Source organism: Dama dama, chromosome 20, assembly GCF_033118175.1.
Source record: "Dama dama isolate Ldn47 chromosome 20, ASM3311817v1, whole genome shotgun sequence".
NCBI lineage: Eukaryota > Metazoa > Chordata > Mammalia > Artiodactyla > Cervidae > Dama > Dama dama.
The window spans coordinates 22,252,416-22,317,053 of NC_083700.1; the positions used below are offsets into that span (position 1 = coordinate 22,252,416).

The 64,638-nt window shown below is 44.6% G+C and overlaps 10 non-coding genes across 10 annotated transcripts; 5 read left to right on the plus strand and 5 right to left on the minus strand.

The window, feature by feature from the left end:
• Window positions 1–1,581: 1,581 nt before the first annotated feature.
• On the minus strand, window positions 1,582–1,654 carry TRNAV-CAC (transfer RNA valine (anticodon CAC)). Its single transcript has one exon. It is a non-coding gene; the product is annotated as a tRNA-Val (tRNA).
• A 28,627-nt stretch (window positions 1,655–30,281) lies between these two features.
• TRNAN-GUU (transfer RNA asparagine (anticodon GUU)) lies at window positions 30,282–30,355 on the minus strand. Its single transcript has one exon. It is a non-coding gene; the product is annotated as a tRNA-Asn (tRNA).
• A 697-nt stretch (window positions 30,356–31,052) lies between these two features.
• TRNAH-GUG (transfer RNA histidin (anticodon GUG)) lies at window positions 31,053–31,124 on the plus strand. The gene has a single exon. It is a non-coding gene; the product is annotated as a tRNA-His (tRNA).
• Window positions 31,125–38,477: 7,353 nt separating this feature from the next.
• Window positions 38,478–38,549, plus strand: TRNAE-UUC (transfer RNA glutamic acid (anticodon UUC)). The gene has a single exon. It is a non-coding gene; the product is annotated as a tRNA-Glu (tRNA).
• A 2,252-nt stretch (window positions 38,550–40,801) lies between these two features.
• On the minus strand, window positions 40,802–40,872 carry TRNAG-CCC (transfer RNA glycine (anticodon CCC)). The gene has a single exon. It is a non-coding gene; the product is annotated as a tRNA-Gly (tRNA).
• Window positions 40,873–42,537: 1,665 nt separating this feature from the next.
• Window positions 42,538–42,608, plus strand: TRNAG-CCC (transfer RNA glycine (anticodon CCC)). The gene has a single exon. It is a non-coding gene; the product is annotated as a tRNA-Gly (tRNA).
• Window positions 42,609–43,552: 944 nt separating this feature from the next.
• TRNAG-CCC (transfer RNA glycine (anticodon CCC)) lies at window positions 43,553–43,624 on the plus strand. The gene has a single exon. It is a non-coding gene; the product is annotated as a tRNA-Gly (tRNA).
• Window positions 43,625–45,875: 2,251 nt separating this feature from the next.
• On the minus strand, window positions 45,876–45,947 carry TRNAE-UUC (transfer RNA glutamic acid (anticodon UUC)). The gene has a single exon. It is a non-coding gene; the product is annotated as a tRNA-Glu (tRNA).
• A 5,408-nt stretch (window positions 45,948–51,355) lies between these two features.
• TRNAH-GUG (transfer RNA histidin (anticodon GUG)) lies at window positions 51,356–51,427 on the minus strand. The gene has a single exon. It is a non-coding gene; the product is annotated as a tRNA-His (tRNA).
• A 697-nt stretch (window positions 51,428–52,124) lies between these two features.
• Window positions 52,125–52,198, plus strand: TRNAN-GUU (transfer RNA asparagine (anticodon GUU)). The gene has a single exon. It is a non-coding gene; the product is annotated as a tRNA-Asn (tRNA).
• The last annotated feature ends 12,440 nt before the right edge of the window (window positions 52,199–64,638 follow it).

Sequence of the window (64,638 nt, forward strand, 5' to 3'; positions counted from 1 at the left end):
ACAAGTTTGGGGATGCATTTGCGTTCCCTCACGCAGGGGGTTGTCTTCTTTTCTTAGTGCGGCGGTCACCGCGTTTCCTTCCGGCCTGAGGTTCAGGGGCTCCGACCCCGAGGGAGGCGCGGGCCCCGTGCGCACCGGCCCCCAGGCCGCGGGGACTCCGACTGCAATCGAGGGTCCGACCGCGCAGCAGCACCCTCACCAGCGCTGGAGCCTGAGTCCCCAAAGAGGCGGACTTGAAAGCAGCTTTAGATGGGGACATTTCATGAGCTTTCCCCTGCTTTCCTCCCCTCCATGTCCGTTTTCACCTCCCAGGTCCAGCCAGAGGAGCGGATTCGCGGTCTTTGCAGTTGCAGCCGGCGCTGCCGTCCCATGTCTACTGGACCAGGGGGCGGTGGTCGTTTCCCGGACGGGATGGAGGGACAGCGGGTGCCCGAGGGACCACAGACACACGTCTCCCTGCAGCCGCAAGGGAAGGTGCGGGACTCCAAAATCGGCGAAAGGAGCAGCTGAGGGACCCGGCCCTGCCCCTGCCCATGAGGCCGGGCCCAGAAGAGGGAAGCCGCCCAGCACGGAGCCTAACTGCCGCCCACCGCCCCCACCCCCACCCCCCATCCTCATCCGAGCTTCAGGGTGAGGGAGCCGAGTGTTCCACTGATTTCCCGCCTTTATCAGGAGAGTCGTTTACACAAATCCAGAGTATAGAACAAGAGGGCCTGTGTAGACCAAAGTCCACATGGACCGAGAAGCAAACACAAAGTCCTAACTGGACGTGGGGTCTGACGAAAGCCCTGCATCGGAGACTACTCTTGGTCTGAGCGCGAGGAAGTTGGCGTGGTCCAAGGCGGGAACAGGGCAGGTGTCGTAGGTCAAGGGGGAAGAACTGGAATCCAGGTTTGGTGAGAGGCTCTCTTTCTGAACCTGTTTCCTTGTGAAGGGGGGCCACTTGGCTCTCAGGCGGTGGTGAGCAGTCCATCTACTCCCTGATCTCTGACCTGACTCCAGGCCCCACCCTGATAATGGCGGGAGGACAGGCTGCTTTTCCTCTTGATGAGCTCAATTTGCAGAACCTGACCCTCTTCACCTTTGGGTCTTTGACTCCAGCCTGCGGTGTAGAGTTGAATTCGTTCTCTTTTGTCCTGTTACAGAAATCAGACTGTCCTATCTGTGTGCTGGGGCGAGGGAAAGCTAAGTGTCTTCACAAGGGATGAACTTCTTGGTTTTCAGAGACATAACAAGTGTCAGCGGGAATAGACGATGTAGGGCCTAGATGAAAAGGTGAGGGGATTTCAGAAGGTAAAGGTATCCTTAAGTCAGCCTTGTCCTGTGCCCTCCTTGAATTTACTGACTGTGGCTTGTTCTGCAATGTGACTCAGGGCAGAGAAAGAAAGGCTGGTTCTAGGGCCAATGGGGCTTTCAGGTGGTAAGGAACTCCTCCCAAGCTTCTTGGGTTAAGGAAAATGCAGGTGCACCCACTGCCACACCTTCCACCTTTCTTTGTAATTTCTTGAATGGGAATGTAAATCTCGGAGGCGGGGGGGGGGGGGCAGGGGTGGGGGGGGGGGGTGAAATGGAGAGGAAATCTGTTTCCACCCGGTTTCGAACCGGGGACCTTTCGCGCGTGAGGCGAACGTGATAACCACTACACTACAGAAATGAGGTCCGCATTGGAGTTTGACCCTATGTCCACCGAAATCTCAGGTTCTGCCGGCACTCTCCTGGTCACCAGTCCTTCAAACTGAAGAATGAACCTGGAACCACCAATGATCTCTCTGGCGAGGAGACTGCGGCTCCCAAGAGCCCCTGTTTTAGGGCTCCTTCCCTCCCCTGAAACCAGGACCCTCGGACCCCCACAGTCTGGCTTCCGCATCCCACACCCAGCGCAGTCTCCAGTCCCACTGCTATGCCTCTGCGGACGCCTCCGCTCCGGGAAGCCACGGGAGCTGGGATGGGTGGGGGTGGGGGGTATCTTCGTTTAAGACCCAGGCGACCCCGTCGCCCAGCAGTGTAGACCGCTCTCCTCCCGCGCTGCGGACCCGCCGCAGGTGGCCCTTTCCACCGCCCAGGCGTCGGCACTCTCAGCTCTCGAAAACGATCGATGTTTCGAATCCACCAAGGAGCCGTAGGGCTTGTTGTCCTGGCCCTCCCTCTGCTCCGAAGCGCCTGACCCCGCGGTCACCTTCTCCGCTGCGCTTCCCCGATATCCTCCCAGCCGAGTCCTGGGAGTGGGGCTGTGGGCGCCCCCAGTCCTGCTGCTGTGGTGTATGCTAATCTGCTATTATGCTAAACAAGTGAAACTTCATCTCGCTGTCACCTTTTAGCAGGTACTGTAACAGACGCTGTGTTTTAGGGCATTTGGCCCTTTGACAGTATCGAACATCAACGGGCTGGCCGATCAAATTTTCTTGGCCTGCGGTGAATTCAGTTGAAGATCTAGTCATCAGACCGTTATGAGCCGTAGGGGTTCAGAACCTGCCTGAAGATCCTAGAAGATGCTGAGATTCTTTTTAAAAGGGCAGTTTAATTCCAACTACTAGAACACCCCAAACTTCTTTTTATTTGCCTGCTTAATTTTCCTGCTTAACAAGTCATGGAGTTGGAATTTTAACCGCGAAGTAGAGACAGTTCTCAGAGAAAAGTTGTTGTTCAGTTGCTAAGTCATGTCTGAGAGTAGTATCTGAAAAGTTCCCACCTTTGTCTCACCGCAAAAAGACCAACGGAAGAAAGCACTTCTTTTGTTGAAAGATACTATTTCCTCTTCCTAAGGACTTTTTGACATAAAGTTAAAATAAAAGCTGAGGGGATATTCTTTTTTCCCCATCAGTTGCTTTTCTTTCCTTCTTTTCAAAAATACGGGTCTTTATTTGTCTACTTTCTTTTGTTTTTAATGGCTGCGCTTTGTTGTCATTGCTTTGCTGGGTCTTGGTAGTAGTGTGTAGCCCCGGCAACACTGTGGAATCTTCCAGGATTAGGGATCAAACCTGTATTGCCTACATTGGCAGCTGGATTCTTAACTACTGGACCACCAGAGAAGTCCTCAGCAGTTAACCTTTTCTTGGTTCAATGATTTCCTCCATTGTTCACACTCACAGTTCACCACTGCCCCCCCAAGACCAGAATAGGCTGTTTTTTGGACATCCTGTTGCCGAGGTCGACCTTGTTCTTCTTTGGCTTAGTTTTCCAAGCTGTAAACGGGGACAGGAATTGACTCAGCCACATCAGTAACTGGGATGACAGTTCCAGGTAAGGCGGACATCCTGACAGCTCTCATCAGGAAATTTCATTACACTTTCCCCTCTTCCCTTCCCTCTTTGATCTATCGCCCTGCTCCCCCACCTCCTCAGAGGACAGGATTCTTCCTCCTCCTGCCTTGGAGGACCCTTTGGGGCCCCTTCTAGACAGCATAAAGGAAGTGGTTGCCCTTTCCTCTATAGGGGTCAAAGGGCTAAGGGCATCAAGGGAATCACAGGCTCACTTTTTAGACCCATGGGCACCTGTGCTTCAGGGGATCCTGGAAAACCCCAAAAAGCACTGCCTGAAGTTTCTCTGCAGGTGGAACAGGGATATGTGGGGTTCCTCAGTTAGAGGAGCAGCCCAAACAGTCCTCACATGTGTCCCTTGCTTCAGGGACAGGCCAGGAAAAAGCTGAAGTTGAGGACAGAGACAGAGAAAAGATACAAAGACAGGCTAACCCCATCATCCTGAGAGTTTCTGGAACCTAAGGTCTTGAGGAAGCTGAGGATCAAGTGTTAAATTGGTCTTCCCACTTTTATCAGATCTCATTTAGAGAACAGGAAAGGGTAGGATTGTGAAGAGCAAAGTCCAGACTTAACCAACAAGAAAACACATATTCCTGACAAATTAGATATGGGATTTGAGTAAAACATTGGGGTCAAACATCAGGGCTTCCCTGATGGCTCAGGCGATAAAGTGTCTGCCCACAATGCGGGAGACCTGGGTTTGATACCTGGGTTGGGAAGATCCCCATAGCAACCCACTCCAGTACTCTTGCCTGGGAAATCCCATGGATGGAGGAGCCTGGTAGGCTACAGACCATAGGGTCACAAAGAGTCGGACATGACTGAGCGACTTCACTTTCTTTACTTTTCTTGGGGTCAAAAAGAACTCTATGTGGGATTTTTAACTCTAAGCATGGGAACAAAGAATTCCAACTAAGATAGAAACAGTAGGTGCAAAAGGTTGTTTTGTTTGTTTGTTTGTTTTTGTTTCTGAGGGGGGAACATCCGAAGTTCTTTTCTGGGCCCCTAGGCTCTAATTAAAAGAGATTTCCATCCACCCTGTATCTATTCCCACATGAATCCCAGTCCTCCTCTTGTTGATTTTGGAATCTCACTGCAGAATGTGGAGAGTCCTTATCAGTAATGCCATGGCCAGGGCCTTGCAGCTAGATCACTAACTTTCACCAATCTTCTGCCAACTTCCTCTTCTCATCAGGAAACACCCGGTAACCTCCTGTAAGAACCCTTAGGCTTTCAAACAAAGCATGGCCCAGGGCTAAGCTCACACACCTTAGGGTCACCTCCTACACAAGGACCTGTGACGTCTAAGTGGGGGGGGGTTGACACATGCTTGAAAAATACTGAAGACCTCTGAATAGAGCTTGTCCAGCACTGGGAAAGGAGTGGCCCCCTTTCAGTATGACTTTGTGGGTACTAGGAATGAATTCCTCTCTACTAAATACCTCTCCCACCTGATTTATGACTGAACATCTATAAGAGATGCAAAGACCTCTCTATGCACCTCAGGGTGAAAGGGGAAGCAAAAATGAAGATGCTTTTGTAAGGGAATGAACTTTTGTAACAAAAGGTATGTATTTATATCCATCACGGGAAAAAAGACAAAACCCTTACATCGTTTATATCATTATGAAAAACTCAGTTAATAGTGGGCATATTAAGATAGTCTTTTTCTCTCTAGAGAAAGTAAAATGTATTGTCTTGAGCGGGGATGGGCACTAGTGCTTAAACTCAGGAACCATGACAGGTGGACCTCGAATATGAGCAAGAGGGCCAATAAACTTGGACAACTAGATGAGCCTAAGTGACACCGTTCTGGAACTGTAATTAGCAAGAACATTTTAGAAAAGCTAAGATACTTCATCTTAAATAAGGAATTATATTATGTACATGTGCTTGCTGAAGGGTGGCAGAGAAGTTGCCATGATCCCTTCACTCTCTGCACTCTGGTTTGCCCAGGATTCCTCAGCTTGCATACATGCCAGTGGGGGCCAGAGGAACAGAGGTGAGGTGTGGACCAGGGAGAATGCAAATGAACAGACACACCAGGGACATCAAACTTGGTCCTAGGAATGTGTTCAACCTAATCACTTTTTCAAGGTTAGTTCTTAGGGTCTGCCTGCAGAGATGATCTCAGTTAGCCTAGACAGCGATGGTGAGCAGGTAGAAGGTACCAGAGCTTTACTATTCAGTCTTATGGTTGTCGGGGGTTATTCTCTTTGTATTGGGAGTACTCACTAGCTCAGTCTACATCAGAGTTGGTGTCCTGAACATCGTACACAGAGGCATTGCTGCTGGAAGACTGGTGGGAGTCATGGTGACTGGAATGCGTCAGATACTTTTCATCTAGTGAGTCCTCCAGGACTACATTCACTTCTTCCTCCTGGACCCCCATGCTGAGCCTGAGTGGGGGATGGAGAAGGAGGCAAATAAGACAGGAGATGAAAATAAGGCAACCAGCTTCAACCTGACAGCTGGTGCTCATCTGAAGCCCATGGAAGAGACACCAGTAACCAAAGCGACCATCCTTTCAGAGAGAAAGCAAAGGATCCATTTCTGACTGGTGTTTCCGTGTGCCTGGAGTTGGGGTAGGAGAGACAGCAGTAGGTGTTCCACATACTGACCTCATAACATGGAGGAGGAAGTAGACTCAATGACTTCTCTAAAATACACTCTGACACACAGGACACTCAGAGACCTAAATACCCGCTTTAAAGTGCTGTGGACAAATGTGTGTGTGTGTGTTAGTTGCGCAGTCATGTCCTATTCGTTGTGACCCCTTGTCTAGGCTCCTCTGTCCATGGGATTCTCTAGGCAAGAATACTGGAGTAGGTTGCCATTTCTTTCTCCTGGGGATCTTTCAAACCCAGGGATTAAACCTAGCTGTCTCATATTACAGGCAGATTCTTTACCATCTGAACCACCAGGGAAGCCCAAAATAAAAAGACCATGATACATTGGCCAGGAATCAAACCCCGGTCTCCCACATGGGAGGTGAGACTTCTACCACTGAACCACCAATGTCTCTATAAATATTGGCTTTAAAATGCTATAGACAAATTTAATATAATAGTATATGAAGGGTTCCACTGAACAGTGTCTCCTCAGGCAATGTAACCTCCTAGGGCTCTTGTAGCTTTTAGATCTCTCTCTCTCTTTCTGAATATTTGATATGATTTATTTATTTTTCAAGGTATTTCTGGCTATAATCACCTGTCAACATATCTCAAGACAACTGTGCAGAGACCAGATAGACATCTCACTTCAGTTTTTAATAATACAGATTTTTAGAAACTAGAGGCCATGGATCTCTGGTTGGTTTACTTTTAGGTCAGAATGACTCGAGTTCAGGGGTCCCCAACCAGAGGGCCACAGACCAATACTGGTCCACGGCCTGTTAGGAACTGGGCCAACAGCTGGAGGTGAGTGTCTGGCAAGGAAGCAAAATGAAAGATTCATGTGTGCTGCAACTAAGACCCTACACAGCCAAATAAATAAACATTTTTTGAAAATGTCATTTCTCCTTAAACTTTTCATAGATTTAATGCAATGCCACTCAACATCCCAACAGGCTTTATTATAGATAATGACAAGCTCATTGTAAAATCTACATGGAAAAGCAAAGAACCTTGTTTTAGAGAGAACTACAAAATGATGATCCATAAGTTGGACTTCATAAAAAATAAGAAATTCTTTGCTCTGAAAGAGAATTAAAACAATGAAAAAATAAGCCACAGATTGAGAGAAAATACTGACAAATCAAATATCTGTTATAGGACTTGTATCCAGAAATACAAAGAACTCACAAGACTCAATAATAAGAAGATAAGCAATTCAACTTTAAAATGGACAAAATAGTTGGACACTTACTTTTCCAAAGATGTATGGATGGTCAATAGACATAAGAAAAGGTCTTCAAAATCTTTAGTCACTAGGCAAATTTATTAAAACCACAGCAATAGACAACCACACACCTGTTAAAAGACAAAAAGCCAAAGAGCAACAACCTGAAAATGTCAAGACCTGGCTTTGGGGAACAGGTGGAACTCTGACCATCACTCCAGGGAACGTGAAATGGTTTCACCACATTGGAAAACAGCTTGGCAGTTTCTTTTAAGTTAAACATGACCCAGCAATCCCACTCCAAGATATTTATCCAAGCAAATTGAAGTGAAAATGTATTTTCACACAAAAATCTGTATGTGAATTTTAATAGCTATTACTCATAATTGCCTCCAACTGAAAACAATCTAAATGCCCATCAGTGGATGAATGAATTAACAAAAAGTGGTACATCTATCATGGAATAGCACTCAGCAATAAAAAGGAACAAACTACTGGTACATTCTGGAGATTAAAAAAAAAAAATCTAAAGGGGCAGAAAACAGACCTAGTGGTTGCCAGGTACTTGGTTTGGAGGAAATGGTTAACTACAAAGAGGCACAATGGAATTTTTAGGAGTGATGGAGCTGTTCTATATCTTGATTGTGGTGGTATACTTACCACATTTTTCAACGCTTACAGAACTAATACTACAGTGGTCATTTTATTAGATTATCAATTATTCTTAAAATCAAAAAGTGATTGGATGGCTGCTGCCTCCTGCCCCAGAGCCCATGATAACAGAGGCTGTTGTAACAATGTGGCCTCCATCCCTGTGTATTCTCCACTGTACTCACCAGTCCTGACATTGTCATGGTCCCCAGAATATGAAGTGAGAGTCAGGTACACAGTAAGCACATAACAGACCTTTTATTTTAAAATTATAACTCAAATGTCTGATAGTAAGCTACTGATTCCAAAGGCATTCACTTCAAAGACAGCTATCTCAAAGAATCACATGGATAGCTACATAACAGATGGTGAGGCACACTGTCCCAACTCTGAAGTTTCTCTTGTTTTAGAGATCCCTGGCTGATTTAAATAACTGGTGTTCGACCACTTCTTTTTCTTTCTGACACTTTAATTCCCTCTTTTCTGTTTTAAATTCACCAATAAAGAGTGAATCTATGAAACCCTAGGTACCCCATCGTCGACCCAAGGTAGGCAGAACCACTAGCCCGGCCTCTCTGCCTCTTGACCCTGACCTCACTGGGTGGCCCTGGGTGAGCCAAGCATCCTTCTGGAAGTGTGAATGATATACCTTGTGTTTTTCAAAGTTCCATGGTGGTTGTTGCTGAGGTTTATCTTACAATCATAATAAGAACCACAAGGGTCGGTCCAGCCACAACTTTGGCTAAAAGGGAAATGTCTATGGAAGCTTGCCTCAGACCCAGGGGAGGACCCCTCAGGTATTTCTAGCTGATAGTATTACTGTCCTTTGGCTGAGACCAGCACAAAACAGCAGGACACCCAGCTACTACATCGCTCGAGGAATCATGGAGGCGAAGAGTCTCATGTGAGGCTAGAACCTCAGAAGGAACTAAAGGTCCTCAGAGCCTGTAAGACAACTTACCAGTGGTCAGTTTGCTGGCAAGTCTCTACCAGCTGGTTTCCTTGGGCCAGGAGCTCACAGAATTTCTGTCTCTGGAAGTAGGTAGGCCATGTCAGTGCTCCCGACGAGACTCTCAAAAATCTTGACTGTGTTCTTTGCAAGCTGTGTGAATAGATAACAGACACCTTTCCCTTCCTGTATCTTCTGGAGTTTCAGCTTCAGCATCAGTCTTTCCAATGAATATTCAGGACTGATTTCTCAAAAGGAATTCCCCAGGAAGAATACTTGCACAGGTTGTGTGACTTGCCTATAACAGAGGGAAAGAGGAAATAGCAGTGGATTTCATTCTTTCTTTCTTTTTTATTAGCTTCACTTTAAAAAGAAACCCCTTTAGTTCTTCACTTCAGCCCACATTCATTTCAATACCATATGCATCATCAAGCATTATGCAGACATTGCAGGGGCATGGGGGGAAGCCAGGTACAGAGTGTTGGACAGGTATATCTGGTATTAACTGAAAGGATGAAAAGAAAAATCAGTGAGAGGGTCAAGGTGAAGAGCGCTCATTTGAATGACATGAAGATAAGCCATAATTATAATAAGCCTTTAAGAGTAATTAAAATTCTGAGTATCAATTGTATTACTCTATGTGGAATTTCACAGTTTTCTAATTATTTTTTAAAATATTTATTTATTTATTTGGCTGTACCAGGTTTTGGTGGCAGCATGCAGGATCTAATTCCCTGACCAGGGATCAAACCTGGGCCCCCACATTGGGAGAACTGAGTCTTAACAACTGGACCACCAGGGAAGTCCCCCAAGTTTTCTAATTATTATACAAATATTTCTCATAGATTTCCAACTAGACTGTGAGCTTTGTGAGGCTAGAGACAGTGCTGTAGGACCCAACATACAGTAGACAATAAAGCATACACACCAGAATAGGCAATTGGTTAATTCTTAGAACCACATAATCCTAATGATAGACTAGACATTGATGGTCATCTACTCCATGTGATGTCTGAATCTCCTCACTACTAAGTGACCTTCTACAAACTGTCTTTCAAACTCTGTTCCTTAGAGTTCCTATAAAGTGTCAGAGGAGGTGAAGGCAGAGATTAGGGAGAAATAGGGTCTCCAGACCTAGGCCTCCTTCCATCAAGTATCTCCACTTTAGTGGCTCTGACACATTTGGGCTTCTCAGATTTCATCTTAACCGAGGTTAGAAGGCATCTTCAATGCTGCGATCTACCTTATATTTGAAACTCTCTAAGGTAGGGCCATGCTGGGCCTTTGTACTCTTCACACTCTGGGTAAACAGAAACGCTGTCTCAGGGGAAGCTGACCCTGCTGCTGTGGTCCAGCCTTCAAGGGAGAAGGTGGGGCCACCCCAGGACAGATGTCACCTGGGTACCAGGCTCTACGCAGGGATTCCCACATCTGATTCATTAGCCTCCCAGCTGTGAATCATTTGATTCCTCCCAAGTTAGAGCTGAGAGAGAACATCAAAGAAGGTGAAATAACTTTCTTAAGATGATTCACCTGGAATGAAGCAAAGTCAGAGTTCAGATACGCTGGGTCGTGGCCCCAAATCTTGAGCCGCTTTACCAAGCCTTGCAGCCTCTTAAGGAAAATATGAACCTGGGCACAGAGTAGGAATTCCCTGTGTGTTTGGGGAGGCTCCAAGGACTGTAGAGCTGACAGTTCTCCCATGGTAAGAGTTGCAGTAATCCCCCTAATATTTCAAATATTTTAAAATTTATCTGGACTCAACTGTGTAAAAAGGTAAATGAAGAGAAAAATATCTGAAATATATATGCTCAAATGCTAAGGGTGTTGTGTTAAGTTGGAGGGAGAACTAATACACAGTCTTTGCCAAGGCCCTGTTGTAGTAGATTCTAGAGAATTACCCTGCAATCATCACCACTCCCTGAGGAGGTAGATACTAATCTTATTACCATTACAATGAGGAAATGGAGAAGATAAACAACTTGGGCTTGAACCCAGGAAGTCTGGTCCCAGGGCACATGCTCTTAATCTTTGCACTGTTACTTTTACATGAAAATGTTGGGTGATATCTTTCTTCTTCTACAGTTAAAAAAAAACAACTGTATTTATGATTATAATAAATGATTTAAAAAAAAAAAACACCTTCCATTCCCATACTTCGAAACCCTTCTTTTCACTTTTGTGATAACTAGGCTTTAATTTTTACTTTTTAGTCCATATCAGTAAGTTGGATAGCAAATTTTATCCCCCATTGGTTTATTGAAAAATAATGGTAGATATTTGATAACAAACTCAATTTCAGTGTCAGTAAGAATTGTCCCCTTATATCCCTGTCCCTCTGGTGCCCTCACTCCCATGTTCTTTAGTCACTTTAATTCCAACACTCCCCTCAATTGTGAACAGGTTTGAGATGTTCCAATGGATTTCCAAAAGGAAAGACTGACTTTGGAGCAGGAAGCGGTAGCCTTTGCACTGACCTGGCCTGTTACTGGACTGCAGGCCTCATTCTCATTTTGGCCCTGTGTCTCAAAGTCCAGATCCTGGAGTTACTTTCTGTCTGCAAATCATATTCAGGGAAAGATAACAAAGAGGTGTTATGGATTCTCTAATTTCCTGGAAATAACCTCAATCTCACAAGAGTGTCAGGAATGGCTTCTTTAAATATATATGGGGAAAGGATCTTGCTGCCAACATCAGGACTTCCCTCTATGTGTGTTATTGATGTTCTCATCTCTAGATATCTGTGGTTTAGTTGGGAGCAGACAGCTTTAAGCTCCTTTAAGGTAGGCAGGATATTCTATCACTTCATTCACCCTTCATGCAGCTAGCACAGTGCTTTGCAAATGGATGAGCTGCAAAAATTTGAATTAATCCTAAGACATTTAAGCCAACGATATTATGTGTTTATAGAATCTGAAATGTATTCCTGGGAGAGAAAAGAAAGTTTAGAGCCTGAATGAGATCTTAGCCTCTATTCCTCCTATACTTTCATGGCAAACTTTACTCCTTTATGCCTCAGCATCCTCTGCAAAGTGAAGGTAAACTACCTGCTTCTACCTTTTTAGGAGTGTAGTAAGGATGAGATTCGGAGAAGGCAATGGCACCCCACTCCAGTACTCTTGCCTGGAAAATCCCATGGATGGAGGAGCCTGGTAGGCTGCAGTCCACGGAGTCGAGAAGAGTCAGACATGACTGAGCGACTTCACTTACACTTTTCACTTTTATGCATTGGAGAAGGAAATGGCAACCCACTCCAGTGTTCTTGCCTGGAGAATCCCAGGGATGGGGTCTCACAGAGTCAGACACGACTGAAGTGACTTAGCAGTAGCAAGGATGAGATTATTTTGATGAAGGAGGGAAAAGAAGTCTGGAGCTTGTTTAGTTTCTATGGGAAAAGATGGACAATCATTTATCACCATGGTGACTGTGACCCCAAGGACTTAACTGTATTTCTGCAATTGGTTGGCAAGGGAGTAAGCAGTAGCTTCGGACATGGGGAATTTCTCTGTGACATCTCAAAATTCCTGTTTGCTTTTTTCCAGCTGGGAGTGCAAGTACTTGTTGGTTTCCAGGATGTCCATTGCAGGAACTCCTGAAAGAGAACTAGGAATCCATGTTTCGCTGGGATGAAACCTTTATTCCATCTTTTAAGACTTGGACAGTAAATTACAATTTATGTGCCTCAAATTTTCCACTTTAAATAGGAGATCAATGCTTAGTATTTGCTCTATCAATTATGTTATTAGAGAAACTATCATCATAGTCATTCTCTGCAGAATTTTTAATAAAGGCATTTCTTCATGATTTGTGTATTATTTGGTTTCATGATTATGAATTTGCTGCAGCCATCGTACACTTACCACTGTACACTTACCACATCATACACTTACCATTGTACACTTACCACTGACCACTAGTGCAGGTATTTCCATAGCCTAGAGAATGAGATAGTTAGATAGCATCACCGACTCAAGGTACATGAGTCTGAGCAAATTCTGGGAGATAGTGAAGGGCAGGGGATCCTGGCATGCTGCAGTCCACGGGGTAGCAAGCAGTTGGACATGACTCAGTGACTGAACAAAACCAAGTCAGCTGGTAGTGCAGTTATTATGTTTATTGTTTATATACTTTTATCATTGGTAAACCCTGAAAATTTTCCTTCTGTAGAAGTGGGATTGAATCATATTTCATTTGTTTTCTAATCTTTCAGTGTCCCTTTCTTCATTTACTTGCCAACATAATGGTTTTTCTATATATCTCTCTATGATATTCTCACTAATAAAGGGAACAGTGCCCTCCTGACACAACTAAGGGGAAGGACAGCAGACGGACACTGTGGACATTACACAGACATATTCTATATTGGAAAATTAAACATTCAACATTTTTAAAGTCCTCCAATAACTGTAATTGCTTTCTCTGATAACCTAGTCAAGTAGGTCCAGAGAAGACTGGTCAGAATGACTTCTTTGACAACTTTCTATCAAACAGCTTATCCAAGGAGAAAAATCCCTCGCTGACCCCAGACATTTTTTCTTTCTCCCCTTTCCTCTTTTATTTACACTCGGGCTTGATGAAAATAATCTAATGCCTATCCTCCTTCCTATAAAATGGGGAATTGGCATGTGAGTTTGTCTATTATTCCTTTTTCCCCCCCACTATGTCCATAAAATTAGCACATCACCAGAGTCAGTAGAATCCTGCCCCCGACAGGCTCCTCCTTCAGACCTGGACCCTTGGATCTAGTGGCTCATGTTTACTCTGTTCTACTGTTGAACCCCATGAGCAAAATTGAGCTCTTTGGCTTTTACATACTATGTGTGTTTATTGGACAAGTCTTTTTTATTCCTCTCATTTATGCATTTTTACTTTCTACCATCACTGTGGGAATCTGCTTATAATTTTAATAAGTGAACTTCTGGGGATCATCCATGTTGAGTGTGGTTGACAGGGATCCATTCCCTGTGAGGTAGAAGTTGACAGCTTATCTGGACTGTGAGTTTTTTTCAATTGCTGCTTGTCCTGAGGATTCTGGTGTTTCATTAGTATGAAATAGTAACACCATAGCAGGGAGAAGGTGTCCACCTGTTGTCTTTCCACAATTTGGTAAAAACCATATGAGCCCAATCAACAGTGGTCAGTACCTGCAAAATGGGAATATCTAAAATAAAGATGATCTTAATATACAATGTTCCCTCCACAAATAAATAGCTACTCTTAAAAAGAATTAGTACAGGAAGAATACTGTTGCTTGTTTCAGCATGCAACAGGCAGCTCTCTTTCATTGGTATACTCAAGTTCCTAAATAACTGCAAAAATCAAATAAATGACCTTTAAGGATTGTTTAAATCAGACTATACAATGCAGAAGAAAAGCCATTTATATCATTACAAAAAAGCTGAAGTCAGCAATATGAGCACTCTGATAACTACTAATCAAGATTGGATACTCCCAGAACTGTAAGCAAGTTCAGTCCTTAATAAAAATGGATGAAAAGCAATGACTTCATGCACAGATTCATACACTGGAGACTCATAAGTGTATCACAGCATTACTCTGGTTTTCAACAATGAGTGTCCTTCAACAGTAAGCAATCCTGTTGTTTAATTATTTCATTTTGTTTCCCTCTCTGGCAAGTGCTTTTATTAGATATCATTGCCTCTGCTTCATCTTAAATAGTGCCCACTAGTTTGATGGAATTTTGCCCTTTTAAATAGATTTTCTCAGAAACAAATCTTTATACTTTCTCTTCCTCTGGAAAGAAGAGACAAATTAGGTGTCTAAAAATTTAGAGCAGCTACTGCCCCAATTAGTTTAAGGAAAGTAATAATCATTTACATAATTTAAAATAAGAAAATTAAGAATTTCTAGAGAAAGAGGTTTATACTTACATTTAAATGCTGTATTTCCTGAAGTAAAAATATGTTGCTGAATTCCTAACATCAGAAAATAAAAGATTTAGTTATAGATTCAATTGATGTTCTTGATTAGTTAGCACAAAAAAAAAAAAAAAAACAGAAGAAGAAGAAGAAATGAAATTGATTACAGGTACATCTTAATACATTTTAAAAATTAAATAATTTAAATATTTTATATTTGAGGTGACTCAGAAAAGTTACATGCTTTAATAATTTTGGTCTAAAAGTGACTATATATTTTCTTTCATATTTTCTTATAAAGTGGAAAATAATAACAGCATAGTACTCCACTCTATACAAGTCTTGGGTTTATATTGACTTGAAAATCCTAATTAAATTGCACTTCCTAAATTTCCTGTACTGGTTGTACTGGTAAAACTGGCAAATGTTACATCCAATAAATATTCAATTGTATAAAGTTTTAAATGTATGTGTTCAAATATATTAAATATACTAGATAGATAATATCTTTAAATGGGAATTAACACTTATAATTCTAGAAACCAGAGTACTCAACTATTCCACTTAACTATTTCTGGTAAATATTTTTAGGCGTCATCTAATATGTGATTCCACATATATCGAAAAGTAATTCCAACATTCTCATGTCCCAACTTGTGCAGCTTAATTTACAATGTCAAGGTCTAGAGTTCACTTGAAGCGTTTGATTAATATTTAATTGATTTAAGTAATGCATAATATTTCATTGCCAGAAAAGCTCTCTCTCCCCCAGTTTCTCTTTCCTCTTTGCCCTAATTTCCTGATAGATTTTGGTTGACAACAGAAATACCACTTTGGCGGGAGAATGCTGTTGTTTTCTGAGTTCACATACCTTTCTGTATTTTATAGTTATGTGCCTGATCTATGAGTATTCTAATGTGTTCCTCTGACAAAAGTTCAGCATAGTGGTTTGTTGTTTTCAGGGCTCTGATATTTCAGAATCATAACCTTAATTTGGACCACTGCACAACTTCTCAAACCTTTTCAAAGCACCACATTATTTGTTATACTTTCATTTTTTGCATGAAACTTGCCTTTTTCCACAGCAATCACTGAAATCTAGCTTCACAAAGAAATTATATCATTGAAGAGAATGTAGCATAATCTAAGGTCAGTGAAGTTTACTGAATTTAAATTACATCTCAAGAAATCTGACTTTAAAAAGATAAAAGTAGAAAAGGACTGACTGTCCCAAATATTGGCAAGATGGAGAACACTGGAAATTCTCTTCCATTTCTGAAGAATATAAATAAGCTTAACAATGTTGGAAGAAATTTTGCAACACCAGTTAGAGGTCATGCATACACAGTTACATTCTTGGCCCAGAAATTCAACTTTTACCTGTAGTATACATTTGACCTCTGTTGTCCAAAATGAGAGGTACAAACCACTTGGAGCTGTTTAAACACTTGATATGTTGCGAGGGTCACATGCTGTAATGATAATATTTTTATGTGGTAAGTCTCATAAAATGTTAAAATGGATTTATTCTCTTTCATTTTACTTAAAAAAAAAATACCTACTAGAAAATTGAAAATTCCATGTGACTGGTATAAAAACTAATAAAGGGAAACCTTATCAAAATGGAATTGGAAGGCCAGAAGGGGAATATATATATGCGTGCATGCTAAGCCCTTCGGTCTTGTCCAACTCTTTGTGACCCTGGAATGTAGCCCGCCAAGCTTCTCTGATTCTCCAGGCAAGAATACTGGAGTGGGTTGCCCTGCCCTCCTCCAGGGGATCTTCCTGACCTAGGGATCAAACCCACTTCTCTTATATCTCCTGCATATTGACAGGCGGGTTCTTTACCACTAGCACCACCTGGGAAGCATATATATATTCTTTTCAGATTATTTTCTGTTATGTGTGTGTGTGTGTGTGTTACCTGCTCAGTCGTGTCTGACTCTTTACAACTCCATGGACTGTAGCCTGCCAGGCTCCTCTGTCCACGGGGTTCTCTAGGCAAGATACTGAAGTGGGTTGCCATTTCCTTCTCCAGGGCATCTTCCTGACCCAAGGACCAAACCCAGGTCTCCCGCATTGCAGGCAGATTCTTTACCATCTGAACCACTAGGGAAGTCCATTTTCCCTTATAGGGTATTATGAAATACTGAGAATAGTTCCCCTATGCTATACTGTAGGTCCTTGTTTGTTTCCATATTTGTTAATCCCAACCTCCTATTTTATCCCATCCCCACACTTTTCAGCTTTGGTAAGCATAAGTTTGCTTTCTACGTCTGTGAGTCTATTTCTGTTTTGTAAATAAGCTTATTTTGATCTTTTCTTATAGACTCCATGTATAAGTGATATCATGTAACATTTGTCTTTCTCTTTCTGGCTTACTTCATTTAGCATGATAATCTCTAGGTCCATCCATGTTGTGGCCAGTAGCATTATTCCATTTTTATATGCCTAAGTAATGACGCTTTTGAACTGTGGTGTTGGAGAAGACTCTTGAGAGTCCCTTGGACTGCAAGGAGATCCAACCAAGTCCATCCTAAAGGAGATCAGTCCTGGGTGTTCATTGGAAGGACTGACGCTGAAGCTGAAACTCCAATACTTTGGCCACCTCATGCAAAGAGTTGACTTATTGGAAAAGACCCTTATGCTGGGAGGGATTGGGGCAGGAGGAGAAGGGGAAGACAGAGGATGAGATGGCTGGATGGCATCACCAACTCGATGGACATGAGTTTGAGTGGACTCTGGGAGTTGGTGATGGACAGGGAGGCCTGGCGTGCTGCAATTCATGGGGTCACAAAGAGTCGGACACGACTGAGCGACTGAACTGAACTGAACTGAACGAAGTAATATTACATTGTATGTGTGTATATACATCACATCTGCTTTATCTATTGATCTGTTTATGGACATTTGGGCTGCTTCCATCTCTTGGCAATTATAAACAGTGTTGCAATGAACATTGGGGTGCATGTATATTTTTTTAATTATAGTGTTCTCTGGATATAAATCCAGGAGTGGGATTACAGGATCATATGGTAACTCTATTTTTAGTTTTTTAAGGAATCCCCTTACTATTCCCCATATTGATTATACCAATTTACATTCCCACCGTAAGTGGAGGAGGGATCCATTTATTCCTCACCATCTCCAACATTTATTATTTGTAGGTTTTTTATGATGGCAATTCAGACCAGTCTGAGGTAATAGTTCATTGTAGTTTTAATTTTCATTACTCTAATAATTAGCGATGTTGAGTATTTTTTCATGTGCCTGTTGTCCATCTGTGTTTCTTATATGGAGAAGTGTCTGTTTAGATTTTCTGAGCATTTCTTGATTGGGTTGTCTGTTTTTGTTTTTATTGAGCTCTATGGGTTGTTTGTGTATTTTAGAAATTAATCCCTTGGTTGTATCATTTGCAAATATATTTTTTCCCATTCTGTAGGTTCCCATTCTTTTCATTTTGTTTATGTTTTACTTTGGAAACTTAGGAGACAAAAGACCTGTACTCCCAAAACTGTAAGACACTGGTGAAAGAAACTGAAGATGACACAAAGAGATGGAAAGATATATTGTGTTACAGTGACTGTATGACCCAATGTATAGATTCAATGCAACTCCTATCAAATTACCAATGGTATTTCCCACAGAACTAGAACAAAATTTTTTTTAATTTTTTGGAAACACAAAAGACCCAGAATAGCCAAAGCAATCTTGACAAAGACAAACAAAGCTGGAGCAATCGGGTTCCCTGACTTCAGAATATAGTTCAAAGAAACAGCAAACAAAACAAAAACAGTATAGTACTGGCACAAGACAGAATAGAGATCAATGGGAGAGAATAGAAAGCCCAGAAACAAACCCACACACCTACAGTCAATTCATCACGACAAAGAAGGCAAGGATGTACAACAGAGAAGAGACAGTCTCTTCAGTAAGTGGTGCTGGGAAAATGACCAGCTATTTGTAAAAGAATGAAATTAGAGGGACTTCCCATGTGGTCCAGTGCTTAAGAGGTGGTCCAGTGGTTAAGAATCCACCTGCCAATGCAGGATACACAGCATTCCTGATCCAGGAAGATCCCACATGTTGTGGAGCAACTAAGCCAGCATTCTGCAACTACTAAAGCCTGTACACCTAGAGCCTGTTCTCCTCAAGAGAAGCTGTAGCAATGAGAGGCCTGCACAGCACAACCAAGAGCAGCCTCTGCTCGCTGCAACTACAGAAAGCCCACACCTGCAATGAAGATCCAGTGGAGTCTAAAAAAAAAAAATAGAAATTAGAGCTTTCTCTTAACACCATAGAGAAAAAGAGACACAAAATGGATTAAAGACCTAAATGTAAGGCTAGATACTATAAAACTCCTAGGGGAAAACATAGGTAGAACACTCTTTGACATAAATCTCAGTAATAGAGTTTTGGATCAGTCTCACAGGGAACTGGAAATGGAAACAAAAATAAACAAATGGGACCTAATTAAACTTTCAAATTTTGCACAGCAAAAGAAAACATAAACAAAATTCAGTTTCAAAAAGTTTAGAGCCACTTGGCTATTGCCAGAGTGATGTTGATTCTTATGCTTTCACCTAGGCTAGGAGACAAAGTCAATTCAAAATACTGTGATACTTTGGCTACTGTCAGACTTACGGCTCTCCTTCACTATCAGATATCTGATGACTTATGTACATGTTGCTCACAACCATTATCTTACGCTGACATCCAACTGTTAATACTGTATCAAAGAGAAAGCAAAGTGTTCATGATCAAATCTGCTCTTTCAGGAACAATTATGAGCCAAGGAAGAAGAGGTTAAACTGAGAAATCCTGATGAGGAAGGTAGTTCAATTAGGCTTAACTAACTTAGACTGAAAGGAGATCAAACCAGTCAGTCAGTTAAAAGAAATCAACCCTGAATATTCATCACAGGACTAATGCTGAAGCTCCAATACTTAGGCCACCTGATGCAAAGAGCTGACTCATTGGAAAAGACCCTGATGCTGGGAAAGATTGAGGGCAAGAGGAGAAGGGGACGACAGAGGATGAGATGGTTGGATGGCATCACCAACTCAATGGACATGAGTTTGAGCAAGTTTCCAGAGATGGTGAAGGACAGGGAAGCCTGGTGTGCTGCAATCCATGGGGTCGCAGAGTCAGACACGACTGAGTAACTGAACAACAACTCAAGAGATGCCAAAGGGAGGATACTGGCTGGCAGCTATTACACCTAGAAAAGCTGCCATGTTCATTTCACAATTAAACGTTCAAGAATTAATGGAGCGTCCACATATTGCCAAATCTATTTACCGGATTAGCTATTCAGCTTTGCCAGATCAACCCATCCAGACTAGCAGTTTGATGACTTCCAGATCAACTATTCCAAAGAAAAGAAAAACCAGAACTCCCCATTTCCAAATATTGTGTGTGTGTGTGTTTTCTTTCTTTTCTCTTTTCTGGCTCTTTCATAAATCCTTTTTTTGGCTCTGCTTAATGACAACATTCTAATAACTCTAATTTTTCTGAGTAAATATGTGAGATAACTCATTCAAAATCTCTTTACTACTAATATAAAAGTATAAGTTTTATATTAATGTCTGTACACACTACATAGGTATCTTTGACATCTGTTCTAGAGTGGAAATTTTCCTTTCATGGAAAACTTAGTCCTTGAACTGTTGGAACACTAGTACCTCTTACTCTTTAAATAAACCCAGTTTCTGGTTAGTGTATCAGTAACAAATACACCATAATTCTCTGGGTGTCTAAATCTCTTTGCTTTTCCATTGTGCTCCTCATGTCTCAGCCTCTGTTCCTGGTGGATCTGGGAGGCCTGTTGTGCTTTTACTTTGCTCCAGGATGCTCTATGCTCTCAGGAGGGACTTGGGGAATGACGGAGTAAAGGCCTCCAGAGTGGAAGCCCCTTGGGTGCTGAGCTTCCCTGGGCTTGGTTGTTTGGCTCCCATTGAAGGTCAAGACCTTTCCAGGACCTCTCAAGCCCTACTGTAAAACTTTTTTGTATTGTCCACTAAGAGAGTTGTTTCTCTGATTCTGCAGTCTTTTTGATTTTGCAGTCTTATCTGTGTAATAAAGAAATAGCTTTGAAAAATTCAGTAAATCTCAGTTCTTGGGACTCGAAAGCAGAGTCCAGGGGATGGGACGAAAGTTCTACCACTGTCCAGCTATTGCTGACATGACTGCCTACCCTTGTTCCAGGTGCCTTCCAGAACAAGGAAACCCCTGCAGTATACAGCACTGGGCCTACAAGTGCTGCAGCAACATTAATCAAAGGTGGGAGGAAAGGAGGGAAGCAGTACCACAGAGGTGGGGCTTTGTTACCACAAAGGCAGCTCAGACCCCATCTGTGAGACAGCAGGACAGGCGAGGCTCTTGGTCCCTTGGTGAAGGTGTGGGGATCTATGAGGAAGCAAAGGCTGCTGCAGAGCTGCCACTAGAGATGCTGGGGATGAACTGACATTCGGCTGTATCTAACCAGATAGAGAAAGGCATTGAAAATTGTTAGTAGATGTGAGATCTTATGAAAATCCATTTATTGCTACAAGGAGATACAGCAGATGGCTTTATGGCACACTGGCTAATCTCACCCTGTGCTGTCCTACAGTGTAGCCACTAGCCACGTGTAGGTATTTAAATTTAAATTAATTACATAATACGAAGTAAAAAAAGACCTGTTCAACTATTCAACATCTCCACAGTCGCCATGTTTTAAGCACTCAACTATCTCATCTGTCTAGCAGCCACTGTATTAGAAAATGCAGACCTAGGCCATTCATCTAGTGAATCAGTACATGTAAGATTTTTAAGTCCAAGGTTCTGTCTTCTTACTCAATATTATCGACATTTTAGTCCATTTCCTTCATCCCTAGTACCAGTAGTTTGTGAGTCTGTACTGATCCATGTGCCGTCCCTGAGCTTTGGTTGCAAGGAGGAATTTAGCATGTCACTTGCTGCTATGAAGAGCCTTCCATGCTCTAGGGGGCTACTACACTGCAGTGATAAACCAGGCACCACGCACGTTTTCTCACAGTGATCACTCCAGCCTCACTGCTGCTCTAGGTTCCTCTAAAGGCTGCCCTTGCCCAGGCCTCCTGGGAATGTTTGTGCAAACTCGAGCTCCGCTTATTAACTCTGTTATTAACCATAATAACACCTGCTTTCTTTTTATTTCATTTTATAATTCCATCCTGCTTGTGGCAATCGATAGTGGCAGTTCAGCTGTGGTTGTGGTTATTCAGTCGCTCAGTGGTGTCCAACTCTGAGACCCCCATGGACTGCAGTATGCCAGGCTTCCTTTCAGTTGTGATAATGAGATATAATTAATTTTCAAAACACAATTTCAAAATGAAAAATGTGAATCTAAGTATGGGAAATGTCAGGTAGCCAATGATAAAGATACATGGATGTGGCTAAACATTAAAGTGATGTGTTCATTAATGAACTGTAAAAAGCATGCTTTTGTCTGATTTTTGTTGGATGTCCTCCCTACTTCTTTTCCCTTCAGGAGCATTCCCTCTCCCTGAAGTCAAGAAAGGCAGGAATGCTTAGCTGTTCCCTCTACCCTTAGAACACAGAAGGTACTGCTACCTCTTTTTCCTATGAGCTCCTCTGGGAATGCCCTTGTTTCAGACCAGGAGATTCAAGGCCCATAAACACTTCTGGTTGGGAGGTGTGATTGAATCATCTCCAGAGTCAGGGAATCTGTTTCTGGGGAAGGATAAATGGTTTTGTTTACTCTCCTTTTCTTCTTCTTTTCAGTAATTGGTTCTGAGTATTCATAGGCCTTCCTTTCAATATTATTCTTTTCGAAATCTTGAGGTTGAACATGAAGGAGGAGATGCAAATCTTAGTGAAGTCTTCTCGGTGACCACTGAGCATGATGGCCAAGGGGAAGGGCTCTGGAGGCAAACTGCCTAGGTCTGAGTGCTGGCTCTCACCATCACTGAGGTGCACGCTAAGCTGCTTCAGTACTTACTGTCCAACTCTTTGTGACCTGTGGACTGTAGCCCACCAGGCTCCTCTGTCCATGGGAATTCTCCAGGCAAGAATGCTGGAGTGGGGTTTTCATGTTCTCCTCCAGGGGATCTTCCTGACCCAAGAATCCAACCCATGTCTCTCACGTCTCCTGCATTGGTGGGACCCTTAAAATTAGCTCAGCGTTTCTGGGCCTCTGCGTTCTCATCTGCAACAAGGGAGTGGTAATAGTCTACATTATCTTTTAGGTTTGTTATGTGGACTTAATAAGTAGCTACACAGTAAAGCTCCGAGAAAGCTGGTATTGTTTCCACTTCTAACTGTAGGTACCAATTCTGACTTTCTACATTCTCAGAGTAAATTAGGAGTGTTTAATGGTTTGGCTGATCTCCTCTCCCCCATATTAGTGACCTCCATCCAGAAACTGGTTGGGTTTGCTGGTGATCTAGCTGCAGCAGCAGACTGGATTCAACTTCACCATATTCTTGGGCCTTGGACAGGGATGATGATTACTTAGCTCATGATAGACAATATTGTGCACATGCTTCTAGAAAGAACTTTTAATAACAGTCAGAGTGATCTCACATTTTGAGAAATGTTCAACTGTGTACCCATGACCCATGGGTTTGTCTGTTTGTTTGTTTGTTTGTCTATTTGTTTGTAAAAAATCAAAGGAGGGAAATATGATTTATCTAGAAGTTGTAGATAATTTCCTCTCTCAGTTATAATGGAGTATTTGTAGCAAAGTAGCTTTCACCCTGAAGGCAACCAAATAAATTCTGGTTTAAAGAAATTCTGTTTGAGGTCTTTGAAGAAATACAGTGCAGCTAGGACCCACAGGATCAGTGCCAGTGAGAGAGAGAGGCTCATTGGAATGAAACTGGTTCTCTACCTTTCCCTCTCAGGGCATTTGCCAGTTTTTGACAAGGCACAAGCCACCCAGAAGCTAGGGAGAGGGCAACTGATGAGGGTCAGGGAAAACAGTAACACTTTAAGTAATCTAACAAATCTGGAGAGAACAAATGAGGAGGATGGAAAGGAGGTGGGAGAAAGAAGGAACGGGGAAGGAGGAGAAGAAGGAAGATAAACAGATGGAGCAGGAGGAAGAGGAGGGAAATGAGAAGGGCGGGGGGAGGAGAAAAAGAGTCAGGGACTATCCAAGTATTCAGACTTGAGGAGCCAAGATCCTGGAGTGCGGTGATGAGTGAGCTGGATGCTTGCTTCCAAGCATTTCCTCTTAAGACATCTGCAGATTAAGCCATGTTCATGTAAGAGGTTATGAAGTTGGACAGTGTGGCTGAAAGAGAGTGGAATTTTCAGCAGCAGCATGGTACTAAGGAGATAAAAACTGAAGTTCAGAATTCACCCAGAGTCAGGGCCCAGGAAAACCCTCAGAGTCTCAGGGACCCTAGCCATCTACAGCATGGCAGTATGAGTGAACTAGTTATGGACTGAGACTTCCCTTGAGTGCAAGCAAGTTGCAGATCAGTTCAGTCAAAGATTGAATTGAGGGGATGGGCCTTCTGCTGCCTGCTGGGGCAAGAGGGTAAACAATCTTCAGGGAAAGATAACATCATGAAATTATGCATCACAGGTTCATCATTCACTCACAATATTCTAGGACTGAAAAAGAATAGAATGTGTCATGCCTTACTTCTAAAGGTGACTCCTTGTATGTATGACATCAGTTTAAGAACTTCTATCTAAACACTACTTTATATTGTCTTCCAGATTTTCTAATGATGTGGAAAATATTGGTAGCACAATATTCTAGTGTGCACACATGTTGGATTTACTTTCTCTTCAAAATTGTCATGGCACTGAACTGCCTAAATTTCCTCTTTTGATTTTACTGATCCAAATAGCAAATTTTCAGTTCAGTTCAGTCTCTCAGTCATGTCCGACTCTTTGCGACCCCATGGACTACAACATGCCAGGTCTCCCTGTCCATCACCAACTCCCAGAGCTTGAAGCAAATTTTAGTTCCAATAACTATTTAAGCTCATAAAATCTAAAATTATGTGTTCCAGTAAAATAAAGGCTCCATATAGTATCTTTTAAATAAAGAGGTCTCATAATTCTGTAAAATCATAGGGACTAATTATGTCAGCTATAGTTGGGGGGTAAACAGTTTTAGGTATCACCCAATATGTGATTCTAACATGCATTTCTCTATTATGAATCAGTTTTAGTTGCAATTATAAGATCTATTGTTCTAAGTTCTTTGGCTGATATTAAACTCAGTTCATTAACATATAATCTTTGCCCAGAGAATATCTAATTAAGACAGGAAAAGCAAACACTGTCTTACTATAATGCTGAGGCATATTTTTATAGGCTGCAGAGTGGTCAAAGTTGCACGGGTTAAGAGGAGGTGTGGGTACATGTAGGGGATGTGGTGAACACAGCCAATATGTCACTTGAAGGCAGATAGAACACATGGTGTATCTGCCCCAGAAAGTAAGGAGCTGTCACTGGAGATCTGCTGTGTTTCTCAGGTGTTTGATTAAAAAAAAAAAACAATCCTAGTTGTTGGTTACCTGCCATAGAAATGAAGTCATATCCATTTTCCCATTCTTTGCTATCCTTCCCTTATTTCTCTCACAGTACCTGCCATTAGGCTCTGGCAGATGGTTGAGACTGATTGTGCTCCCACAGGGCTGCCCCTTTTTCATGCCTCAAGATCTGGGCACAGTGGGAGCAGGGACATTGGGTTTGTTTACAATTCAACATCTCTTCTGGAATAGGAGGTGACTGAACAGGACCTGGAACAGGACCTCATAGGCACCTAACTAAAGACTTGGTGTTGAAGGCCTTCAGTGCAAGGTCCTGGAAAGCTGAACAGCAGAAGACATTGGGTAAGACTGTGGGCAGCCTAGAGTGTGAGAGACAGAAGGAAACAGACAGACACGGGCACATAAAGAGAGAGGGAGAGAGAGAATGTCCTTCCAGATCCAGTATGGAAAAGCTGAAGAGCTTGTTTTTGCTTATGAAATTCAACAGAACCATGCAAAGGGAAGGCAAAAACCTTAAGGACCCATGTCTGCATAATCTTATGCATTATCAACTGCAAGATCCTGTATCCAACAATTTGTCTCAAATGGGAGAATATTTGCAGAAATAGCCCAACATTGTTGAACAATCCTACAGAGACCAGTCATTAGATTGCATTCATCCAATGAAAGCAAAAACACAATTCAGAAAGATAAGGGAAGAGGAATAAGTGTCGAACCAGGAAGAAATCTGGAGTCATTCTAGTCAGTCTTCTCTGGACATGATTAAATCAGTCACCACCAAAAACAATTACAAAAAATTTTGGAAGACCTTCTAAACATCTCGATAGTTTAGGTACTGAACCTATGCAAAATATGGTACCTCTGGTCAATGTCTATGTTGTCCTTCTACTGTACCTCTGGCTTATGTGAACCATGAGGGACTCTCTCCACTTGATAGCATATCAGATGGAGATGACAAGAGTATGTAGGAAAGGCTCTTTCATTTAGTTAGCAAAATACATTGGAATACAGATTGGTATACCTCTTATTGAATTGAATATTGAACCTAGGAGCACAAAAAGAGTGCCTTTAGCTTCTGGCAAAGGTGGAGTGATATCAGAGTCACCACCTTCCCTGAAATCTCACCCACATCCCAAACACCACCCTCAAGATGAAAAAGATAAAAAACATGAAATAACCAGTTTTCCAGACACTAAACCAGACAGCAAAGGACAGCAACCCGTGAGACATGAGAAACAAGATGAGCCCTGACGTTGACCCAGCTTACTGCTTTCAGAGAGCGTCTAGGCTGCACACCAGGAAGGGGGAATCTGAGGCCAAATCCTTGGATGGTGGAGGTCAATCCGCATGTTGGTTGGACAGCAAGGAAGCTAGAGTTCACAGAACAAAAATCCGGTGATAAGTAGATCAAAGATCCAGGGCTATGAAAGGGTCTGCCTCAAATACTCACTAGAATAGTGGTAAGAGTATGCTTGTGAAGAAGCTGCCTGAGGCCAAGGAAAGAAACGTTTTAAAAGATCATGGAACAATGCCTAGTGCTCACATAAGACAGGCAATTGTACTTCCCCCCACAGCCAGACTGCACTACTCATAATTCATGGGCCATTGGGAAGAACATTCAAAAAACTCTTGTTTCAGTAGTGGGAATAATCACCCTGAGAATAACCTACCTTAAAAATGATAAAAGCAAGATCCAAAGGGATCTGTTTACAAGTCACTTAACTGTACCCCAGAACAAAATTTAAGATGACTTATAGGAATACCAAAATAGCCAGTGTCTAAGAAGAGAAACCTTGACAATGTCTGTCAAAGAATGCCAGGAATGCAAAGAGGCAGGAAAATGTGATATGTTAAGGAGTAAACTGATCAATCCATTGAAACTGAACCACAACTGACATGATGTTATAATTAGCAGGAAGATAGCTATCATGACTATGTTGCATATGACCCAAGAGTTAAGTAGAAATGTAGAACATATACAAATGGCCAGAAGCAAACTTTAGACATATAAATGATAACATCTAGTATTATATAATTCACCAGATGGAATTAATAGCAGATTAGACGTTGCTGGGGACTGGAGGTGGGGAGGGGGGGAAGATTGGGAAACATAAAGCCATGAAGAATTGACCATATCCAAAATGAAACCATACACAAAAAATGTTTTTTAATGAACATAGCATCTCTGAGGGATAGGGTATGTTTAAAAGGTCCAATATATGAGTGGTTTGGAGTTTCTGAAAAGACCAGAAGGGAAGAAATAATTTTTTAAGAAACTTTGACAGAAAAATTTCCAAAGAGCCAAATGAACACTATGAGCACAAGAAACTTTAAACAAACCACAGGGAGCCATATCAGAATTAAACTGCTCAACTCCATTGAAGAAGAAAAACATTTCCAAAGAAGTCAGCAGGAAAAGACACAGTACAAACAGAAAATGAAAATAAAGAGTATGTTAGATTTCTCATCAGAAGCAGTGAGCAGACAGTGGAGAAACATCTTTAAAGGACTGGAGGGCAGCAGTCAGCCTGGAGTTCATGCCTCCTCCCCAGGAAATGTCTTTCGGAAATGAAAGTGAAAAATGACATCTACAGACTGACCTACAAATGCTAAAAGGATTCATCACCAACAGACACATTGTAAGAAATGTTAAAGGAGTCCACTGACCTCAGATGGAAATCTGGATATACACGAAGGGACCAAGGACAACAGAAAAGGTATCTGTGTGGGAAAATAATAAGCTTTCTCTTATTATTTCAGTCTCTTTAGAAACGTGGGGCTAATTTTTATAAAGTAATCACAAGGGATTATGGGGTTTATGACATATGCAAAGTAAAATGCATGATGACAATAGCAGAAGGGGCCACAGCAAAGAAATGTGAAGATGTGAACTTGAAGGCAGATTGTGGTAAGTTACAGATGTCTGCTGTAAAGCTTCAAGCAGTCACTTAAATAAGAAAAGAAGGAGTAGATAGCTAACCAAGAAGGAGTAGAAACGGAATTGTATATGAGACATGTAAACACTATCAGTTCAGTTGCTTCAGTCCAACTCTTTGCGACCCCATGGACTGCAGCACAACAGGTTTCCCTGTCCATCGCCAGCTCCCAGAGCTTACTCAAACCCATGTCCATCAAGTTGGTGATGCTATCCAACCATCTCATCCTCTGTCGTCCCCTTCTCCTCCCACCTTCAATCTTTCCCAGCATCAGGGTCTTTTCAAATGAGTCAGTTCTTCCCATCAGGTGGCCAAAGTATTGGAGCTTCAGCTTCAGCATCAGTCCTTCCAATGAATATTCAGGACTGATCTCCTTTAGGATTGACTGGTTGGATCTCCTTGCAGTCCAAGGGACTCTCAAGAGTCTTCTCCAACACCACAGTTCAAAAGCATCAATTCTTCGGCGTTCAGCTTTTTTTATAGTCCAACTCTCACATCCATACATGACTCCTGGAAAAACCATAGCTTTGACTAGATGGACCTTTGTTGGCAAAATAATGTCTCTGTTTTTCAATATGCTGTCTAGGTTGGTCATAGCTTTTCTTCCAAGGAGCAAGCGACTTTTAATTTCATGGCTGCAGTCACCATCTACAGAGATTTTGGAGCCCCCCAAAAATAAAGTCTTTTATTGTTTCCCTATCTATCTGCCATGAATTGATGGGACCAGATGCCATGATCTTAGTTTTCTGAATGTTGAGCTTTAAGCCAACTTTTTCACTCTCTTCTTTCACTTTCATCAAGAAGTTCTTTATTTCTTTTTTGCTTTCTGCCATAGGGGTGGTGTCATCTGCATATCTGAGGTTATTGATATTTCTCCCAGTAATCTTGATTCCAGCTTGCGCTTCATTCAGCCCGGCATTTCACATGATGTACTCTGCATATAAGTTAAATAATCTGGGTGACAATATACAGCCTTGACATACTCCTTTCCCAATTTGGAACCAGTCCGTTGCTCCATGTCCCATTCTAACTGTTGCTTCTTGACCTGCATACAGATTTCTTGGGAGGCAGTTCAGGTGGTCTGGTATTCCCATCTCTTGAAGAACTTTCCACAGTTTGTTGTGATCCACACACTCAAAGGTTTTGGCGTAGTCAATAAAGCAGAAGTAGATGCTTTTCTGGAACTCTCTTGATTTTTCAATGATCCAATGGATGTTGGCAATTTGATCTCTGGTTGCTCTGCCTTTTCTAAATCCAGCTTGCACATCTGGGAGTTCACAGTTCACGTACTATTGAAGCTTGGCTTAAAGAATTTCGAGCATTACTTTGCTAGCATGTGAGATGAGTGCAATTGTGCTGTAGTTTGAACATTCTTTGGCATTGCCTTTCTTTGGGATTGGGATGAAAACAGAGCTTTTCCAGTCCTGTGGCCACTGCTGAGTTTTCCAAATTTGCTAGCCTATTGAGTGCAGCACTTTCACAACATCATCTTTTTAGGATTTGAAATAGCTCAGCTGGAATTCCATCACCTCTGCTAGCTTTGTTCATAGTGATGCTTCCTAAGGTCCACTTGACTTCGCATTCCAAGATGTCTGGCTCTAGGTGAGTGATCGCACCATTGTGGTTATCTGGGTCATGAAGATCTTTTTTGTACAGTTCTTCTGTGCATTCTTGCCACCTTTTCTTAATATCTTCTGCTTCTGTTAGGTCCATATCATTTCTGTCCTTTATTGTGCCCATCTTTGCATGAAATGTTCCCTTGGTATCTCTAATTTTCTTGAAGAGATCTCTAGTCATTCCCATTCTATTGTTTTCCTCTATTTCTTTGCATTGATCACACTATGCATTGTAAACACTAAGTGATAGAGCAATTGCTCTTCCAGGACTTGTCGCTATAGAAGACCTTGTTAAGGGGCCAATGATGTGTGTACAAGGATGACTACAGCATTATTTGTAACCCTGAAAGCATATGGAAAGGGTTAAATAGTTTTAACAGTACGTGCCAAAAAAAAAGACTAGTAACTCCCTCGTTAAAAGCAATTCAGAAAGTAACTATGACATCTCAGGAATGTCCAGGGGACCTATTTTCCAGGTGAGTTCTATCCAGCTCGGTGATGGCCTTCCGATCCCGCCTTATGTCCCTGTGAGGTGGACAGGAAACAGGAGCCAAGAGGGTAAGAGTGAAGGAGCCTTTTCCCGCCTTTACAGTAGAGGATGGGCAGAAAAGAACCAAAAAACTTTCACATTCTAGAAAGGTGTAAAGCGAAAGGCGTCCCCGGGTGGGCTCGAACCACCAACCTTTCGGTTAACAGCCGAACGCGCTAACCGATTGCGCCACAGAGACCACCGAGTGTCCTGTCCCTCTCAACGCCGTAGAGAAGAAACAGCCCTTCCACGCCAGGCGGAGCCACACGCCTTTCCCCGGCCTGCTACACCCTCTCAAACCCTCGGACAACCGGAGAACTGACTTCGACGCACCGCGTTGCTTCTCGTGGGGAAACGGGAGTCGGGCGATTCCAAAGCCAGAAGGGCAGCGGTTCGTCGCCGCTGCACCTGGCTCCTCACCCGCTGCAGATGCAGCGCCCCCGAGACGCCCCGGGCCTGAGCCGAGGGGGGCCCGAGGGAAGCTGAACCCGCGGTGGGCCCTGTGACGGCTCTCCGATTGCTTCGCGGGCGCTGCCCTCCCTGCGCTGGTCCGCGGTCGGTGGCGCGGGAGCCGGAAACAGGGGGTGCGGGGGGTCGGTCCGAAGGGACAAACGCGACGAGCCGGGAAAGAAGCCGGCGAGGTGGGGACCAGGATGAGGAGACTTCCCTGGAGGTCTGTGCAGAGGCACGTGCCTGATTCTGGGAGGCAAGAATTGGTTTCTGTTTTGATTTAGTCACCATGTATCAAAACTGAGAGGAGGGGACTGGAAAACAGGGCGGGGATGAAAGAAAGTCTATGAATACCTGTTGTCGTCCAGCAACAGCGCAGTGACTGGAATGAATTTACGTCCGCCTTGTAAGAGCAAGGGCTGCGACGGCAGCAGGAGCCGTGGCGCGCCGTGATCGTATAGTGGTTAGTACTCTGCGTTGTGGCCGCAGCAACCTCGGTTCGAATCCGAGTCACGGCACTCTCACCCGTCGCCCCTGACGACTGCCGCCTTTTTACTTCGCCTGGAAACTTGCACAATTGTAACCCCACAGAGTACTCATCTCAACATTCTCATCCCTGGTCTGAGCAGAAGGAAACTGAAGGCGGCGATTTCTCCTTCCGCGCTGCTGTGATGCAAGGAGCCTCCTGGGCTGTAATTGGTGGAGCGCCTAGTTTCTTTGTTACTCAAGATGGGCAGGAGAAAGACCCGATAAAATCTGTGTCAGATAAGCGACTCCTCCTCCCTAGACTTGTTTTGCCGATTTCGTCTGGGCTCCTGGGAATCCCTGCTCCGAGGACGTTTTCAATCCTTGGCCATTGTTCCCTGGCTAGTCATCATACTGACCTCTCTAGTGCCCTTCGTTTTATACCCTCGAGGATCTTAACTGCCTGTCGGCAGCCACTCACTAGACAAATGGTATCCATCAGGACGGGACTACGGGAGGAACTTAACAATCACCGCTTATAAATGATGAAGAACCGTGACTACAGCACCCTCTGCTCTGACAACCAACTAGTGGAAATAGCGAACACGTGATTCTTCTGCCTGACTACAGTTTGCTGGCAACAGACAGGAAAGCTATACTGAGAGCAGGACCCAAAGCGGGGAGTTTGGGTCAATCACAAATGGAGATCAGACTTGAAGATTCCCTGAGCACAGAAACCTGTTTAGTCGTGCAAACAAAAGCTGCCTTAGCTTATTTTGCAAAATGAGTGAAACTTCAGTTCAGTTCAGTTCAGTAGGTCAGTCGTGTCCGACTCTTTGCAATCCCATGAACCTCAGCACGCCAGGCCTCCCTGTCCATCACCAACTCACTGAATTCATCCAAGCCCATGTCATCCTCTGTCATCCCCTTCTCCTGCCCTCAATCTTTCCCAGCATCAGGGTCTTTTCAAACAAGTCAGTTCTTCAAATCAGGTGGCCAAAGTATTGGAGTTTTAGCTTCAACATCAGTCCTTCCAGTGAACACCCAGGACTGATCTCCTTGCAGTCCTGGACTGGTTGGATCTCCTTACAGTCCAAGGGACTCTCAAGAGTCTTCTCCAACACCACAGTTCAAAAGCATCAATTCTTCCATGCTCAGCTTTCCTTATAGTCCAACTCTCACATCCATACATGACTACTGGAAAAACACATCTAGGCTTGACTAGACGGACCTTGGTTGGCAAAGTAATGACTCTGCTTTTTAATATGCTGTCTAGGTTGGTCATAACTTTCCTTCCAAGGAGTAAGCGTCTTTTTATTTATGGCTGCAATCACCATCTGCAGTGATTTTGGAGCCCAGAAAAATAAAGTCAGCCACTGCTTCCACTGTTTCCCCATCTATTTGCCCTGAAGTGATGGGGCTGGATGCCATGATCTTAGTTTTCTGAATGTTGAGCTTTAAGCCAACTTTTTCAATCTCCTCTTTCACTTTCATCAAGAGGCTCTTTAGTTCCTCTTCACTTTCTGCCATAAGGATGGTGTCATCTGCATATCTGAGGTTATCAATATTTCTCCCAGCAATCTTGATTCCAGCTTGTGCTTCCTCCAGCCCAGCGTTTCTCATAATGTACTCTGCATATAAGTTAAACAAGCAGGGTGACAATATACAGCCTTGACGTACTCCTTTTCCTATTTGGAACCAGTCTGTTGTTCCATGTTCAGTTCTAACTGTTGCTTCCTGACTTGCATACAGGTTTCTCAAGAGGCACGTCAGGTGGTCTGGTATTCCCATCTCTTTCAGAATTTTCCACAGCTTATTGTGATCCACACAGTCAAAGAGCTTGGGCCATTCTTGTTTATGCCTCTGAAGACCATAAACAAAACAAAACTGTTTGCAAAAAATGATAGGAGGTAACCACTTTTCACCATATCCCCATCACAAGGAAAACTCTGATATAACCAATCACAGTGAAGAATAAACAGTCATTGCCTCCTCACTGTATAAGCTGCTTTATAACAGTATACCTCTGAGCCTCCTTCCATAGTTTGTTGGAATACTCCCTCTTCCTGAACCGTCTTTTTGGGCACCGTCAACCTTTACTAATTGTTGTTTTGGTGACCTGATGTGTTTTTGTTTTTGTTTTTTGACCTGATGTTTTTACTTCTTTTGTATTTGGACTTTGACAGTGCCTCAACATTTTCACCTATCATACTGGGCCAACAAGGAAACTCCTCATCATACTATCGTTGTCCCCTGTGCCTGAATTTAGTGACAATTCAATCAGCAATGAGGAATCATTAAAATCATTGTCATTGGCCTCTGATTTATTTGTTGATCATCACTCTCCAGACTCCTTTCACTTGTATGTTTGCCTCTTCTAAAATGTCATGGAAATGAAATCATAGTGGAAATACTCTTTCTACACCTCTTTATCTGTATATCTCTGACTTTATCCATTGTTGAGTAAAGCAGATGTCATTTCTCTTTCATTGTTGACGTGTATTCCATGGCAATAACACAGGACTGTCTATTTACCATTCACTCGATAGACAGCATTTGAGCTGTTTCCAGTATTGGCTATTGTGAATGAAGCTGCTTTGAGCATTCTCTCCACAAGAGATGTGTGGACACAGGTTTTCATTTCCCTTAGGAAAAAACAACACCTAGGTGAAGAACTGATGGTACCAAAGAGCAGTATATCCTCAACAATATAAAAACCACAAAAGCTTTTCCCAAAGCAGTTGTACCATTTTATATTACCCCCAACAATATGGAGAGAGTTGTAGTTATTCCACATCTTTGCAAGACTGTTTGTGTTTTGCCTCCTTATAATTTTAGCCATGCTACTAAGAGTAGTAGTATCTCAACATCCATTTCTCTAACAGCTAAAAATATTGAGCGCTCCTTGTATTCTTTGTTGGCCATGTGCACATCATCTTTTCTGATGTACCTGTTCATATCTTTTACCCATCTGAAGAAAGTTGGTTGTATGTTCCTTAAAAATAGGACTTTCCTGATACTAAGAATCTGCCTGTGATATAGGAGACCCTGGTTCAATTCCTGGCTCTGGAAGATCCCTGGAGAAGGGATAGGCTACCCAGTCCAGTATTCTTGGGCTTCCCTTGTGGCTCAGCTGGTAAAGAATATTATTGGATCAGAGGAGGTCATTATATATTATAATCACGGGGAGGCAGGATCATAAGCTATCTTTTGTAAATATTTTCTCCCTCTTTGTAGCTTGCTTTTCCACTTTAGTGGCATCTTTGGCAGACAAGATATGGTTAACGTTGTTGACGTCTAATTTATCATTTGTCTTGGTTTTATTTTAATACATTATTTGTGTCCTGGTTAGTAGATCTTTGCCTATGACCAAATCATAAAGTATCCTCAAAATGCCTTCTACCGTTAACTTTTATGTCTTGGGTTACAATTTAACTCAGACTGATTCTTGTCTGTGAGATAGAAATAAAGCTGCCCCCACCCCCAATATTGAACCTATTTCCTTTCCCTATTGAACTGCTATTCCTGAAAACGCATTCACATATTGAGCCATAGGTCAGTTTGAAATCTCTCAAATCAGTCCATTTTCTATTTGGGTACCGTGATACCACTTGTACATTGCTGATCTATAGGAGGTCATAGTAACTCTTATAGTCAGGTAGAGCACATTTTCCTGTTCTGTTCATTTCCATTTCCACACCAAATGATACATTTTTGAACATGTAATAATTCACGCAACCATCACGCAGGCCAAGATATGTCATCACTTCCTCCTCTCCTTTTGCTATGGGACACCAGCCCTTCCTCACAGGTACTGGCTGCCCCTTTGTGGCAAATATCCTCTACTGTGGCCTCTGGGGAGGACAAATGCCCAGATGCCTGCAGGGCTGAAGAACTTGCAAGAAAGATCTGCAAGTGTCAAAGCAGTTTGCATTTCCAGGTGCACGTTGAGGGGGCAAGTTAAGGGGTGCTAGTGGTGAAGGAGGCAGCAGGAAGTTAGCTCGTTTCTCAGACCTTTGATCAAGAGAAAGTTTTCTTTAGTAATTTCTAATTGTGGAAAGTACAAAACTTTGTGCTGTTTAACATTTCCTCTTCTTTCTAGGGAAAGAGACTCTAATGGGGGGTACCTAATTTGCAGAGTTGATCACTGGGTGTGGTGTTGAAAACTGAAAGCTAGGGGAGAGCTCTTGTGTTTCATGCCTATAAAAGAAGATGAGGGAGAAGGGGAGATACAGAGAAGGGATAATAGGCTGGAGCCTGAAAACTGATCTTAGGGTCTGGCCCTGGATGTCAGATTTGGGGGAAATAGGAGACATTGTTGATCATATCCAGGGAAGAAGGACTTTAGTGGAAATAGAGACACTTAAGGCCACCTTATGACATTTTGCATACATTTATATGTAATTCTTATTTCCCTTTTATTTTTATAGATAAGGCTCAGGTGAGATTGATTCATTCATTTCTTTTTGGAATGCACATTTAAATAGAAATGAGTACCTTACTTCAAATAGTCACCCATGAACCTCATAGACTCTTCATAGATTCTACCAGCTGTGCATTAAAAGTAAAATGGGCCCAACCTGGGGACCCTACTTGGGAAAGTGCAATGAATTTTAAAGGGGGTGGGTGGGAGAAATGAGACACTCTCAATAATATTTGCTTTCCTTACCATAGTGGTTTTCATGTATGCTCCACACCTGCTCAATCCTTTCAGTCAAATAAGAGCAGTTTGGAAAATAAAAAGAATTCAGTTAATTGCATCCTGGAAATGTATGGAAATCATGCCTAGGGAAGCTCAAGTACTACCAGATGGGAAGATTGGGAATTGCCTACTCACTGGTACCCAGGCCATCCTTGTCTGCTTTGTCTATTTAGGTAGACTGGACAAGGGGTCTCCATTCACCTTCACCAGCAAGGAGGATATTCCAGAGGCGGTCACTTTCATTGGTACCTCTAGATCCTGAAACTTGATAGGATTTTTCTTCATTTTCTCTTTGATCTCTCTTCCGCCTACATAATAAGAGAAGATTCACTGCCTTGTTTCTCAGTCAGGACCCTTTTGGGATTCCTTTGGGGCAGACTGAAGTGGGCATCTGGTTTCCTCTAGGTGTCCCTCCTGGCTTGGGTGTTTCAGGAGCTCAGGCTGACCCAGTATGGAGTTCCTAGTGGGTGGGACACCTGGGAGACCAGAAGGCTGTTTGCTAGTGTGGCTGGAAGTGTGGTTCCGTGTGTTGGGCACCGCATTGAAACCTTATTCTTCACATGCACTTCCTCCTCAGGGAAGCCCAAATAATGTAGCCTGTAAAGTTTCTCTACAGGCTGTACTCAAAGAGAGGAGAAATTATGGAAGGGGTGAGAGGAGCCGCACTGAGAAGACCCAGACTTATTCCTGGCAGCCCCTCATGCACAGGCTCAAAAGAGGTTGATTTCAAGGTTGGAAACAAAAAAGACCTCATGGCAGAAAACCCCAGGATCTAGAGATGAAAATCTAAAATACTAATGTCTAGATGAATAGGGGACTGAATTGAATCCACCCCTGCATGCTGAGCAGGAGAGTCATCTGCCCAAATTCAGAGGCCAGGAACAGGAGACACTGGGCACATTGCTGGTTCTCCATCAGAGACAATTTGGTCTCCCACATACACCCTGGCCCCATCTGTGACACTAGGCCCTGTGTGGAGACATCTTTTACTTTTTAAGACTGGGGGGAGGGGGATGGAGAGTTTCCCCCTGGCTTCTAGTTGGAGGAAGGGTGAGAGGGAAGGTCACTAAACATGCTTCGGTCCTCAGGCAGACTCCAATCCCATGAAGAATGATCCCATTCAAAATATCAACACTGTAGAAGTTGAGAAACCCTGGTGTAGATCAATATCCATACACTTGAGAGTCGAGAAAACACCAATTCCTGAGTAACTGGATGTGGGGTCTGAGGAAACCTGAGGCAGCAGAGAGAACTCCAAGATTTTTGACCTGTGTATAGAGAAGGACGGAGTTGGCATGGACTAAGGTGGGAAAACTATAGATGCAGCAGGTTGTAGGGGGAACTCATCCTCTGGGATTTTTCCCAGCAAGAACACTGGAGTGGGTTGCCAACTCTTTCTCCAAGCAGTCTTTCTGGGTACAGGAATCAAACCCATGCCACCTGTGTCTTCAACATTGCAGGCAAATTCTTTACCCACTGAGCCATCAGGGGACCCTGTAGTGCTGAAAATCTGTTTTCAAATGGCACTCGGGTCCTGCAGCCCATTGCACAGAAGAGCCAAGCAACTGACCACGTGGTGGCAAAGGAAAGTACCCCTTTCACTGCAGGGTTCTCAGCAAGGAGAACAGGCCGCTGATGCTCAATGACCCCAAATCATGGACGGCTTTCAGGCAAGTGTCAATACAGACAGTGTGGAGGAGAGGGTGCCAGGGTGTCTGATCAGCTCCCTACAGTCCTCTGACTGCTTGATGGTGAGGTAGCAAGGTGAAGTTTCTGGAATCAACATCATCATAATGACCTTCTAACCTTTACTGGGTTTATGTGCTTGTTGTGGTCAGCAGTTTCCATCTGGGTTCTGTGAAAACAACCTCAGAACAGGCATCAAACATTGTCATCTATGCCCTAAAGGGAGAAACTACAGGCCCTGTGATGCTGCTATGTGACTCATTTATAGTGAAAATTGTTAGCAGTCCTCCTACCCGACTGCTGCTCTTTGTCTCTGCATGTTCTCACTCCTCTCAAAACGAATTCTTGAGCCAGACTTTTGGCAACTCAGGGATGGCTCAGGAGACAGGAATTTTTCTCCACGCGGAACTGGGAACACTGAGGTATGGGTGAACCGAGAAAGCCCATTCAGGGATTGCTCGACTTTGGATCCAGAACCCAGATCGCAGTCTTTGGGCCAGACTCCCAAGAGCTTTCCGTTCAAGCCCTCTCCGTTGCTGCATCCGCCCGAGTCCTTCTGGACCATAGAGATGCGGGCTCTCCGTGAGCGGTCCCTTCTCACCCCGGGCACAACGCCTCCCGCCTCCTCCGGGCCCCTGGCCGCCGCTCCAGCTCCCCGGGCCCCAGCGACCTTCTATGCTATTCACTCCCGGGCACCTCGCTAAGGCGGGTCACCAGTCCAGTTCTGAGGTGCGGCCGGAAGGAGGCAACTTGCTCCTGACTTGGGGACCAGGCGGGACTCGGGGGCGCTGGGTGCCTCACCGACAGGTGCCTTTTCTGGGGGAAGAAGGGAAGGGATGGCCTTTGGAAAGGATTTCTGGAAGTGATGGCGAAGGCTCAAGACCTTGGAGAAGGCGCAAGACTTCCGTCGGGGAGAAAGGAAAACGGTGATTCTAGTCAGAGCCAAGGTGCTCGCTTCAGCAGCACATATACTAAAAAAAAGAGTCAGAGGCAAGAAGAAGGGTGTCTGCGCTGGGGCTCCCTGGTGGTCTAGTGGCTAGGATTCGGCGCTTTCACCGCCGCGGCCCGGGTTCGATTCCCGGTCAGGGAAACCTTTTGTGCATCCCCTGATTTCACCGTGTCGAGAAAAACTACAGTCGCGGATCCTCTCACCAGACGAAAGCAGCTTGTCAGTTATGCGAGTGGAGTCGGTAGATGAGACGCTGCTGGGTCGGAGGGTCGGGCGGAGTGGGCAGTCGGCGCCGTTCCTTGAACAGCTTTGCGGAGCGCGGTTTGGAACAGCGCGGGCCGGGGGGAGGGCAGGGTGTTGACCGTGAGTGTCGGTGGAGGGATGGGAGGCTGCACCGTGCCTGTGGGCGGTGGGCTCACACTTAACCGGGCACCGGAGAGACTGTGGCTACGAAGGTAGTCCTTCTCAGAATGAGGCTGGTCTATTGCACTCGTGACCTCCAGATGACGGGATCTCCTCTACTGCGAACCGCCTTCGTGCTCTCCGCCGATATCCCGCGGTTCATGACAGGCGACATGTCTTCCGTGGTGCCTCGCTGTGCTCCGCTCCCCAGATCCAGAGCGGGAGGCTCACCCCCAGCCAGCGCGCCACTGCTTGGAAATAGGGCCTGCATCCCCATCTGCCCGCTTTCCTATTTCGTGTCCAAAGCGTCTGGATGTGTCCTGCGTCTTGAGGCACGCCTCCGGTCTGTCCGCAAGTGCCAGACGTGCCTTCTCCCGCAGCCTGCAGCCGGCCACGCGCGTGTGGGTGCGCGCGCCCGGGCCCCACCCGCCGGGCTCCGCACTGGTCCGGGCGGTCCCTGCAGGCTGGCCCGGAGGGCATCTGCCGGGGAAAGGCCGCGCGGCCCCGCTGCCGGGAAAGCGCGGGAGCATCGCTCGGAAGCCTCACGCTCCACAGTCCCTTTGAGGCCAGGTCAGAAGGAGGCACCCCTTCCAGGAATGCGGAGGTCCGAGACCTCCCTCCGCCAGGAGGCTCCCGGGGCCGGCGCGCAGTATCCCTGGCCCGGCCTAGCCAACTCCCCACCTGCTAGCCCATCCCCCTTCTCCTCTTCCACCCCAGCCGTGTGCCTGCGGAGAGTCAGCGCTCCCTCCACGCGCCCCTCGCCCGTCGGCCGCCCAACCCCCAGATAGCACCTAGCCGCCTCTCCGGTGCCTGCGGAGGGACTTGGATCTCTATTTTCCTACAACGGGAGGAGCGAGAACGTGCGGACTCAGGCGGCAACCCGTTCCCTTGCCGGCTCTCTGGGCTCTGCCCATCGAGGGGCCTAGCTCAGGACCCTGGGTCTCCCGCGGCCCAGGGAGCCGGCCCAGCGTGGGCTCCTCAAGAAAGAGCAGCAATGTCCTGCGGGGTCCAGAAGAGGCACCCGGGAAATCATCCAGCACAAGCCGGGACACTGCGCAATGGAGCCCTTCGGAGCAACGCTTCGGTCGGCGCGTCCTTCCCTCCGAGGGCTTCGGGCAGACAAGAAATCACCCAGGACGATGAGCTCTCCACTGTCCTGAGACCAGAGGAAAGGAGGGCATCTTCCAGGAGAGCAGCAGCACTGAAGCCTGTGGTCGCAGAGAGGCTTCCGGAGCCAGAGCGCCCTCCCGCCAGCAGAGCTATCCAGGGGCTGTAGACTCTCACCCGGCCGAGTCCGCCTCCTCCCCTGCCCCTCCTTCTACACCTTCCCGCGTCTCCTACCCCCTCCGCCCGTCTTCGTTTTCTACCTTGGTGGTCTTCGAGTGCCTCGGGACCTCTCACCTCCGCCACAGATTGCTTATTTCCGGCAGTTCTAAGCTTCAAATAAGGAAATGTATGTAAGAGGGCAACGAACGCTCAACAATGGTGACCACCCCCCCCCCCTTTTTTTGAAAATCAGTAACATTATCTGAATTATCAGGATTGTCTCGTTTGTAACAATTACATTTTCATTGTCGGAATATACTGATGGACATTTAAACCTTACATGTTGAGTAATGAATCGGTTCTGCTATTTTCTTATGAATAATGATGTGCAGAAGAATATTTTTACACATACATCCTTGGCAATTCTGCAGGATAGAGACCGTTCTTTTATTTATCAGAGGACACTTGCAGGTAGAAAGACAGAAACTGGCCAGCGAGGTGGTGACTGGGAGGCACGCCAAGTGCTGCTCCCTCACAGCCCTGGGGCTCTGGGACAGTCCCAGTTCCCACGACTCCTTAAGTATCTTCTGCTCAGGGCTGCCTTGGGATTACAGTCCCTTTTCTTACGTCTTGTGGGTAGAACCACGACCTAACTGGACTTGGCGCGGGAAGCAGGCAAAACCACGCAGTGAAAGGTCTGGGACGAAAAACTAATACGAGCACGATGCATTGGCCGGGAATCGAACCCGGGGCTCCCGCGTGGGAGGCGAGAATTCTACCACTGAACCACCAATGCCTCAGTCGTCTGACTTTCTGACGGCCCTGGGGAAAGAATCTCCAAAGCGACTGCGACACCCTCGGCGGGAAACAGGCTTACACCGCTCTGTTTGGAAGACAGAGTTAACAGACTGACAGGCACTCGAGGCGAAGGCTCGCCAAGAAGGGCTACAATCAGGCAACAGCGTAAATTGGGAACATTCAAATGAAAATATCAAAATATCAGCGTTATCAGCTCAGGCCACAACTCTGAAAAAGGCTCTTTATGACCATACCACAGACCCCTGCGGAAGAAACATCGGAAATCCAGCCAGATCCCTTGTTTATGACCCTACACCTTCAACTGGCAACCTCAGACTCTTAGAGGGTCTGAGAAAATTATCCAACTGGCTAGGTTAGGCAAGTGAAATTCTAATCCAGGTATGAAATAAGAAACAGAGGCAGAATCAGACTGTAATTAGAGGACGGAAAGGGCCAGAATCTAAATAGAGATAATGAAGAAATACACCGTTTTTCGGTATAAACAAGTGAGACAGTCTTGTAAGCATTACAACAATAGTATGTGTCAGGTTTCTGAGGTGTTCAAAGCATTTCGATGGATAGGTGAAATGTCATAACTATTTAGAGATTAATTAATACTGTTTGTAACCAATGTTTGATTAAATGGAAGAATCTCATCTCCTAAACTGGACTCTGTGTTGTGCTGAGTTTTAGCATTTGTGACTCTGAGATGCATATGGGGCATTCGTAGGCTTTGGTGTCTTGGTTGTATAAGGAACAGACTAAACTCTAGAAAAGTATTGACGGGTGAAATGTTAACATATAGGTCCTCTGATGAGACTGAAGTACAGAGTGATGTCTTTCCCTAATTTTCCCTGAGTTATTTACACTGAAGAAAGGAACCTGGTGTGGGGACTCCCCCACATGTTGGGACTTAGGAATCATTATGACTTTTTGAAAGATAGGAGCTGCAGATACGCAGTTATGGTTCTCTTGCTGAGAAACCAAGCTAGGTGGAGGCTGAGTCATAAACTTGAGCTCAACAAGGAAATTGACCATCACCTCAACCTTGAAGAACTTTGGCTCTGTCTGCCCTCTGTCCAACACCAGGGTTCACACCACCTCTGGCCAACACGCTTTCATTTACCACCCACATCAACCAGATCTACTTGTATTCCCGCACCTCTTTCTAAACTGCAAACCTGCACTTTCAACTCACAACTCCTACTTCACAAGTCAATGCCTCCTATACGTCTGAGAGTCACAAATGCTCAAATGCAACACACCATCGAGTTCCCTTTCAGCATCACATACCACCCTCTGCTTCAGCCCTCTAGGAGCAGACCCAGGAACAGCATCTTCCTAAGAGTAGTGGGCACTGTCTCCCAGTGTTTCCGTCAATCACCAGTACCCACCCAAATCCCTTCCTACCCTCACCTGGTGTGTTTACCCTCACCACCGGCCACCCTGTTGTCCAAACCAGATCTTGTTAGTCTCTTTTTATATACTCTCATCCTCCTGGCACCAAAGTTTATGTCCAGTATAACCAACAGAGAATGCCTAACTAACTGGGTGTTTTTTGTTTTTTTCCTTCAGTTTTTCTCTGCCCCTCTACGGAACAGGCCTGAAGAAGTCCTTCCTGAGCCACTTTCTGTGGAGACCTAGTGCACCCCACAAAGCCAGCGCATTGGTGGTTCAGTGGTAGAATTCTCGCCTCCCACGCGGGAGACCCGGGTTCGATTCCCGGCCAATGCATATACTTTTTGATTCGCTCTCCTCTTTTCTATGGCCAATATCCTTAGGCTAGACAAGTCGTTTCCTACCTGGAATTTTACCAAGACCTGAGAACTCGGATCTACCTCACCAGGAAGGTCTGAGGCTCCATTCCTCAGCTTCTTGTGTCTCCGAAGGAATTGCTCCGACAAAACATCCTTCTCCCTGGACCCCTAACACCTCTCCTACTACAGCTACTGTCTTTCAGTGATCTTCATTTCTAGAAGACAGGATAAAAGTAACAACGGTTTTAGTTTCAAATCTTCCAAAATCTTCAAATCTTCAAAATCTGAAAGATCACTGTCTTTCAGTGATCTTCATTTCTAGAAGACAGGATAAAAGTAACAACGGTTTTAGTTTCAAATCTTCCAAATGCAGGGGTTCAGCAAACACATCTGGAGCTTCAAAGACATGCTCTCTTCACAGTATGTGAGGGCTGCAAAATTCCTGATGTCGAGAGCACTTTCTAAAACGTACGGTGAGCGGGTACCTGTTGCTGTTCTCTCTTTACCACCTTAGATGCTGGTGGAAACCTAAGTTTTCGGAGAGCCGGCCAGAAAACCTACGTGTATTGTCTAGGAATTGAACCCAGGCCTGCAGTGCAGGAGGCGAGAATTCTACCACTGAACCACCAAAGCGTTGTCCTTTTGAGCTGGACGAGGTCTCCTCAGAAAGTGGCTCAGGAAGGACTTTTTTTGGGGGGCGGGGGGGGAACAGGCCTCTTCCATAGAGAGGCAGAGAAAAACTGAAGGGAAAACACACACACACACACATACATACACACACACACACCCCCCACCTGGTTGATTAGGCATTCTCTGTTGGTTATACTGGACAGAGCGGTGTAAGCCTGTTTCCCCGCCGAGGGTGTCGCAGTCGCTTTGGAGATTCTTTCCCCAGGGCCGTCAGACAGTTAGACGACTGAGGCATTGGTGGTTCAAGTGGTAGAATTCTCGCCTCCCACGCGGGAGCCCCGGGTTCGATTCCCGGCCAATGCATCGTGCTCGTATTAGTTTTTCGTCCCAGACCTTTCACTGCGTGGTTTTGCCTGCTTCCCGCGCCAAGTCCAGTTAGGTCGTGGTTCTACCCACAAGACGTAAGAAAAGGGACTGTAATCCCAAGGCAGCCCTGAGCAGAAGATACTTAAGGAGTCGTGGGAACTGGGACTGTCCCAGAGCCCCAGGGCTGTGAGGGAGCAGCACTTGGCGTGCCTCCCAGTCACCACCTCGCTGGCCAGTTTCTGTCTTTCTACCTGCAAGTGTCCTCTGATAAATAAAAGAACGGTCTCTATCCTGCAGAATTGCCAAGGATGTATGTGTAAAAATATTCTTCTGCACATCATTATTCATAAGAAAATAGCAGAACCGATTCATTACTCAACATGTAAGGTTTAAATGTCCATCAGTATATTCCGACAATGAAAATGTAATTGTTACAAACGAGACAATCCTGATAATTCAGATAATGTTACTGATTTTCAAAAAAAGGGGGGGGGGTGGTCACCATTGTTGAGCGTTCGTTGCCCTCTTACATACATTTCCTTATTTGAAGCTTAGAACTGCCGGAAATAAGCAATCTGTGGCGGAGGTGAGAGGTCCCGAGGCACTCGAAGACCACCAAGGTAGAAAACGAAGACGGGCGGAGGGGGTAGGAGACGCGGGAAGGTGTAGAAGGAGGGGCAGGGGAGGAGGCGGACTCGGCCGGGTGAGAGTCTACAGCCCCTGGATAGCTCTGCTGGCGGGAGGGCGCTCTGGCTCCGGAAGCCTCTCTGCGACCACAGGCTTCAGTGCTGCTGCTCTCCTGGAAGATGCCCTCCTTTCCTCTGGTCTCAGGACAGTGGAGAGCTCATCGTCCTGGGTGATTTCTTGTCTGCCCGAAGCCCTCGGAGGGAAGGACGCGCCGACCGAAGCGTTGCTCCGAAGGGCTCCATTGCGCAGTGTCCCGGCTTGTGCTGGATGATTTCCCGGGTGCCTCTTCTGGACCCCGCAGGACATTGCTGCTCTTTCTTGAGGAGCCCACGCTGGGCCGGCTCCCTGGGCCGCGGGAGACCCAGGGTCCTGAGCTAGGCCCCTCGATGGGCAGAGCCCAGAGAGCCGGCAAGGGAACGGGTTGCCGCCTGAGTCCGCACGTTCTCGCTCCTCCCGTTGTAGGAAAATAGAGATCCAAGTCCCTCCGCAGGCACCGGAGAGGCGGCTAGGTGCTATCTGGGGGTTGGGCGGCCGACGGGCGAGGGGCGCGTGGAGGGAGCGCTGACTCTCCGCAGGCACACGGCTGGGGTGGAAGAGGAGAAGGGGGATGGGCTAGCAGGTGGGGAGTTGGCTAGGCCGGGCCAGGGATACTGCGCGCCGGCCCCGGGAGCCTCCTGGCGGAGGGAGGTCTCGGACCTCCGCATTCCTGGAAGGGGTGCCTCCTTCTGACCTGGCCTCAAAGGGACTGTGGAGCGTGAGGCTTCCGAGCGATGCTCCCGCGCTTTCCCGGCAGCGGGGCCGCGCGGCCTTTCCCCGGCAGATGCCCTCCGGGCCAGCCTGCAGGGACCGCCCGGACCAGTGCGGAGCCCGGCGGGTGGGGCCCGGGCGCGCGCACCCACACGCGCGTGGCCGGCTGCAGGCTGCGGGAGAAGGCACGTCTGGCACTTGCGGACAGACCGGAGGCGTGCCTCAAGACGCAGGACACATCCAGACGCTTTGGACACGAAATAGGAAAGCGGGCAGATGGGGATGCAGGCCCTATTTCCAAGCAGTGGCGCGCTGGCTGGGGGTGAGCCTCCCGCTCTGGATCTGGGGAGCGGAGCACAGCGAGGCACCACGGAAGACATGTCGCCTGTCATGAACCGCGGGATATCGGCGGAGAGCACGAAGGCGGTTCGCAGTAGAGGAGATCCCGTCATCTGGAGGTCACGAGTGCAATAGACCAGCCTCATTCTGAGAAGGACTACTTTCGTAGCCACAGTCTCTCCGGTGCCCGGTTAAGTGTGAGCCCACCGCCCACAGGCACGGTGCAGCCTCCCATCCCTCCACCGACACTCACGGTCAACACCCTGCCCTCCCCCCGGCCCGCGCTGTTCCAAACCGCGCTCCGCAAAGCTGTTCAAGGAACGGCGCCGACTGCCCACTCCGCCCGACCCTCCGACCCAGCAGCGTCTCATCTACCGACTCCACTCGCATAACTGACAAGCTGCTTTCGTCTGGTGAGAGGATCCGCGACTGTAGTTTTTCTCGACACGGTGAAATCAGGGGATGCACAAAAGGTTTCCCTGACCGGGAATCGAACCCGGGCCGCGGCGGTGAAAGCGCCGAATCCTAGCCACTAGACCACCAGGGAGCCCCAGCGCAGACACCCTTCTTCTTGCCTCTGACTCTTTTTTTTAGTATATGTGCTGCTGAAGCGAGCACCTTGGCTCTGACTAGAATCACCGTTTTCCTTTCTCCCCGACGGAAGTCTTGCGCCTTCTCCAAGGTCTTGAGCCTTCGCCATCACTTCCAGAAATCCTTTCCAAAGGCCATCCCTTCCCTTCTTCCCCCAGAAAAGGCACCTGTCGGTGAGGCACCCAGCGCCCCCGAGTCCCGCCTGGTCCCCAAGTCAGGAGCAAGTTGCCTCCTTCCGGCCGCACCTCAGAACTGGACTGGTGACCCGCCTTAGCGAGGTGCCCGGGAGTGAATAGCATAGAAGGTCGCTGGGGCCCGGGGAGCTGGAGCGGCGGCCAGGGGCCCGGAGGAGGCGGGAGGCGTTGTGCCCGGGGTGAGAAGGGACCGCTCACGGAGAGCCCGCATCTCTATGGTCCAGAAGGACTCGGGCGGATGCAGCAACGGAGAGGGCTTGAACGGAAAGCTCTTGGGAGTCTGGCCCAAAGACTGCGATCTGGGTTCTGGATCCAAAGTCGAGCAATCCCTGAATGGGCTTTCTCGGTTCACCCATACCTCAGTGTTCCCAGTTCCGCGTGGAGAAAAATTCCTGTCTCCTGAGCCATCCCTGAGTTGCCAAAAGTCTGGCTCAAGAATTCGTTTTGAGAGGAGTGAGAACATGCAGAGACAAAGAGCAGCAGTCGGGTATTTTCACAATAAATGAGTCACATAGCAGCATCACAGGGCCTGTAGTTTCTCCCTTTAAAGAAATCTTTACATTTAGAAATCCCATAGATGACAATGTTTGATGCCTGTTCTGAGGTTGTTTTCACAGAACCCAGATGGAAACTGCTGACCACAACAAGCACATAAACCCAGTAGAGGTTAGAGGGTCATTATGATGATGTTGATTCCAGAAACTTCACCTTGCTACCTCACCATCAAGCAGTCAGAGGACTGTAGGGAGCTGATCAGACACCCTGGCACCCTCTCCTCCACACTGTCTGTATTGACACTTGCCTGAAAGCCATCCACGATTTGGGGTCTTTTGAGCATCAGCGGCCTGTTCTCCTTGCTGAGAACCCTGCAGTGAAAGGGGTACTTTCCTTTGCCACCACGTGGTCAGTTGCTTGGCTCTTCTGTGCAATGGGCTGCAGGACCCGAGTGCCATTTGAAAACAGATTTTCAGCACTACAGGGTCCCCTGATGGCTCAGTGGGTAAAGAATTTGCCTGCAATGTTGAAGACACAGGAGGCATGGTGTTTGATTCCAGGGTCAGGAAGAAAGAGGTGGCAACCCACTCCAGTGTTCTTGCTGGGAAAAATCCCAGAGGATGAGTTCCCCCTACAACCTGCTGCACCTACATTTTTTCCAACTTAGTCCATGCCAACTCCATCCTTCTCTATACACAGGTCAAAAATCTTGGAGTTTTCTCTGCCACCAGTTTTCCTCAGACCCCACATCTAGTTACTCAGGAATTGGTGTTTTCTCGACTCTCAAGTGTATGGATATTGATCTACACCAGGATTTCTCAACTTCTGCAGTGTTGATATTTTGGATGGGATCATTCTTTATGGGATAGCAGTCTGCCTGAGGACCGAAGCATATTTAGAGACTTCCCCTCTCACCCTTCCTCCATCTAGACACCAGTGGAAACTCTCCATCCCCCTTCCCCCAGTCTTACAAAGTAAAAGATGTCTCCACACAGGGCCTAGTGTCACAGAGTGGGCAGGGAGTGAGGGTGGGAGCCCAATCACTCATAATAGAGAACCAGTGATGTGCCCAGTGTCTCCTGTTCCTGGCCTCTGAATTTGGGCAGATGACTGTCCTGGTCAGGGTGCAGCGGTGTTTTCAACTCAGCCCCCTGCTCATCTAGACGTTAGGATTGACGTTTTTGATCTCTAGATCCTGGGGTTTTCTGCCATGAAGACTTTTCTTTGTCTCCATCCTTGAAATCAACCTCTTTGAGCCTGCCTGCCAAGGGCAGCCAGATGTCGGGTCTGCTCAATGAGGGTCCTCTCGCCCCCGTCTGGAATTTCAGGTCTCTTTGAGTTCAGCCTGCAGAGAAGCTTTGGGACTACTTTATTTGGGCTGCCCTAGGCTTCCCTGAGGAGGAGGTGCACAGGGATGAATAGGGTTTAAATGTAGTGTCCAACATGTGGGGCGACACTTCCAGCCTCCTGCTTTGCAGCCTCTGGTCTCTCAGGGGTCCCGCCCATTGGGAGTTCATACTGGGTCAGCCTGAGCTCCTGAGACACCCAAACCAGGAGTGACATTTAGGGGAAAACAGATACCCACTTCAGTCCTGTCCCCAAGGGACCCCAAAAGTGTCCTGATTGAGAAAGAAAGGCAGTGAATCCTCTCTTTTTGGGTAGGCAGAAGAGAGATCAAAGGGAAAGTGAAGAAAAATCCTATGAGGTTTCAGGATCTAGAGTTACCATTGAAGTCCACCACCTCTGGAACATCCCCCTGGCTGGTGAAGGGCAATGGAGTCCCCTTGTCCAGTCTACCCAAGTAGACAAAGCAGACAAGTATGGCCTGGGTACCAGTGAGTAGGCAATCCCCAGTCTTCCCACTTGGTAGTATTTGAACTTCCCTAGGCATAATTTCCTCTTCATCAAAGGACTAAAAACTGAGCTAACTTCCCGCTGCCTCCTCACCTCCCTTCACCACCACCACCCCTCAACCTACCTGCCCCATCATCTGGAAATGCAGAGTGCTTTGAGACTCTGCAGGTTCTTCAGTGCTGCAGGTAACTGGGACTTTGTTCTCCAAAGAGGGCGCAATAGAGGGTCTTTGGCCACAAGGGGGCAGCCAGTACATGTGAGGGAGGGCCTCTGTCCCAAAGGGAAAGCAGATGAGGAAGTGATATATCTTGGCCTGGGTGATGGTTACATGAGTTATTACATGTTGTAAAATGTATCATTTGGTGTAGAAATGAACAGAACAGGAAAACTTGTTGCTCTACCTGACTAGAAGAGTTACCATGACCCACTATAGACCAACAAAGTGCAAGTGGCATCAAAGTACAGAATTACAAAATGGACTGAGTTGACAGACTTGAAACTGACCCATAGCTCAGGAAGTGAATGGATTTTCAAGAAAAGCAGTTCAATGGGGAAAGGAAATCGGTTCAATATTGGGGACGGGGCAGTTTATTTCTATCTCACAGACAAGGATTAATCTGAGGTGCATCGTAGACCAAGACATAGAAGTTAGAAGGCATTCTGAGGATACTTCGTGATTTGGTGGTAGGCAAAGATTTATTAACCAGGACACAAAGAATATAAAACAAAGACAAATGATACATTAGATATCATCAATGTTAACCATGTCTTCTCAGCCAAAGATGCCACTGAAGTGGAAAAGCAAGCTACAGACAAGAAGAAAATATTCACAAAACATAGCTTACAACCCCACCTCTCCATTATTATAATGTATAATGTCCTTCTCCAACTCAATAATAATTTTTTTAAAAGAACAATCAACCAACTTTTTTTTTTCAGATGGGTGAAAGATATGAACAGGTACTTCAGAAGATACGCACATGGCCAACAAAGGATACAAGGAGTGCTCATTATTTGTAGCTGCCAGAGAAAAGGACATCAAAACCACATTGAGATACCACTACTCTTTTAGTAGATGGCTAAAATTATAAGGAGAAGAAACACCAACAATATTGCAAAGAAATGGAATAACCACAACTCTCATTCATATTGTTGGGGGTAATATAAAATGGTACAACTGCTCTGGTAAAAAGCTTTAATGTTTCATGAAATTGAGTATATACTACTCTTTGGTACCAGCAATATTGCCTATTCACCTAGGTTTTTTTCCAAGAGAAATGAAAACCTATGTCTACAAAATCTCTTGTGAAGAGAATGTTCAAAGCAGCTTCATTCACAATAGCCAATACCGGAAACAGCTCAAATGCTCTCTATAGAGTGAATGGTAAACAGACTGTGCTGTGTTACTGCCATGGAATATATCTCAACAATGAAAGAGAAATGAAATCTGCCTGACTCAACAATGGATAAAGTCAGAGAGACTATGCAGATAAAGAGGTGTGAAAAAAAACAGTATTTGCACTATGATCCCATTTCCATGACATTCTAGAAGAGGCAAATATACAAATGAAAGGAGTCTGGACAGTAAATGTTAACAAATAAATCAGAGGCCAGTGACAATGATTTTAATGATTCCTCATTGCTGACTGAGTAGTCACTAAATCCAGGCAAAGGGGAAAATAACAGTAGGGCTGAGAGTTCCCTTGTTGGCCCAGTCTGATAGACAAAAATGCTGAGGCACTGTCAAAGTCCATATACAGCAGAAGTAAAACCACCAGGTCACCAAAACAGCGATTAGTAAAGGTTGACAGTGCCCAAAAAGATGGTTCAGGAAGAGGGAGTGTTCTAACAAATTACGGAAGGAGGCTCAGAGGTGTACTGTTATAAAGCAGCTTATAGAGTGAGGAGGTAGTGGCTGTTTATTCTTCACCAATGATTAGTTGTATCAATAAATTAGAGTCTTCCTTGTGATAGGGACTTGGTGAAAAGTGGTTGCTTTCTATCAATTTGAGCGAACAGTTTTGTTTTTTTGGTTTTCAGAGGCATAAACAAGAATGGCCCAAGGTAGGTTTTGTTCATTTTGCAAAATAAGCTAAGGCAGCTTTTGCTCGCACAATTAAACAGTTTCCTTTACTCAGGGAATCTTCAAGTCTGATCCCCATTTGTGATTGACCCAAACTCCCCGCTTTGGGTCCTGCTCTCAGTATAGCTTTCCTGTCTGTTGCCAGCAAACTGTAGTCAGGCAGAAGAATCACGTGTTCGCTATTTCCACTAGTTGGTTGTCAGAGCAGAGGGTGCCGTAGTCACGGATCTTCATCATTTATAAGCGGTGATTGTTAAGTTCCTCCCGTAGTCCCGTCCTGATGGATACCATTTGTCTAGTGAGTGGCTGCCGACAGGCAGTTAAGATCCTCGAGGGTATAAAACGAAGGGCACTAGAGAGGTCAGTATGATGACTAGCCAGGGAACAATGGCCAAGGATTGAAAACGTCCTCGGAGCAGGGATTCCCAGGAGCCCAGACGAAATCGGCAAAACAAGTCTAGGGAGGAGGAGTCGCTTATTTGACACAGATTTTATCGGGTCTTTCTCCTGCCCATCTTGAGTAACAAAGAAACTAGGCGCTCCACCAATTACAGCCCAGGAGGCTCCTTGCTGGGCTCCCTGTATCACAGCAGCGCGGAAGGAGAAATCGCCGCCTTCAGTTTCCTTCTGCTCAGACCAGGGATGAGAATGTTGAGATGAGTACTCTGTGGGGTTACAATTGTGCAAGTTTCCAGGCGAAGTAAAAAGGCGGCAGTCGTCAGGGGCGACGGGTGAGAGTGCCGTGACTCGGATTCGAACCGAGGTTGCTGCGGCCACAACGCAGAGTACTAACCACTATACGATCACGGCGCGCCACGGCTCCTGCTGCCGTCGCAGCCCTTGCTCTTACAAGGCGGACGTAAATTCATTCCAGTCACTGCGCTGTTGCTGGACGACAACAGGTATTCATAGACTTTCTTTCATCCCCGCCCTGTTTTCCAGTCCCCTCCTCTCAGTTTTGATACATGGTGACTAAATCAAAACAGAAACCAATTCTTGCCTCCCAGAATCAGGCACGTGCCTCTGCACAGACCTCCAGGGAAGTCTCCTCATCCTGGTCCCCACCTCGCCGGCTTCTTTCCCGGCTCGTCGCGTTTGTCCCTTCGGACCGACCCCCCGCACCCCCTGTTTCCGGCTCCCGCGCCACCGACCGCGGACCAGCGCAGGGAGGGCAGCGCCCGCGAAGCAATCGGAGAGCCGTCACAGGGCCCACCGCGGGTTCAGCTTCCCTCGGGCCCCCCTCGGCTCAGGCCCGGGGCGTCTCGGGGGCGCTGCATCTGCAGCGGGTGAGGAGCCAGGTGCAGCGGCGACGAACCGCTGCCCTTCTGGCTTTGGAATCGCCCGACTCCCGTTTCCCCACGAGAAGCAACGCGGTGCGTCGAAGTCAGTTCTCCGGTTGTCCGAGGGTTTGAGAGGGTGTAGCAGGCCGGGGAAAGGCGTGTGGCTCCGCCTGGCGTGGAAGGGCTGTTTCTTCTCTACGGCGTTGAGAGGGACAGGATACTTGGTAGTCTCTGTGGCGCAATCGGTTAGCGCGTTCGGCTGTTAACCGAAAGGTTGGTGGTTCGAGCCCACCCAGGGACGCCTTCTGCCCACTCTTTTAGAACCTATAGGTTTTCTTGGCTCTTCTCTGCCCATCCTCTACTGTAAAGGCCGGAAAAGGCTCCTCCTCTTGTCTCTTGTGTCTTATCCACCTCACAGGGACAGTAGGCAGGATCAGAAGACCGTCACCGAGCCCTACAAAAGAGCTCACCCGGAAAATACAGTGAAAGTGGAAGTCGCGGCCGACTCTGAGACCCCATGGACTGTCCGTGGAACTCTCCAGGCCAGAATACTGGAGCGGGTACCCTTTCCCTTCTCCAGGTAATTTTCCCAACCGAGGAAGCGAACCCAGGTCTCCCGCATTGCAGGCGGATTCTTTACCAACTGAGCTATCAGGAAAGCCCCAACCGGAAAATAGGTCCCCTGGAAATCCCTGGGATGTCATCGTTAATTTCTGAATTGCTTTTAACGACGGAGTTACTACCGTCTTTTTTTCTGCATGTAGTATTAAATAGAGTATTTAACCCTTTCCACAGCTTTTGAAATTAAGCTGGTTTTATGATTTCATGGTTACAAATAATGCTGTAGTCATCCTTGTACACACATCGTTGGCCCCTTGTACAAGGTCTTCTATAGCGAAGAGTCCTGGAAGAGTAATTGCTCTGTCACATAGTGTTAACACGGTTCGCATACAATTCTATTTCTGCTGACACATGTTGGAACATAAGAATCTTGCAGTCACTTTTTTGGTATATGTGGAATCATATATTAGATGGCAACTAAAAATATTTACAAAAAATTTTAAGTGGAATAGCTGAGTATTCTGGTTTCTAGAATTATAAGTGTTAATTCCCATTTAAAGATATTACCTCTCTAGTACATTTAATATACTTGAACACATAAATTTAAAATTTTATATTTATTGGATGCAATATTTGTTTATTTGATCAGTACAACCACTAGGGGAAATTAAGGAAGTGCAATTTAATTTGGATTTTCAAGTCAATATAAACCCAAGACTTGTATAGAGTAGACTATTATGTTATTATTATTTTCTACATTATGAGAAAATGCGAAAGAAAATATATAGTTACTTTTAGACCAAATTATTAAACCATTCTAACTTTTCTGAGTCGCCTCAAAAAAAAATGATATAAACCTTTCCAATACCATTATACATCAAATATTTAAATTATATAACTTCTTAAATATATTAAGATACAATTTGTTATCAATTTCATTTCTTTCTTTTTTTTTTTGTACCAAGGAACCAAGAACATCAATTGAATCTATAGCTAAATCTTTTATTTTCTCATGTTAGGAATTCAGCAGCATATTTTTCTTTCAAGAAATATTGCATTTAAATATAGGCATAAAACTCTTTCTCTAAAAATTCTTCATTTTCTCATTTAAAATTTACATTTAAAGTTATGTAAATGATTATTACTTTCCCTAAACTAACTGGGGCATTAATTAGCTCCTTTAAATTTTTACATACCTAATTTGTCCTTTCTCTCTGGAGGAAGAGAGAGTATGTTGATTTGTTTCTAAGAAACTCTATTTAAAAGGAGAAAATTCCATCAAACTGAGGGTATTATTTAAGGTGAAAGCAGAGGCAATGATATCTAGCAAAACCACTTGCCAGTGAGGGAAACAAAATGAAATAATTAAGCAGCACTATTGCTTAATGTTGAAGGACCCTCACTGCTGAAACCGAGAAGGCAATGGCACCCCACTCCAGTACTCTTGCCTGGAAAATCCCATGGATGGAGGAGCCTGGTAGGCTGCAGTCCATGGGGTCGCCAAGAGTCAGACACAACTGAACTACTTCACTTTCACTTTTCACTTTCATGCGTTGGAGAAGGAAATAGCACCCCACTCCAGTGTTCTTGCCTGGAGGATCCCAGGGACGGGGAACCCTGGTGGGCTTCTGTCTGTGGGGTCACACAGAGTCAGACACAACTGAAGCAACTTAGCAGCAGCATTGCTGAAATCAGAGTAATTCTGTGATACACTTACGAGTCACTAGTGTATGAATCTATGCATGAAGTCACTTAATAAGGACTAAACTTGCTTACAGTTCTGGAAGTATTCAATCTTGATTAGTAGAGCTGTCACAAGTGCTCATGTTGCTGACTCATTGCTTTTTCGTAATGACATAAATGTCTCTTCCTCAGCTTTCTGTTGTCTGATTTAAACAATCCTTAAAGGTCACTTATGTGATTTTTTATTTAGAAACTTGAGTATACCAATGAAAGAGAGCTGCCTGTTGCATGCTGAAACATGCAACAGTATTCTTCCTGTACTAATTCTTTTTAAGTGTAGCTATTTATTAATTTTAAGAGTTCCTTATGGGGGGAACCATTGTGTATTAAGATCATCCTTATTTTAGATATTCCCATTTTGCAGTTATTGACCACTATTGATTGGGTTTTTACCAAATTGTGGAAAGACAAGAGGTGGACACCTTTTCCCTACTGCAGTGTTATTATTTCATACTAATGAAATACCAGAATCCTCAGGACAAGCAGCAACTGAGAAAGCCTCACAGTCCAGATAAGCTGTCAACTTCTACCTCACAGGGAATGGATCCTTGTCACCCACCACTCAACATAGATTATCCCCAGAACTTCACTTCTTAAATTACAAGCAGAATCCCACAGTGATGGGAGAAAACAATAATGCACAAATGAGAGGAAGAAAAAAGACTTCTCCAATAAACACACTTAGTATGTAAAAGCCAAAGAGCTCAATTTTGCTCATGAGATTCAACAGTAGAATGGAGCAAAGATCCAAGGGTCCAGGTCTGAAGGAGGAGCCTGTCGGGGGCAGGATTCTATATTGACTCTGATGATGTGTTAATTTTTATGGACATAGTTGGGGTGGGGGGAGGAATAATAGACAAATTCAAATGCCAATTCCCCATTTTATAGGAGGGAGGATAGGCACTAGATTATTTTCATCAAACCAAAATGTATAAATAAAAGAGGAAAAGGGAGAAAGAGAAAACATCCAGGATCAGCGAGATTTTTCTCCTCGGATAAGTTGCTTGGTAGGAGGTTGTCAAAGAAGTCATTCTGGCCAGTCTTCTCTGCACCTCCTTGACTAAGTCATCAGAGAAAGCAATTACAGTTATTGGAAGACTCTAAAAATATTGCATGTTTAGTTTTCCAACATACAATATAGAGTATCTCTGTGTAATGTCCACAGTGTCCGTCTGCTGTCCTTCCCCTTGTTGTGTCAGAAGGCACTGCTCCCTTTATTAGTTAGAATATCATAGAGAGATACATAGAAAGACTGTTGTGTTGGCAAGTAAGTGAAGAAAAGGACATTGAAAGATTAGAAAATAAATTGGAATATGACTCAGTCTCACTTCTGTAGAAAGCAAATTGGCAGGATTTGCCAACATAAGAAGCGTATAAACACTGAAGGTAGTAATTGCTATCTTTTGTGCCTCACTTCTTTCATCTGTAAAATGGGAGCCATAAGAGCATTCTACTTCATTTTGTTGTTTTTAGATGTGCCTGGACTTAGTTACTACTGGATCAATAATGTTAAATACAGGGAAATCATAGACAAGATAATTTTCATTATCCTTTTCATCTTTTGACTATCACTATCCCTATTTATTTCACCTTAAATTAGTTTTGCATCTTTTAAAAACTTGCATTCAGTATGTCATTCCTTTTTGTTGCTAAGTAGTAATCCATTGCATAGATATTTTACAGTTTCTTTATCATTCTCCTGATGTTGGATATTTGGGTTGTTTTAAGTTTTGGTTGTTGTGAAAAAGCTTCTATGGGCATTCTTATTATAAAGTGTTTTTGTGGGCACACTCCCCTTCCCCATTTCTCTGGGTTGACTACTTGAGGAAGGATCTGATGGAACCTAAGAGGAAGGGTGAGTATTTAATTCTACAAGAAACTGCCTAAATATTTCCCCAAATGCTTTTACCAATTTATAGTTACATCAACACATGTATGAGAGCTATGGTTGTTCACAAATATTCTCTCCTTGACCAAAGTCTAGATCAGGCTCCTCTGAACTCTCTTCTCAACTAGAGCCTGAATTTTAATCTTCAGAATTGGTCTTTGCATTGTCCAATTTCAGCACAAATCCTGCTAAGTCATTTTAAACAGAACACCGCTACCATGATTCCTAAAAAGGCTCCTCCGCCTCCACCACCACCACACCCCAGCTGATGCCTGATCACTTTGGCTGACATTCAGCAAGAATCCCTTAGGTTGGCTTAGCATAATCTCCCCGTAACTCCTGATATTTCCTCTTAGTAACGTTCCATCAACTAACCCTCACCCTGCATCTTGGCTGTAAATTCCAATTTTTCTTTGCTGTTTTCACAGTTGAGCCTGATCGCTCTCTCTTACCACCAGCCCACATTGCAGGGGTCCCCCTGCTACATATAATACATATTTATTTGAGTTCCACAAATGATGCATTGAAAGAAAAATGGGCCCAATCTGAGGGTCAAACCTAGCTGGCTGAAGTGGCCCTGGGTGTGAGATATTTTCAGTAGTGTGTGGTTGTTTTGTCTCGTTTCCCTGACACCTACAGGTCTTCACTTTAAAACTCTTCAAGAAATCACTTTCTTGGCTAAAAGATTTTAAAGTACTCTTACCCCAAGTAAGGGCTTCCCTGGTAGTGCAAATGGTAAAGAATCTGCCTGCAATGCAGGAGACTTGGGTTCAATCTCTGGAATCTCTGGGTCAGGAAGATCCCCCGGAGAAGGAAACGGCAACCCACTCTAGTATTCTTGCCTGGAAAATCCCATGGACAGAGGAGTTTGACGGGCTACAGCCTTTTTGCATTTCCTTTTCTTGGGGATGGTTCTGATCACCACCTCCTGTATAATGTCACAAACCTCTGTCCACAGTTCTTCAGGCACTCTATCAGATCTAATCCCTTGAATCTATTTCTCACTTCCACTGTGTAATCATTAGTGATTTGATTTAGGTCATACCTGAATGGTCTAGTGGTTTTCCCTACTTTCTTCAATTTAAGTCTGAATTTGGCATTAAGGGGTTCATGGTCTGTGCCACAGTCAGCTTCCAGTCTTGTTTTTGCTGACTGTATAGAACTTCTCCATCTTTGGCTGCAAAGAATATAATCAATCTGATTTCAGTATTGACTATCTGGTGATGTCCATGTGTAGAGTCTTCTCTTGTGTGTTGAAAGAGAGTGTTTGCTATGACCAGTGTGTTCTCTTGGCAAAACTCTACTAGCCTTTGCCCTGCTTCATTCTGTACTCCAAGGCCAAATTTGCCTATTACTCCAGGTATTTCTTGACTCCCTACTTTTGCATTCCAGTCCCCTATAATGTAAAGGACATCTTTTTGGGAGTGTTAGTTCTAGAAGGTCTTGCAGGTCTTCATAGAACCATTCAACTTCAGCTTCTTCAGCATTACTGGTTGAGGCATAGACTTGGATTACTGTGATATTGAATGGATTGCTTGGAAATGAGCAGAGATCATTCTGTCATTTTTGAGATTGCATCCAAGTACTGCATTTTGGACTCTTTTGTTGACTATGATGGCTACTCCATTTCTTCCAAGGGATTCTTGCCCACAGTAGTAGATATAATGGTCATCTGAGTTAAATTCACCCGTTCCAGTCCATTTTAGTTCACTGATTCCTAAAATGTTGATGTTCACTCTCCTCTTTGACCACTTCCAATTTGCCTTGATTCATGGACCTAACATTCCAGGTTCGTATGCAATATTGCTCTTTAGAGCATCAGACTTTATTCTCATCACCAGTCACATCCACAACTGGGTGTTGTTTTTGCTTTGGCTCCCTCTCTTCATTCATTCTGGAGTCACCACTGATCTCCAGTAGCATACTGGGCACATACTGACCTGGGGAGTTCATTTTTCAGTGTCCTATCTTTTTACTTTTTCATACTGTTCATGGGATTCTCAAGGCAAGAATACTGAAGTGGTTTGCCATTCCCTTCTTCAGTGGACCACGTTTTGTCAGAACTCTCCACCATGACCTGTCCGTCTTGGGTGGCCCTACACGGCATGGCTCATAGCTTCATTGTTAGACAAGGCTGTGGTCCATGTGATCAGACTGGTTAATTTCCTGTGATTGTGGTTTTCAGTGTGTCTGCCTTTATCCATCAGAGGGCAGACAGGGTGCTTTTAGATGAGGAAATCACCGAGGATTTCTTCTCCCTTAGTGTATTTCCACCTCTCCCTCCGTCTCAGGATCGTTTTTGGATCCTGACTGGACAGGACTTTAAAGGAAAGGCCGCCCTTCTCCTACCGGTCTCTTCCTGCCAGGACGTTACTGCCCTGGGGGGTCAGAAGGAGGTGGGCAGCGGGAGCCGCAGAACCACAAAATCTCCGCGTGTGCCTGCGAGCAGCTAGGCCTCTCAAGCTCCAGGCAATTTGAATCCACTCTGCCCGAAGCTCCTCTGCCAGCGTCGCACGAGGTGTGCGGCTCCAGATCCCGCGAGAGCAGCTGCGCAGAGGCGGCTGGGCAGTCGAGAATCTGCCCGGGAGAGGCAGATTTTGACAGACTAGGCAGAGGAAAGCCTCAACTGCCTCGAAATCCGTGCACCGGAGGTTAAAAGTGTCAAACCTGTAAAAAGCAGTGCTAAGGGGAAGGTTCACAGCAATACAGGCTTACCTCAAGAAACAAGAAAAAAGTCAAATAAATAATAATAACAACCTAAAGCAACCTGAAAAGGAAGAAATGAAGAACCCCAGGGTTAGTAGAAGGAAAGAAATCCTAAAAATTAGGGCAGAAATAAATGCAAAAGAAACAAAAGAGACCGTAGCAAAAATCAACAAAGCCAAACACTGGTTCTTTGAGAAGATAAATAAAATCGACAAACCATTAGCCAGACTCATCAAGAAACAAAGGGAGAAAAATCAAATCAACAAAATTAGAAATGAAAATGGAGAGATCACAACAGACAACACAGAAATACAAAGGATCATAAGAGACTACTATCAGCAACTATATACCAACAAAATGGACAGCTTGGAAGAAATGGACAAATTCTTTAAAAAGTACAACTTTCCAAAACTGAACCAGGAAGAAATGGAAAATCTTAATAGACCCATCACAAGCATGGAAATTGAAACTGTAATCAGAAATCTTCCAACAAACAAAAGCCCAGGACTTGATGGCTTCACAGCTGAATTCTACCAAAAATTTAAAGAAGAGCCAGCACCTATCCTACTCAAACTCTTCCAGAAAATTGCAGAGGAAGGTAAATTTCCAAACTCATTCTATGAGGCCACCATCACCATAATACCAAAACCTGACAAAGATGCCACAAAAAAAGAAAACTACAGGCCAATATCACTGATGAACATAGATGCAAAAATCCTTAACAAAATTCTAACAAACAGAATCCAACAACATATTAAAAAAAATCATACATCATGACTAAGTGGACGTTATCCCAGGGATACAAGGATTCTTCAGCATCCACAAATCAATCAATGTAATACACCACATTAACAAACTGAAAAATAAAAACCATATGATTATCTCAATAGATGCAGAGAAATCCTTTGACAAAATTCAACACCCATTTATGATAAAAACCCTCCAGAAAGCAGGGATAGAAAGAACATGCCTCAACATAATAAAAGCTATATTTGACAAACCCACAGCAAACATTATCCTCAATGGTGAAAAATTGAAAGCATTTCCCCTAAAGTCAGGAACAAGACAAGGGTGCCCACTCTCACCACTACTATTCAACATAGTTTTGGAAGTTTTGGCCACAGCAATCAGAGCAGAAAAAGAAATAAAAGGAATCCAGATTGGAAAAGAAGTAAAACTCTCACTGTTTGCAGATGACATGATCCTATACATAGAAAACCCTAAAGACTCCACCAGAAAATTACTAGAGCTAATCAATGAATATAGTAAAGTTGCAGGATATAAAATTCACATGCAGAAATCCTTTGCATTCCTATACATTAACAATGAGAAAACAGAAAGAGAAATTAAGGAAACAATTCTATTCACCATTGCAACGAAAAGAATAAAATACTTAGGAATATATCTACCTAAAGAAACAAAAGGCCTGTATATAGAAAACTATAAAACACGTGAAAGAAATCAAAGAGGACAAAAATAGATGGAGAAATATACCATGTTCATGGATCAGAAGAATCAGTATCGTGAAAATGAGTATACTATCCAAAGCAATCTATAGATTCAATGCACTCCCTATCAAGTTACCAACAGTATTTTTCACAGAACTAGAACAAATAATTTCACAATTTGTATGGAAATATAAAAAAACATCAAATAGTGAAAGCAATCTTGAGAAAGAATGGAACTGGAGGAATCAACCTGCCTGACTTCAGGCCCTACTACAAAGCCAGTCATTAAGACAGTATGGTACTGGCACAAAGACAGAAATATAGATCAATGGAACAGAATAGAAAGTCCAGAGATAAATCCACACATCTATGGACACCTTATCTTCGACAAAGGAGGCAAGAATATACAATGGAGAAAAGACAACCTCTTTAACAAGTGGTGCTTTGAAAACTGGTCAACCACTTGTAAAAGAAAGAAACTAGAACACTTTCAAACACCATACACAAAAATAAACTCAAAATGGATTAAAGATATAAACATAAGACCAGAAACTATAAAAGTCCTAGAGGAGAACATAGGCAAAACACTCTCCGACATAAATCACAGCAGGATCCTCTATGACTCACCTCCAAGAATATTGGAAATAAAGGCAAAAATAAACAAACAGGACCTAATTAAACTTAAAAGCTTTTGCACAACAAAGAAAACTATAAGCAAGGTGAAAAGATAGCCTTCAGAATGGGAGAAAATAATAGCAAATGAAGCAACTGACAAAGAATTGATCTCAAAAATATACAAGCAACTTCTGCAGCTCAATTCCAGAAAAATAAATGACCCAATCAAAAAATGGGCCAAAGAACTAAACAGACATTTCTCCAAAGAAGACATACAGATGGCTAACAAACACATGAAAAGATGCTCAACATCACTCATTATTAGAGAAATGCAAATCAAAACCACAATGAGGTACCATTTCACGCCAGTCAGATGGCTGCTATCCAAAAGTCTATAAGCAATAAGCGCTGGAGAGGGTGTGGAGAAAAGGGAACCCTCTTACACTGTTGGTGGGAATACAAACTAGTACAGCCACTATGGAGAACAGTGTGGAGATTCCTTAACAAACTGGAAATAGAACTGCCATATGACCCAGCAATCCCATTGCTGGGCATACACACTGAGGAAACCAGAATTGAAAGAGACGTATGTACCCCAATGTTCATCGCAGCACTGTTTATAATAGCCAGGACATGGACGCAACCAAGATGTCCATCAGCAGATGCATGGATAAGAAAGCTGTGGTACATATACACCATGGAATATTACTCAGCCATTAAAAAGAATACATTTGAATCAGTTCTAATGAGGTGGATGAAACTGGAGCCTATTATACAGAGTGAAGTAAGTCAGAAAGAGAAACACCAATACAGTATACTAATGCATATATATGGAATTTAGAAAGATGGTAATGACAACCCTGTATGCGAGACAGTAAAAGAGACACAGATGTATAGAACAGTCTTTTGGACTCTGTGGGAGAGGGCAAGGGTGGGATGGTTTGGGAGAATGGCATTGAAACATGTATATTATTGTATGTGAAATGAATCGCCAGTCCAGGTTCAATGCATGATACAGGGTGCTCGGGGCTGGTGCACTGGGATGACCCAGAGGGATGGGATGGGGAGGGAGGTGGGAGGGGGGTTCAGGATAGGGAACACATGTACACCCGTGGCGGATTCATATCAATGTATGGCAAAAACCAATACCATATTGTAAAGGAATTAGCCTCCAATTAAAATAAATAAATTTATTTTTTTTTTAAGTGTCAAACCCTGAAGTGAGTTGAATCAATCTCCACGCCTATATCAGGAGAGTCGAAGACCAAAACTAGATCAAGAAAAAGATTTTGTGGATGGAAATCCACAGTCTAAATTTTTACTCTCTCCAACTCCCTAGACCTCTTGACCCAGATTAAAAGGGTTTCTGTGATTAGATCAGTCCATCTGGATAATCTCCCCATTTCAAGACCAATTTTGTTACATCTACAGAAGTACCTTTTGCCACTTAATATAATTATGCAAATAGCAACCATGAGAAACCAGGAGTGGTTATACTAGCACCAGACAAAATAGACAGGAGACTTTACAATGATAAAATGTTACCAGAGATAAACAGTGATATTTTATAATGATAAAAGGGTTAATCCATCAGGAAGCTAGAACAGTTTTAAAGACAGTATATATAACATAGTCCCATCATACATGAAGCAACAAATGACAGAATGACAGAATCAAAAGGAGAAATAGACAATTCCACAATAATTACTGGAAACTTCAACACCACACTTTCAATAGTGGATAGAACAATCAGGCAGAAGGATAATAAGTAGACATAAGAATTAAACAACATGACCTTACAGATACCTGTAGACACTCCACCCAGCAAGAGCAGAAACTATACACTAAGCCATAGAATAAGTTGAAATACATTTAAAAAGACTGAAGTCATATACAATTTGGGACACACCAAAACTAGTCTAGAAGGAGGGTGGCAAGGGGGTTGGGTAGCGTGTCTTCCTTCACTTTGTCATGAATATTCAGGGGTTCTTATGGAGGTGGCAGTGGTCAGACATGTGTAGGCCACCTGGAAAAGCTAGGCAGATACATATTTCAGGGAAGTTGCCCTAGTCTGAGGCTTCCAAAACCAGGGAGGAATTGATAGGTAGGAAGTAAGCTGAGGTCAGGGGATGACTTTCTGTATTGCTTATCTGTGCCTCTCTTTAAAACCTCAGCTTCTTAAGAAAAAACAAAACAAAAAAAAAACCTTCAGCTTCTAAGTCACTAAATCCCACTGCACTGGAGTGTTGTAGGTTACCACCAACCACCACAGACCTTAATGTTTACTATGACCTTGATGTTTACTAAACCACCATAGGCCTTGGTGTTTACTTAACATAGATCTTGATGTTTACTTTGTCTGAGAAGACAAATACAGGTCAATAGCTTTGGGTCAACACAAACTATCAGTCAAAGTTCTATGAAAACTGCTCTAGACATAAGGAATAACATTTGCTTACAAGTCATCCCAAATTATGGGGCCACTACAGATATTCAAAGAAACATACAAAAACTATGTCAGTGACTTTGACAAGTTTGAAAGAAGCCCTGTGGTGCTAGGATGACATTCACAAATGACAAGAACAAAATCTTATATACAGATTAAAACACAAAGCAACCCACAGGAGAAGAGGAGGATGGGGCTGGAGGCAGGGAGGTCAAATTTGATTTCAAGTTTAATGAGAAGCCTATATGTTTTCCCAGCAAGGGAAAAGAAGCCTCCATAACACTGGTTTACAGCAAGAAGGTAATTAAGACACAATCTGGGGACTTCTCTAGTTGTCTGGTGGTTAAGAATATACCTTGCAATGTAGGGGGAAAAGGTTCCACCCCTGGTGGGGGAACTAAGATTCTATATGCCATGGAGCAACTAAGGCAACAAGCCACAGCTAGAGAATCGATGCAATGCAACGAAAGGTCCCACATGTTGCAACCAAATAATAAAAAAGGCACAATTTGCTCAGTAGTACTTGTAAATTAAATTGTTACATAAAAGCAAATTCATGTACTCAACACACAATGAGGACAAACAATACCAAAACATTGGAATCTGGAACAGAGAAAAGTTCATTGTAGGGCCAAGCAAGGAGATGGGTGGTTCATGCCTTAAAAACACAGAACTCACCCAAAGCTTTTGGCAAAGCCCTTTTATAGGAATAGTGAGGGAGGGATGTGGTGAGCTGTTGCAAACTTCTTGGTGTCAGAGACTTTGTTCTTGAGTTCAGGTCATGATCAGGTAACGATGTTCCTGTGAATCTCTTCCAAACGAATGTTATTCTCTGTTTTGACAAGAAAGGGCAAGGTCCCAAAACAAAACTTTCATCCTCTAAGGTCTTGGTTCTGGTTAAGAGAAGTCAGATCTCAGTTGGTGGCTTGCACAGGGCATGGTCCCCAGACCCTGCCCAGCAGTCATCGCTGAAGGAGCCAGTGCCCAGCCCACTGACCCTCAGGCTTCTCAGGTCCCCCAAATGGGGGGTGGGGTGGGAGGTGGGAGTCATGAAGACTGTGACCCAGGCAGACTGACACTACTATTAGGTCACAGAGACAGGGATGTGTGGGGTGGGGGTGCGGGGGGAATTCACTGCTGCCTCAAGACCTGGGCCCAGTCAGTGGGCAGCCTTGGTGAGGGCCCCAGAGCCCTACAATACACAGCCCCCAGCCTGTTCCCTGGGCCCCCAGCTCACCCACTGGCCCAAGGCCGGATGAGTTGGAAGGCCCCAGGGAGAAGGCTGGGATCCACTTCTTACCTCACTTTCCACCTGATGACCACCACTCCACCTA